General features: G+C 44.3%; 3 protein-coding genes across 6 annotated transcripts in view; 2 read left to right on the forward strand and 1 right to left on the reverse strand.

The window, feature by feature from the left end:
- Positions 1–7002, forward strand: part of SLC38A5 (solute carrier family 38 member 5) — an 8517-nt gene extending 1515 nt beyond the window's left edge. For both annotated transcript variants that reach the window (XM_058658730.1, XM_058658728.1), the window contains exons 6-16: positions 539–622; positions 761–839; positions 3255–3337; positions 3573–3631; positions 3730–3867; positions 4092–4171; positions 4705–4805; positions 4924–5039; positions 5504–5648; positions 5756–5859; positions 6605–7002. In XM_058658730.1, the coding sequence (XP_058514713.1) occupies positions 539–622; positions 761–839; positions 3255–3337; positions 3573–3631; positions 3730–3867; positions 4092–4171; positions 4705–4805; positions 4924–5039; positions 5504–5648; positions 5756–5859; positions 6605–6706 (1091 nt within the window). In that variant the 3' untranslated portion in view covers positions 6707–7002. The remainder of the gene's footprint in view (positions 1–538; positions 623–760; positions 840–3254; positions 3338–3572; positions 3632–3729; positions 3868–4091; positions 4172–4704; positions 4806–4923; positions 5040–5503; positions 5649–5755; positions 5860–6604) is intronic.
- Positions 7003–24370: 17368 nt separating this feature from the next.
- On the reverse strand, positions 24371–38074 carry LOC101522639 (protein SSX4). 2 transcript variants are annotated; one of them, XM_058658475.1, is made up of 9 exons: positions 38007–38074; positions 32378–32444; positions 30934–31046; positions 30401–30515; positions 29914–30018; positions 27934–27974; positions 26236–26368; positions 25454–25555; positions 24371–24845 (listed from the first exon to the last, which is right to left on the reverse strand). In XM_058658475.1, the coding sequence occupies exons 2-8, from the start codon at positions 32412–32414 to the stop codon at positions 25458–25460; spliced, it is 642 nt and encodes a 213-aa protein (XP_058514458.1). In that variant the 5' UTR covers positions 32415–32444; positions 38007–38074; the 3' UTR covers positions 24371–24845; positions 25454–25457. The 2 variants fall into 2 exon arrangements, with proteins under 2 accessions (XP_058514458.1, XP_004588050.2); XM_004587993.2 differs by having other exon boundaries at positions 25454–25558; positions 38007–38072.
- On the forward strand, positions 33357–33975 carry LOC101522396 (ADP-ribosylation factor 1-like). Of its 2 annotated transcripts, XM_058658476.1 has the most exons (3): positions 33357–33501; positions 33613–33736; positions 33891–33975. In XM_058658476.1, exons 1-3 carry the CDS (start codon positions 33357–33359, stop codon positions 33973–33975), a joined length of 354 nt encoding a protein of 117 aa, XP_058514459.1. The 2 variants fall into 2 exon arrangements, with proteins under 2 accessions (XP_058514459.1, XP_012783237.2); XM_012927783.2 differs by having other exon boundaries at positions 33357–33736.
- Positions 38075–71164: the final 33090 nt, after the last annotated feature.

A 71164-nucleotide genomic window follows, 5' to 3' on the forward strand; every position in this document is an offset into this window, starting at 1 on the left:
CATGGACCACCCAAATCCCACATCCCATGGTACCCTAGACCTCACAATGCACTTTTTGAACACTAACCCCTTCTGCTGACCTCTGAGCCTGACCCCTAGACTTCCTCTGGAGTTCCGGATTCATGACCTTCATCCCTTGACCTGGCTATGAGACTCCACATTAGTCAAATCCTCTCTGGTCTTGGACCACTCCACTGCACCTTTACTCCCCACAACCCTGAGATACCCATTTCTCAGCCCCAAGACTCAATGCCCACCATGGCTTTAGTCCTGGCTCCAAGATCCCTACTTCCTGCCTCAAGCCTTCATCCTTCTCTCCAGCTACCGTTACCTGGTCTCAGAGCCCACCTCCCAGGCTCTACTACAAGATAAACCTTACTTAAGCCTCACTTTCAGCCATCTTCAAGCAGCCCCAGCCCTCCCAAGCCATGAGTTCCTGGCTCCCAGATCCTCTGCCCACCATCCCCATTCCCCATCCTCCTTGGCCTTCTATACCCACAACCCTTTTTTTCTTTGTTCCCACCCTCTGGCCTACGAGCCTATGAACTTCTGGGACAGAGGGCATTTGGGCCTGTGGGGAAGATACTGGTGGCCATTGTCATCTGTCTGCACAACATTGGGGGTAAGGACTCTTGGGAGGTAGAGGCCAGCTGGGGGAAGAGGGTGGGTTGAGGCGGGTTGTCCCTAGTCTGGCTGGCAAGAAAGGGTAAGGGAGTGAGGGGAATCCTCCTTCTTCTTATACCTACCCCATTTGTACCAGCCATGTCCAGTTACCTGTTCATCATCAAATCTGAGCTCCCCCTGGTTATCGGCACCTTCCTGCGTATGAACCCTGAGGGGTGAGTGAGCAACACCTCTTGGCTGGTGCACAGACCCCCGTGTCTGCTTGTGGCCTACAGCTGGTTACTTTTACTCTGTGTCTAGCTTGAGGCTGTTGGGCTGGCCAGTTGGCTCAGACTGATTGCTGTGCATGGTGATGCCAGCAACGTGTGTGATAGTGGCTTTGACCCTAGCAGCCCAGGAGACCATGTGCTGAGTCTTTGATTGCTCTTGTACTGTGCTCTGATGCTGACTGTGTGTGCCCATGCATATCCAGTAGATGTGGATTCTGACTATGGATTTACTTCAAGTGACTGTTTTGCTGGCGGATTCTCTGGCTGGCTGTGTGATTGACTGCAACTGGGTTATGTTCGGCGCGATTCCAAGTTAATTCTGACACTTAGTCGCTCTGACTTTGCCTATCCTGCTGATTATATGATACTGCTTCAGAGTCCATTCACCTTGCTAATTCAGTCCAGCTGTGAGAGGATAGTAATCTCCAGTGACATAGATGTGTGTGTGTGTGTGTGTGTGTGTGTGTGTGTGTGCGTGCAGACACTATCCTGTGATGTTATTTATGCCCATGGCTTGCTCTGTGTGTGTGTGCCTAGTTGACTCTATCTCTGGTCTGGGGACACTTATTCTGGCAAATTCTCTCTGGTTATCTACGTGTCATCCCCAACACCTGTCCATACGTACTCTCTGTGTTATGGCTACAGCCATAGATGTGTGACTGCTCTGGTCTGTGCATTTGTCTTTGTTCTTGACTGTGGATTCATTGTGCTGTCTGGATCTGTGTGTTTGCTTGTGTCTGAAGGGACTCCAGCTATATATGTGTGTGTGTGTGTATGTATGTGTGTACAGTGCAATGTGGTGTTTTTGCTCCAACTGCAAACATCTAGGTGCATCTGTGGGTTAATACTGGCACTAGGTGTCTAGTGGTTGAGCCTCACTGTGATCTTGTGGACGTTGCCTGACGTGGATAAGCTTCTGTTTCACATCATCTTAAAACTTTTTTATTCGGGGCTGGGGAGAGCGCTAGAGAGAAAGCTGTCATTCATGGGTTCACTGCCCAAATGTCTGCAATGGACCTGAGCTAGGGAACAAACTTGGGAACCTGGGACCCAACCCAGGTCTCCCAAATGGGTGGCAGGGGCCCAGTTATTTAAGCCATCATCTTATCTGTTAGGGCAAATACCCACTCCTCTATGACTGGTCTGAATTTTCTTTTTGTTATTTGTGTTTGTCCTTTTAGATTTTTGACTTGATTCTGAGAACATCCAGGGGGCTGACATGTGACTTAGCATGTCTATTATAATCTGCCCCTACTGTAAAAATAGGTCCAATGGTGCTTTGTTGGTTTGCCTGTGAATAACTATGTATAACAGATAGAAAGAATGTGTGACAGCCCAGAAAATAGTAAGCATGCAGTAAAATTCTTTTGAATGAATGAACTGTTTTTTAGCAGATTCTTTAGTCATTGACTGTCTTGCCTGCATATCTTCCTTTGAAATCTATAGAGAATCCTACTGTTTCTATTTAAAAATATTTATTATTTTTATTTTAATCTGTGTGTGTGTGTGTGTGTGTGTGTGTGAGAGAGAGAGAGAGAGAGAGAGAGAGAGAGAGAGAGAGAGAGAGAAATCTCCATTCACTGCTTCATTTCCCATATGTCTGCAACATTAACAAGGATTCAGCCACTTGAACAGCTAGGACTCGAATCAGCAATCCATTGTGGGATGTCAGTGTTGCAATCAATGGCTTAACCTACTACACTGCAATGTGTATTTCCAACTCCCCACCCCCCCCATTTCTTTGGATTTGATCTCAACAATGTGGTCAGCTATCTCACTCCGTTTCTATTTCAGTCTGTCTTGGTGTGTGTGGCCAAATCAGCCTAGCTACTTTCGGGTGCTCCATGAACCTTGAGCTATTCAAATGTGTGTTTTGGACTTGACTGACTTTGTGTCCTTGCCTGCCTTTCTATCAACTTATTCAACCATAAATCAGTTCGCTCTCATTCTACTTGTACCTGCCAGGATCATGGCTCACTCCAACCATATGTCAGACATGTTGTTGCACTGGGCTCATTTGAACACCGAAGCTGATGGCTTAGGGGTGTTTGGTCACCTGAGTACATGTGCTGGGGGCACATCTGCCAGTGGCTTTTATCTACTTGTGTGCATGTTTCCATCTGCAAACCACTGGTGTTGCCTCGCAATCAGTCCAACCGTTTCTGTCAGTGCTCCTTGTGCCATTTGTCACTGCGGACACCTGAATGACCCTCTTCGAGTTGAAATGTCAGCTCATCTCTCCGGCTGGCTGGCTGGCTAGCTGACTGATATTTTGTGTGTGGCTGTACCCTTGTACCCCTCCCTCCCACCAATAGTATTCTTTGGCTGCGATCAGTCACTTCTGTTTTTCTGTCTCCCTAGGAACTGGTACTTGAAGGGCAACTTTCTCGTCATCATTGTCAGTGTGGTGATCATCCTTCCCCTGACCCTCATGAGACAGTTGGGTAAGAAGTTTCCTGGGGTGCTCATGGGAGAACAATGGTAGGTAGAAGGAGCTCCATGGAGAAAACCTCCATTGTCAAGGTGTGGAACACCAAGGGAGCTAGCCTATTTGGAGGCTTTGTGGTTGTTGGGGTGGGGGAGAGGCCCTGAAGGCCAGACTAGGGATTTGAGGGGTTTGCTGTCGATAGTGGGGGGCATCTTTTGATTTATGAGGCTCTATGTGTTTGCCCTTTGTAGGTTACCTGGGGTATACCAGCGGTCTCTCTCTGTCCTGCATGCTGTTTTTCCTCATTTCGGTGAGTCAGAGAGGACGTGACAAAGTGCAAAGACAGAGTTCAGGACTTTGGGACAGAGTTCTGTGACCTTGTTTTGTCACTCTCCTCTTCTCACTCAGGTCATCTATAAGAAATTCCAGATTGGCTGTGCTATAGTCTTCAGTGGGGCAGTGGTGCAGAATGAAGATTCCCTAGAAATCCCCATCCAAATTTTCAACTACACCTGTGAGGCCCAGATGTTTACGGTTGGCTCTCAGGTGAGTGTACAGGCCAGTGGGAGCTCATGCCACTCTCAAACCTACTGGCTCTGTGCTATAGGGCATCCTGGACAGAGTAGACTGGTCAGGTATTGGACATCAGGGGTTGCCATGTATGTGTGTGCATGTGTGTGTGGGGGTGTGTGTGTATGATGTAGAGGGCAAAGCAGGGCTGGGGGAATGTGGAGGGGCTTCTCTAACTTTCTGTGGACTCTGGTGTGCAGATGTCCTACACAATCCCCATCATGGCTTTTGCCTTCGTCTGCCACCCGGAGGTGCTGCCCATCTACACAGAGCTCTGTCGGTGAGTGGAAAGGCAAGTGGTCATGCATGATGGGCCAGCCAGGTACAGGGTGGACAGTCACAGTGTCCCCCAAGTGCTTGCTTAGAGTCATCAGGGGACTGGAGCTTTGTGCATGACTGGGGGGGTCTTGAGGGACTCAGAGCACATAATTCCTGACTGGAGTTTATGTGGTCTATTATTTTAGCATTCAGTATGAGTATGCAAGGACAGAGTTGGGAGGTAGAGTGCAGGAAATGAGTTGGGAGGGGGTGGTGTGCATGGCGAGGATGAGAATAGTGTGTGTGTGAGGGGGGTGATGTGGATGACCAGAGAGGGCTGAGGCGGTGGCTAAATGAGATGAGGTATGGATGGGCAGGGGGAGGTGGTGCTTGGCTAGTCACCCAGGTGAAGAAGAGACAGGCAACCTGATATGTACCAATTGAATGTTGCTCTGGGATAAGGAAACTGTAGAGGGTGGGATGTGGTTTGGTTTTGTGGAACTAGGCCAAGTTCAGAGGTCTGGACATGAGAGATCTATCACTGCTATACATTAGGCCCACACAGCGCAGGATGCAAGCCGTGGCCAATGTGTCCATCGGGGCCATGTTTTTCATGTACGCTCTCACGGCCACCTTTGGATACCTAACCTTCTACAGTGAGTAGAGCTGATGGGGTCAGGGCTGGCGGGCCATGGGAGGGGTGCTGGGAGTCGGGGATTGTGGAATTAGTCCTGGAAGCTCTATCTAAATCCTGTGTTCCATGTCATACTTTAGATAGTGTGGGAGCAGAGATGCTACACATGTACAGCCAGAATGACCTGCTCATCCTCTGCGTGCGCCTGGCCGTGCTGCTGGCTGTGACTCTCACCGTGCCTGTCGTTCTGTTTCCTGTGTGTTGGGGCAAGGGCGGGCCCATGGAGAGGATGGGAGAATGGGTGATGGATGGGCCAAGCATGTAGGCATGCACGTTTGGATGGGAAGTGGAGCTACAAGTGGATGGATGGGATGGAACCAGAGATGGACAGACAGGAAAGGCAGCACTGCCTGATGGACAGAGAAGGAGAAAGTAGATGGTCAGACTGAAGTGGAATAAATGTGGTAAGATCAGGGAAGGAGGCAGCACAGATGATGGCTCGTCAGAAGAATGAGGTAGGAATGATCAGTTCAAGGGTACAGCATAGCTAGATGATCAGCTGGGACAAAGAAATAGGAATGGGCAGAACAAAGGGTAGAGGCAGAAATGGGAACAGCCTATAGGGATCCCATATAGAGGGTGGAGCTAAAGATGAAGAATCACGTTGAAGAGGGGCAACACTTGAGCTATGAACCCTGTGCTGCCCTGCTTTGGCCACAGATCCGCTGGGCTCTGCAGCAGCTGCTCTTCCCAAGGAAAAGCTTCAGCTGGTTACGACATGTGCTCATAGCCCTGATCCTGCTGGTTTTGGTCAATGTCCTTGTCATCTGTGTGCCGACCATCCGGGATATTTTTGCTATTATTGGTTGGTGTTCTCCCTTCCCCGTCCCTGCCTCCAGTCCCAGATCCCACCTAACATGGCTTCTGTAGCCAAACTCAGACTGCCTCCTCCACATTGTTCTTATCCTCCAGGGTCAACCTCTGCTCCCAGCCTCATCTTCATCCTTCCCAGCATCTTCTACCTCCGCATTGTACGCTCCGACACGGAGCCCCCCTACTCCTGGCCCAAGATCCAGGTGAACATTCAAAAGGGTGTTAGGAAAAGACATGGCATTTGGAGGATAAGAAAATTTGCTGCTGCCGGATACCTTGGATATGGGAGGGACATTCTCAGAGCCAGAGTGGGGTGGAGGGAAGGGAAAGCATGGTCTGGAAGAATGGAAATGGTTATCCTAAGAAGAAACAGAATAGGCAGAGCATGTCTCTGGAGAGACAGAACATTCCAGAAGGAGGAATTCTCCAGACTGTTGTAAAGGAGATTGAGCCCTTTTTTTTCTTTTTAATTTGTGCATTTTTATTTTAAAGTGAGGTTAACAGGGAGAAGGAGAGACAGGGAGGTGGGGGGATCTTTCATCTAGCTGCTGGTTCACTCTCTAAGTGGCTGCAATGCCTGGAGATGAGCTGATCTGAAGCCAGGAGCTTCTGGGTCTCCCACATGGATGCAGGGTCCCAAGGCTTTGGGCCGTCCCCCACTGCTTTCCCAGGCCACAAGCAGGGAGCTGGATGGGAAGTGGAGCCGCTGATGCACAAAATGGCACATAAGGGATTTCAACACTTGCAGGGGGAGGATTAGCTACTTGAGTCATTGCACTGGGCTCTGAGACTGAGGCTGTCTAAGAAGAAGGATGGAAGGGAGACTTCCCGAGGGGTTTGGGTCATAAAAAGGGTGGCTTTAAGGAAAGAGGAGAACACAAAGGGTCAGGAAGAGCTGGAGTGGGAGGTCCCAGCCAGCTCCATCTTCTCTCTCCCTTCACCCTGCAGGCCCTGTGCTTTGGTATCCTGGGGGTCCTCTTCATGGCCATCAGCCTGGGCTTTATGTTTACCAACTGGGCTGTGGGCCACAGCCACAAGTCTGGACCCTGACCACGTCTGGCTTGGGTCCCTCTGCACTCTCCAGGGACCCTCTTCAGCCTGGCGTGTGACAGTGGCTGCTTCCCATGACTGTGGCTGCCTAAGGTGGGGGACAGAGGCATGCCTCCTCTGCAAAGATGCTGAGTGTGGAGCATGGCTCTAATCTGAGCTCCACCCCTAATGCCACAGTGGGAAAAAGACAGCCAGGTCCTTAGGAAATCCTTGCTTAGTCCAGTCCTCTCTGCTTCCTCCTAGATAAAGCTTTCTATTAGTAGAATTACTGTTGAAATAAAAATACTGAAAGACAATTCTGGCCTCAGCTTTTTGATTTTCTACAGCTTCTTGGGGTGGGGTGAGGACATCTAAGTCCTGACAGGGGTAAACTGGCCCTGGGATTAGAACTGTTCACTCTCCTGTGGTCATTAACTTCACTTCTTCACTGACTGGCTTCACAAACCATCTATGGGGGACTTCTGGGATGCCATCAGCTGGGGAGATAATCATGCATGTTGTAGGTACTAGGAATGTGGCAGTGAGTGAAGCACACAGTGGTATCCTGGATTTGACCCTGTAGCACAAGTGTGGGCCAACTACGATCTGCTGCCGAGTTTTCTATGGCACTTGAGCCAAAGAATGATGATTTTGAAATGGAAAATAATGAAGACTTCTTTGTGATAATTGGAAATTGTATAAAATCCCAATTGTATTATCTGTAAAACCAATGTAGTGGCGTACAATCATGCTTGTTCATTTACGGATTATTTGTGGACCTTCAACCCCACCCCAACACACACACACGAACAGAATTAAGAAAGCTAGCAGACTCCTAGTCTAGCAGAAAAGAGGAAAAAGAAATAATTTCTCCTTTAACATTTTTTGTTTACCTATTTTATTTATTTGAAAAAGAAATACAAAGGAGAGAGAATTCACTCTCTCTTTTTAAAAAAGAGATTTATTAATCTTTATTGGAAAGTCAGATATACAGAGAGGAGAAGAGACAGAGAGGAAGGTCTTCCGTCTGTTGATTCACTTCCCATATGGCCACAACGTCCAGAGCTGAGCCAATCTGAAGCCAGGAGCTTCCTCTGCGTCTCCCACGCAGGTGCAGAGTCCCAAGGCTTTGAGCCATCCTCGACTGCTTTTCTCAGGGAACAAGCAGGGAGCTGGATGAAACACAGGGCTGCCGGCATATAAACTGGTACCCATATGGGATCCTGGCTTGTGCAAGGTGAGGACTCTAGCCACTAGGCTACTGCGCCAGGCCTTCACTCTCTTAAAAAAAAAAAAAAGATTTTTAAAAAATTTTTATTGAAATGACAAATTTACAGAGAAGGTGAGAGAGAGGAGAGAGAGAAATCTTCCACCACTGCTTTACTCCTCAAATGGCCACAATGGCCGGAACTAAGCCCGTCTAAAGGGAAATAAGACATTCTGAAGCCAGGAGCCTGAAGCTTCCTCCAGATCTCCCACGCAGGTGCAGCGTCCCAAGGCCATCTCCCACTGCTTTCCCAAGCCATAAGCAGGGTGCTGAATGGGAAGTGGAGCAGCCGGGACTTGAAAATGTTCCCATATGAGATGCTGGACCTTAGAGGTGGAGGATTAGCCAGTTGAGCCAATGAATCAGCCTGAGAAAGAACTCTTGTATCCACTAATTCACTCTCCGTTTGGGTAGAGTGAATCTCCACAACAGGTGGGGCTGGACTAAGCCAAAGCCAGGAGTCAGAAATTCCATCCAGGTGTCCCACATGGCAGCAGGAATCTAGCTATTTGAGTCTTGTAGGGAGTGCATTAGCAGAAAGTATGATCAGAATAGGAGCTGCGATGCAAACCCAGGCACTCCGGTATGGAACGTGGGCATCCCAAACAGCGTCTTTTTTATTTTTTACATTTTTTCTTTATTTTTGACAATATTTACATAGTTAATTAGGGCAAAAAGGTTCAAGGGTTACAGTAAAGTGGGTAAGACTATCCAAACAGCGTCTTTACTGCTGCACCTATAAGCCTAGCCCAGAAACCATTTCTTTAGGGATGAGTATTATGAAGTAAATTAGTGGTATCTGTGTTTTGCAGGGAAATGGTGAGTCAGGATGCCATGGTGGAACCCCCTTTTGAGGCAGGGAAAAGGAATTGGATCCTAGGTTGGCTAGAAAGAGGAAGTCCCAGAGTTTTCTTGGCAAAGAATGTCCAAGTTAGAAACGCAGTAGCAAGTGCAAAGGTCATTGGAGTGGGCTGGAGACTCATCCACGTGCTTGAGTTTCAGGCGGGTAGGGGGTGGGTAAGGTGGCATGCTGGCGTGGTGTGCTGGTGGACTGTGCCTGGGTCCCAGGTAGATTGGCAGCACCAGGTCTGGGGACCCGTGTGTGTGCTGGGGTCCTGGGTGGGTAGGCAGGGCTCCAAGCGAGTATGCCACCCTGCCAGAGACTGGGGGCAAACCAGGCTGGGCAGGGCTACAATACCTGTTGGCCTTCATGTGAACTGGGTTATGGGGAGAGGCAGGCTGGGCGGAGTGACCGTATCCACTGATGCACGCATAAGCCAGAGTAAGTTTTGCTACTCTGAGTTTTGCTTACTCAGAGTAGGTTTAGCTGCAGCATCAGTTGGCAAGTGCTGGGAATAGGGGCAAGTCCTGTCAGACTAGACCTCAATACCACCTGGAAAGTGCAAGGGTCTGGGGCAAAGAGTGAGCCTAGTAGGGGAACCTGTGCGCACCCCCTCTGATGGACTGGAGCTCCCACCGGTGAGCATGAAAACCTGGGTTACAGGCAGGCCCGGCTGGACAGGTGGTAGCACTTGCTGGCGTAAGTGTAGGCTGGATGGGGGGGGCTGGTTGGGCTGAGCTAGGATGCAGTACCCATTGGTGTGTACAAGAACCAAATGGGATATGAGACCAACTCGACCAGCTTGCTGCACATACCAGCATGCACATGATTCAAGGCTGGAGTGGGCCTGGTGGGGTCTTTTGGGGGTTGCTCTGACTAGGCTGTAGTTCCCTCTTGTGTATGTGAGGGCTGAATGTGTGGTGGGCAGGATTGGGCTGAGCTGTTAACATCCATTGGTTTGTGTAAGAAATGGGGTTGGAGACAGAACTGACCAAATGCCTGCAACCACCAGTGTGTGTATAGGCTGAAGTGGGTGATGGACTGAGCTGGACCCCGCAATGGTTGTCACATACAACTGTCAGATCTGGGGCCACCTCTGGTGAGGTTTCTTTGGGGTTCCCCCCTCAACTAGACTGCTGCAATCAAAACTCCAACCATGGGGAAAATCGCAGGATCTGTGCTCTGACTGTGCAGTGCATGGGTCAGAACTGGATGTCTTTGGTTGTATCTTCCAGATACAGGAAGAAAAAATGTTTGGAAACAATTGTCTCATCCACTTTCCCACATTCCTCAACCCTTGCCACCTTAATCAGTGGTCTGTCTCAACTAGGTAAACATCATCAAAAATAAAATCTAAAACAAAACAAAACAAAAAACAAAACCTTCAAAAGAACAAACAAAAAAGTGAAGCACCAGGATACGAACTGGCACTCATATGGGATGCTGGTGCTGTAAAACAGAGGAATAGCCTGTTGAGCCACCATGTCAGCCCCATTTGTGCAAGAAATTTTCAGACTTTTGTTTACCTTCCCAGATAAATTTTATGAATATAAAAGCCACTATAAAAGTAAACTATCCTCCCTCCCCACAAGTACAGATACAATGGGACTTAAAAAAATGTTTCTGGGAAAACAGAAGTTTTTTTTTTTTTTGGAATAAAAATTTGAAATCCATGTGTAACCTTTTCATAACACAGATTTCCCATGAACTTTTTAAAGACTCTTTGTGAGGTAGGTAGGTGGCTGTCACTGGTGAATGCTATATGATCTCTGTCCCATTGTTTCACATTCCTCACTACCACTTTGCTGAAACAGGCCTATTTCTTATAAAAATGACAACCTGAAATTCCAGGGCCTGGACTTAAAACCTAAGTCTTCATGTTTATTTTTAAAAAATCGCAAGCAGATGAAGATGATGCTCCTATTCCTGGCAGAGAATCTTGTTAGGTGAACTTGCTGGAACAACCTGTTTCAGTTGAATGCTAAAATGAGCAACTTTACAACATTTTAAAGCCTATTTTCCCAAGTAGTGTGGAGATACGCAGCAACCATTATGACTTTCTCTATTCTCTGTTAAGAATGACTCTGTGGGACTGCCAGATAAAGCCATTGCCTCTAGTGCCAGCATCCTATACGGGCTCTGTTGCTCTGCTTCTGATCCAGCTGCTTGCTAGTGCACCTGGGACAGCAGCAGAGGGTGGCCAAATACCATGTGGGAGACCTGGATAGAACTCCTGGCTCCTGGGTTCAGCCAGGCCCAGCCCAGCCATTGTAACCATGTCCAAAGTGAATCAACAGATGGAAACTATCTTTTTGTCTGCCTGTGTTTCTGTAACTATAGATTTCAAGTAAATAAATTAATTTCTAAAAAACCGAAATGAATCTATCTTAAGAAGTTCTGAAGGTTTTAGGAATTGATGATGCTGTGCAGAAAAATAATGTTGAATTCCACATAGAATATTATCTTGGGGTCTTAGTGCTAGTGTGGCTATATTAAATAAAAAAACTCCCTCATTTAAAAAAATCTTTTAGAACTAAAAATGATTCTCATTATTTATTTTTATTTTGCTCCCATCTGCTGTTTTATACTCCAAATGCCTGTAGCGGCTGTGGTAGGGCCAGGCTCAAGCCAAGAACTATGAACTCAGTCCAGGTTTCCTACATGGGTGGCATGGACCTAGCTATTTGAACCATCCCCTGCTGCTTGCCAAGGTGTGTATTAGCAGAAAGCTGGAGTAAAGAGGCCAGGGCTGAAAATCAAGCCTAGGTATATTAATATGGAATGTGGATGTCTTAATCAGTTTCTTAAACACTGAGCTAAAGAGCTAAATAATCATTCTTATTTTTTTCTTGTTTCTTTTTATAAAAGATGTACCTATTTAGGGGGCAGAGTTAAAGAGAGAGGGAGGGACAGAAAGAGAGAGAGAAATCTTTCACCCACTGGTTTGCTTTTCAAATGGCTCCAACAACTAGGGCTGGGCCAGGCGAAAGCGCAAGAGTTTCTTCTGGATCTCCCACATGGGTAACAGGGACTTAGATATTTGAACCATCTTCTGCTAGTTTCCCAGGCCATTTTCAGGGAGCTGCATTTGGTAGTGGAGCAGTTGGGACACAAACTAGTGCCCATATGGGAAGCCACTGTTGCAGCTGGTGGCTGAAATACACCACAATGCTAGCTCCCCTTCATCTTTTTTGAAATTTATTTTTGAGATATAATTTTTTTAAAAGATTTTATTATTATTGGAAAGCCAGATATACAGAGAGGAGGAGAGACAGAGAGGAAGATCTTCCGTCCGATGATTCACTCCCCAAGTGAGCACAGCGGCCGGTGCTGTGCCAATCCGAAGCCGGGAACCAGGAGCTTCTTCTGGGTCTCCCACATGGGTTCAGGGTCCCAAAGCATTGGGCCGTCCTCGACTGCTTTCCCAGGCCACAAGCAGGGAGCTGGATGGGAAGTGGAGCTGCCGGGACTAGAACCGGCCCCATATGGGATCCCGGCGCATTCAAGGCAAAGACTTTAGCCGCTAGGCCACGCTGCCGGGCCTGAGATATAATTCTTATACCATAACATTCCCCATTGAAAAGGCTACAGTGGGCCCGGCACGACAGCATAGCAGTCAGTCTTTGCCTTCTACGCCGGGATCCCATATGGACGGTGGTTCTAATCCCAGCGGCCCTGCTTCCCATCCAGCTCTCCGCCTGCGGACAGCCCAAAGCCTTGGGACCCTGCACCCACGTGGGAGACCCAGAAGAGGCTCCAGGCTTTTGGCTTCACATTGGCTCAGCTCCAGCTGTTGCACCGCTTGGGGAGTGAACCACTGGACAGATCTTCCCCTTTGTCTCTCCTCCTCTCTGTATATCTGCTTTTCCAATACAAACAAGTAAATTTTCAAAAAGAGAGAAAAGGATGCAGCGCAGTAACATTTGGTATATTCATCGTATTGTGCAAACATCGCCACTATCTAAGTCCAAAATATTTTCATAAAGAAACTCCATACTCATTACCAGTAATTCCTGCCCCCTTCCAATCTCTAGCAACCACTAATCTATTTTCTGTTTCTATGGCTTTGCCTATTCTGGACGTTTATGCAAGTGAAATCGTACATCTTTAACTTAGCATAATTTTCAAGGTTCATCCACGTCATAGCATGTATCAGTACATCATGCAATTTCCCAAGCCATGAAAATGGGATCTCTTTCTTTTGGGTAGGTCTTTAGTTTCTCTCAGCAATGCTGTAATTTTCAGTGTACAAATTGTATACCTTTGGAGTGCAAGTCTTAAACAGGGGGGAATAGCTTAGTCTGCACTGTGCTGCTACGACTACTTCAGACTGGCTGATATATAAAGAACCAGAAATTTATTTTTCATCGCCTGGAGGCTGGGAAGTCCAATATAGTTACTTTGAACCAAGGTAACAGCATGCTGTGTGTTCTTCTTGGCTGTGTCCTCCTGTGGTAAAAGGAAGAAGGGCAAGAGGCAGCAGGCTCCTTCCGTCAAGCTCCTTTATAAAGGTGGCTAATCCCATTCACGAGCCTAATTACCTGTTACCTGTTACAGTCCCCTCTTCTACTATCACATTGGCAATGTGGATTTTGAACTGTACACATTCAAACCATAAGAAGGAATAGAAAATCTTTAAAAATATTTATATACCATTTACGTATTATATGTTACATGTGTTTTATTTACATATAAATACAAAGTTATATAAATTATAGAGAAAGAGAGAAAGACCGGAATGGGTGATGGAAAACTGAGAGACCTTACATCTGCTGGTTCATTCAATGGTCAGGGCTGGGCTGGGCTGAAATCAGGAGCCAGGAGCTTCTTCTGAATCTCTCATGTGAATGCAGAGTCCCACGGACTTGGGTCTTCACCCGCTGCTCTCCCAGGTGCATTATCAGGTAGCTGGATCAGAAGTGAGCAGACTGGACTGGTACCTATGGAACGACAGCATTGCAGGCAGTAACTTTCCTCACTATACCACAATGCTCAGCTCCAAATTAGCATCTTGATACTACAAATAAGTTTTGCTTCTTTATGTTGTTACTGTCAAACATCGTATCTTTGCATATTGTGTGCCCATAAACATAGATAATAGGCTGATAATCTTTATGTGTGCATCTTTCAAATCAGCAAAACAGAGAAACTATAACCAAAAAAAACCTACATGAATACCAACTTTCGGGTTTGCTGATATAGTTACCTTTCACAATATTCTTTTCATCTTCATGTGAATTTGTATTGCTACTCAGCGTCTTCAAGTTAGCCTGAAATACTCTCTTCTGCCTTTCTTGTAGGGCAGGTTTGCTTGCAATGAACTCTCAGTTATTTGATCTGGGAGTGCTTTAACTATTCCATTTTTTTTTTTTACAAAAGAGACATTCATTATTTAGTTTATTAGAAAGAGGAGAGAGTACCTGATTGATCTTGAAAACAGAACAAACAAAGAGAGAGAGACAGAGAGAAAGGTCCCAGTATGATGGCTCAGTAGCTAAACCCTTGCCTTGCGTGTGCCAGGATCCAATATGGGCACTGGTTTGTGTCCTTGTTGCTCCACCTCACATGTAGCTCCCTGCATGCGGCCTGGGAAATCAGTGGAGGACGGTCCAGAACCTTTGGACCCTACATTCACATGGGAGACCTGGAGGATCAACTCCGGCCATTGTGGCCACTTGGGAAGTGAAGCAGTGGACAGAACAACTCTCTCTCTCCTCTTTTTAAAAAAATTAAAAAATATATTTATTTATTTTTATTGGAAAGGCAGATTTCCAGAGAGAAGAGGCAGAGAAAAAGATTCTCCATCCACTGGAGCTCCTTCCAGGTTTCCCACATGGTTGCAGGGTCCTAAGGTTTTGGGTTATTCTCTACTGCTTTCCCTGGCCACAAACAGGGAGCTGGATGGGAAGTGGAGCATCTGGGACATGAACTGGCACCCATATGAGATCCTGGTGCTTGCAACGGGAGAATTAGTCCATTGAACCATCTCACTGGATCCAAGAATATTATTTACTTTAAATAATTTATTTGTTCGAGAGGCAGAATTAGAGAGAGAGAGAGAGAGAGAGAGAGAGAGAGAGAGAGAGAGAGAGAGAGTATTCCACCGCCTGACAATTAACTTTCTTCCAATTGGATACAATGGCTAGGACTGGGCTAGGCTAAATCCAGGAGCTAGGAGCTCCATGCAGGTCTCCCACATTGCTGGTAGAATCTCAAGTATTTGAGGCATCCTCTGATGCCTCCCAGGGTGTGCATCTGCAGGAAACTAGAATTAGCAGCAGACCCAGGACTTGATCCAGATACCCCAAATATCCCAGATATGAAACGTAGTGAATGAACTGCTGTGCCAAACGCCTGCTCCAAATCTGATGTATTTGGAAGCAATGTATCTGTTTATTTATTTGAAAGGCTGACTGACATGACAAAGAATGACAGAGATCATACACCCACTGGGTTACTCCCCAACAGTCAGGGCTAGGCTAGAATGAAGCCAGGAAGCAGGAACTTCATCCCATTTGTGTCAGGAACCCAAGCACTTGGATCATCATCGACTTCACAAGTGCCTTACCAGGAAAATGGATAGGAAGCAGAGAAGTCCTGCACTGGTACTCTGCGGAGTGTGGGCATCCCAAATGGCAGCTTAATGTGCTGGGTCACAACATCTCTCCCCTCAAAATCTAACTTTTATTTTTTAAGGTTTATTTAATTATGTGAACAGCAAAATTACAGAAAGAAGGAGAGAGAGAGAGAGAGAGAGAGAGAGAGAGAGAGAGAGAGAGTTAGTTTACTCTCCAAATAGCCACAATGGCCAGGCAAGCATAGGGCAAGTGGAAGCCAAGACCTAAGAATTCCTTCCAGGTCTCCCACATGAGCAGCAGGGGCCTGAGCACTTGGGTCATAACCTGCTGCTTTTCTAGGTGCATTAGCAGGAAGATGGATTGGAAGTAGAACAGCCGGGACACAAACTGATGATTCAATGTGGGATAGCAGAATCCTGGCTTCTAATCTAACATATTAAAGCCATAAAGTCAAAGTATCTTCTAATTCAAAGATGTCATAATCAATCATTTTAAAAGGCATATTTGGGATCTGGCACAGACAACAGGCTTATCCTCTACCTGCAGTGTCCTGGCTGCTCCACCTTCCATCTAGTTCTCATCTAATGGTCTGGGGAAGCAGAGGAGGATGGCCTAAGTCCTTTGGCCCCTGTCATCCTATGGGAAATCCACAAGAGGTTCCTGGCTTCAGATCAGCTCAACTCTGGCCATTGTGGCCATCTGAGGGAGTGAAACAGATTAAATGGGTTAATGCACATAAAGCATTTGGAACAAAACTTGTCATGTGGTAAGCTGGTATATATTTTAATAATTACTGCTAGTGATGACTTAAGGTGTTTATTTTTTAAAGATTTATTTTATTTTTATTGGACAGGCAGATTTACAGAGAGAAGAAGAGACAGAGAGAAAGATCTTCCATCAGCTGGTTCACTCCCCAAGTGGCTGCAACAGCTAGAGCTGAACTTATCTGAAGCTTCTTCTGGGTCTCCCAAATGCATGCAGGGTCCCAGGGCTTTGGGCCATCCTCCACTGCTTTCCCAGGCCACAAGCAGGGAGCTGGATGAGAAGTGGAGCAGCCGAGACATGAACTGGCACTCATAAGGGATTCTGGCAGTTGCAAGGTGAAGATTTAATCACTAGGCTATCTGGTTGAGCCCTTAAGGTGTTTATTAAAGTGTAAAGGCATAAGTGGTTCTAGATGAGCATGGTGGACCAGCAATAGCTATTGGCATCCTTCCCAAAGCCAACCGTCAGATGCCACACAGAAGAAGCAAGGAGGGCGTTGGATTTCAGAATAGCTCCTAACAGGACAACTTCTGGTAGTTTGGGCCTCAGTGAGGTAATAAGATGGCATGGGGTGGAGAAAAGTCAGAGATCACAAACAAGGGGTCAGCTGAGGCAGGAATTTTGAAATTGCACCTTTTCCCTGGATCCTATGATACTAGCCCCTGTTGAAATCATGTCATCCTCTTTCATCCATCCTGATATTCAAGTCATCCCTTTGTCAGCATATCCATGCTGTATGTGCTGCAAGCTCGCTATATACAGTACAATGATGATGGACAAAGCATTTACATTGTTATGTATTGTAAGCAATCTTGAGATCATTTAAAATATGAGAAGATGTGCATAGGTTCTACATTGGTTTATCTAAGGATGTGAGCATCTGCAGATTTTGCAACTGGAGTAGAACCTAGAATTCATTCTATTGTCATAATTGATTCACTTTGCATATTATTATGGATTTGTGGTATATTTAGACTACTACAAACTGTCTTTACCCAGAGAAAGACAGAAACAGAGACTGTTACAAGTAGAAAACCTATGATATTGGGGTTGATATTGTTGCACATCAAGCTGCTGCCTGTGATACTGACATCCCGTATTTGTGCTAGTTTGAACTCCAGCTGTTCTACTCCCAACCCAATTCCCAGCTAATGCTCCTGGGAGGCAGGGAAAGATGATTCAGTCCTTTGGCTTCTGCCACCCACAAGGGAGACCAGGATGGATTTTCAGGTTCCTGGCTTGGGCCTTGCCCAGTGCTAGCCATTGCAGCCTTTTGGGGAGTGAATCAGCAGATGGAAGTTCTTTCTCTGTCTCTTTCTGTAACACTGCCTTTCAAACAAACAAATATATTTTTAAAGGAAAACTGTAATGTTACTATAAAAGCATAACAAAGGAGGGAAGTCACACTGGTAAGTAAACAAAATTAAATTTTCCCCATTGCCAGAAGGGTGAGCCTCTTGCCTGCCTATAGCCCAGGAATGTCTTTTTTTAAGGGCTTTGGAGCCATCTCTTCGAAATGTGAACATCAAAGAAGACTTCATTCTCTCCTTTCCTTCCTCCCCGCCTCCCTTTCTCCAGGGGAGTTCACCCTAGGTGCCCACTTCAGGCTGAACCACCTAATTGTCAGGGATGAGTTTTATTTTTCCTTTGGATAGGGGCGATCAACTAGCACAGATGTCTCCTCCCATCATGAGGTGAACTTGACTTTTGCCTGGGAATAGGTCATTTTCACCTTTGGATGTTACCATACAGCCAGGACAATGGGCCACATACAGGACTTTCTGGTTCTTCCCATCACTTTCAGATGAGATGGAAGACTACTTCCCACCCAATGAAGTGTGGGATTTGTCTTCCCAGACAGCTGCCAGAGGGGCAGACATTGCAAGCTACAAGTGTGGGGGTGTTAATGATGCCTGTGGGGTAAACTTTGACCACAAAGCAAAGGAACTGGGAGTGACATCCAAGCACATACATTCCCTCTCTGTTCTCCCTCCCACATGCTGTTCCGAGTATGACTTTGTAGAGTCTGTCTGCAGTAGAACTCTAATGACCCAAGCCTGTGTTTTGGACACCTGGGCTGAAACAATGGGCATTCAATCATTTGAAGTGGTTAAGTGTTGTGCACAACACAAGCCTAGACTGGACTGGCAATAGAGGGATGAAATGTAAGAAGAATAAACAGCAGAGTAGCTTGGAGATCATTTTGGTTTGTTGAGGGCAAGGCAGTTCCGGTGATTTTTTTTGTAGTGAACTGAATTCAGTTCTGTAACATACATACTTCTCTCTTTCATCAGTTTTCCCTAGGAAATCTCTCATAAATGATTTTTTTTACAGCTTGCCTGTGGAAATGAATTTTCTTTTGGCCAATAAACCAGATCGAATCTCATGCCAAAACGCAGGGGAAGCTGTACCTACTTAGGTTATAGCATATTATACAAAATTATTTGATAGGCTTTTCTATATATCAACAATGCCCATTAAGAAAGCAAAATACATTTACATGGGGATAAGAATATTAATAATATTTCTTTAAAAAGAGATGATTGGAACAAATCAGTAGATACAGCCCGTTTCCAACTCAGTATCCCATTGGACTGGAAAGAAGAATGTTTTCAAGAATAAACTGGGCATGGTGCAACAGCTTAGTGTCTAAATTCTTGCCTTGCAACCACTGGCATCTCATATGAGTGCCGGTTCATGTCCTAGCTGCCCCACTTCCCATCCAGCTCCCTGCCTGTGGCCTGGGAAAGCAGTCAAGGACAGCCCAAAGCCTTGAGACCCTGCACCCATGTGGGAGACCCAGAAAAAAGTTCCTGACTCGTGCCTTTGGGTTGGCTCAGCTCCAGCCATTGTGGCCACTTGGGGAGAAAATCAGTGAACAGAAGATCTTCCTCTCTGTACTTCCTGCTGTCTCTTAATCTGCCTTTCCAATAAAAATTAAATGAATATTTTTTTAAAAGAATAAATTCTTTTTTTAAGATGCATTTGTTTATTTATCATTGGAAATTCAGATATACAGAGAGGAGGAGAGACAGAGAGGAAGATCTTCCGTCCGATGATTCACTCCCCAAGTGACTGCAGCGGCTGGTTCTGTGCCGATCCGATGCCGGGAACCAGGAACTTCCTCCAGGTCTCCCACATGGGTGCAGGGTCCCAAAGCATTGGGCCGTCCTCCACTGCTTTCCCAGGCCACAAGCAGGGAGCTGAACGGGAAATGGAGCTGCCGGGATTAGAACCAGCGCCCATATGGGATCCCGGCGTTCAAGGTGAGAACTTTAGCTGCTAGGCCACGCCGCCAGGCCCCCCAGAAAAGAATAAATTCTTAACATTACACAGCCACTTTGACTTCTAAGATGAAATTCTGAGAGTTACTTGTTACAGAGGGTGATTAATCTAGCCGGACCTCCTAAGTAATATACATGAACAAAATGCCCCATGTTTTACGCAACAAATACAACCTTGATAATGTTGTTCCCAATATAGAAAAAGGAATAATACTCTCTGAATAATACAATGAGCCAAACTCACCTTTCTGTACTAGGAACTGAAACATGTTTAGGGCAGAGCATTGTGGCCCAGTGGGTACAGTCTCCACATGTGATACTGGCATTCCATATGGGCACCAGTTTGATAGAAAGACTCAGCAAAGGGCCCGGCACAATAGCCTAGTGGCTAAATCTTCACCTTTAATGCACTGGGATCCCATATTGGTGTCGGTTTGTGTCCCGGCTGCTCTAGTTCCCATCTAGCTCCCTACCTGTGACCTGAGAAAGTGGTGGAGGATTGGGGGGGGGGTCCCTGCACCTGTGTAGGAGACCTGGAAAAAGCTCCTGGTTCCTGGTTCTGGATTAGTTCAGCTCTGGCCGTTGCGGCCACTTGGGGAGTAAGCCAGCGGATAAAGACATTTCTGCCTCCTTCTCTGCACATCTGACTTTCTGATAAAAATAAATAAATAAATCATAATGAATAAAGAAATCTTTAAAAAGAGGACTCAGCAATATAAAGATGCCTCCAATTCCTTCCTCCAAATTCATCTGTGAACTCAATGGCATTCTAATCAGAATCCTAATAAGGATTTATTATTTTATAAAATCATTGTATTTGACCTTGGTTCTAAAATGCATCTTGATATGCAAAAGTCCTACAAGTAGGAAGATTTATTTACCAGCGGCTGAGCCACAGATAGTTTATGCTTACCTACCCTGCTTTGTCTCTGCCAGGCTACTGATATGTCTGCTCTGTGTGTGTCTTGGAGTGAGAGTGTTAGTCATGTGGAGAAGAAGGCCAGTCCACAAGGGATGGACAAGCAGCAGGAGTGAGAAACAAGTCATGCTTCCTGTCATCACAACAGAATCCTGTACACTGCTCTGATCAGAAAGCCTGCTCTCCCAGGAGGGTGAAGTCTGTACTGGGTCAACCCTCGCTCATTGCATATAGAGACCCATGCCCAGGTCAAATCCTGGAGCAAAAACGAGCAGCAAGCCTCCCAAGTCACCATCTCCCAGGGGACATGGGCTGCAAGGGGCTTCAGGAGCCAATGCATTGAATCCTCTCTGCTGGTTTCGGAGTGGAATCGCCTGGTAGACACACACTGGGGTCATGGAGAAGGATTTTCTGCAAAGTGCAGGCTGCAGGCTCCAGACAGAGCAAAAGGATCGTAAGTCATAAAGCAATTTCCTGTTGTTCATGAATTAGAAGGAAATCACGTGACATGTCACAAAACAGAATGGAAAGGACAACCTGTACGTGTAGGAGTCTGTGCTGTTGTGTGAGGATTTATTTTGAGTCTGCTCACCAGACTTTCTTTTCTTTTTCTTTTTTTTAAAGATTTTATTTTTATTGTAAAGTCAGATATACAGAGAGGAGGAAAGACAGAGAGGAAGATCTTCCGTCTGATGATTCACTCCCCAAGTGACCGCAACGGCCGGTGCTACGCCAATCTGAAGCCGGGAGCCAGGAACCTCTTCCGGGTCTCCCACGAGGGTATAGGGTCCCAAGGCTTTGGGCTGTCCTCAACTGCTTTCCCAGGCCACAAGCAGGGAGCTGGATGGGAAGTGGAGCAGCTGGGATGAGAACTGGCGCCCATATGGGATCCTGGCGCATTCAAGGCAAGGACTTTAGCCGCTAGGCCACTGTGCCGGGCCCTCACCAGATTTTCTTATGGGTCGTGGTGGGCAAAGCTCATAGCTCTGCTCAGTGATGCTGTCTCTGCTGTTCTTGCTCACCCATCTCCACATTGCTACAGTTCTCTGCTGGGAACTAGGAGTAATCTTAGAGACAGATAAAAACAAATTGAAAGAAAAACAGCACTTAGACTACAAGAACAGAAAAAAAAGTCTTGGGGTCGGGGACAGGCATTGAGTCTCAGGGGACTAAGTTATGTCCTGCCAGCATCCCATATGAGCATGGGCTGGAGTCCCAGAGGCAGCACTTTCTATTCAGCTCCCTGGTAATGTGCCTGGAAAAGCAACAGAGCATGGCCCTAGAGTTTGGGGCCTGGCCACCTACACAAGAAACCCAAAAGAAGCTCCTGGCTCCTGGCTTCAGCCTGGTTCAGATCTAGCAAGTTGTGGATATTTGGGAGTGAACCAGCAGATGGAAGATCTCTTTGTGTGTGTGTGTGTGTGTGTGTGTGTGTGTGTGTGTATACCTCTTGCTGTATCTCTACATTTAAACAAACAAACAAATAAATACAAATTTTGAAAAACTAGTTGGGATCCACATTAGAAGAGCACATTCATCCACACTGGATCCCAGGCTTGGTGGAGGAAGACTGGCTCTGAGACAGGCAAAGCCAGACTTGATGCATCTTAGAACTTGAGTTTGTCGCATGAGATGAGCAGCAGCAGGAGGAAGATGAGAGAACAGAAGGAATAGGGGCAGAAAACCCTGTCTACTCAAGGTGCTTCACGAGCTGTGACAGCTCACACTTGGCCCTGGTTCTGCCTTGCTCTGTCTGCCCCTCTTCTGCCCACTCTGTTGATCTTTGCCCTCTCTTGGTACCAGGGCTCCTGCCTCTACCTCCCTGTACCCCTTCCCTTGATGGGCACGCCTTGTCTCAAGACAATGACCTCATGCATTCTACCCTTAGATTTGAAACAATGCCTGCCTCATTCAATCCTCTCTCCACCTCCCCATTACATGCACCTATCTTGCAGAATGTTTTTGAAATCACAGTTAGTTCCAAACCTGTCCCTCCTACACATACCAGCTAAGAACTCTGGCGGGATGCCCATCGTCTATCTGGGGCTCCATCTCTCTATTTTTTCAAACTTTGTGATTTTATTAGAACAATAACAAAGACTGAAAGAGAGAGAGAGAGAGATAATCTTTCATCTTTTTGTTCACTCCCCAAATGACAGCAACAGCCAATGCTAGGTCATGCAGAAGCCAGAAGCGCAAAATGCCATCCTGATGTTCTACGTGGGTAGTAGGAACCGACTTCCTCAGGCCATCTTTCCTGCCTTTCCAAGTTCATTAGCAGGGAGCCACATGGGAAGCAGATTAGCTAGGAGTGGAACTGGTGCTCAGATATGGGAACCATTTAGGGAGCAAACCACTCAATTGTGAACATTCAATTTGCTGCACCACATCTTTGGTCCACTTCTCTTTAAAAAAAATGATCTAGGGGGTGGGTGTTTGTCCAAGCTGTTGAAACACCGAGACACCCAAGTTCTAGTTCAACTCCAACATTTGTGTTCACATAGACTCTGGGAAGCACAGGGAATGGCTCAGTTGAGCTCCTGGCACCTATGTGGGAGACCTAGATCCTGCCTTTGGTCTGGTCCAGCCACAGCTATTGTAGGCATTTGGGGAGTGAAACAGGGGTATGGAGAGGAAAAGAGAGAGTAGAAGGGAAAGAGAAAACAAGTTGTCATCTGTCTGCATCTCCAATTGCACACACTGTGTGGGGAGGGTGAACCCCACAGCTGAGAACTCTGTCCAGGTCTTTGTTGTGGATAATGCGAACCCAGTCATTTGAGCCATTTACTGCTATGTGCTACAGTTCACATTCTCAGAAAGCTGCAATCAGAAGCTACAGAATCCAGGTACTCTGATGAAGGATGTGGGTATCTTAACTGGCATCTTCCCTTTGCTATTTGAAGGGCAGAATTACAGAGAGAAAGAAAGACAGAAAGATCTTCCATCTATGGGTTCCCTTCTCAAATGGCCAAAACAGCTGCAGCTGAGTTTAAATGAAGCCAGCAGCCAGAGGCTACCTCCAGGTATTCCACATGGATACAGGGGCCCATGGACATCAGCCATTCTCCATTGCTTTCCCAGGCCATAAGCCGGGAGTTGGATTGGAAGTGGAGCAGCTGGGACATGAAGAGGCACCCATATGGGATGCCAGTGCTTACAGGAGGATTAGCCTACTACAGAATGAACTTAATAGAATCTGTAGGCTTATTCCTGAAATAGCCGTAACTTCCAGGGTGGGGCCAGGCTGAAGCCAAGATCCAGGAACTCCATTTGTGTCACCCACATGGGTGTCAGGGACCCAAACACTTGAGCTATCTTACTCTGCTTTTCCAAGCACACTAGCATGGAGTTGGATCGCAAGGGAGCAGCTAGAACTCAAACTGGTGGCCATATGAGATGCCAGCATTTCAGGTGGCAGCTTTACCTGCTATAACACAGTGATGACTTATGCTCTTTCCTGATTTTTCCACGTTACCCTAGTTTATAGATCGGAAACCTTTTACTTTGCCAAGGGCCGTTTGGACATGCATAACACAACTTGTGGGCCACACAAAATTATGAACTTGCAAATTTACCTGTGGTAGATGTACAGAATTTCAAGTGTTGCCTGTAGTTTTCTTGGACTTTTCCCTTCCCCACCACAGTTGGTAGTTTCATCTCTGTCTCCTCCCCCACGCTCCCAAATAGAAATGGACCATCTCTGCTCCTGAACCTAAAGAGCTTTCAGTGAGCAAGGCCAAGGCCTCCAATCATGTGCTGCAGAATCTTGCCCTAGGACCTGAGTGTGTGGTGTCTTTGAAAGTTAATTGAAGATGTTCTCACACTAGGCTATTGGCTCCATGAGGGTAGGGCTGTCTGCCTTGGTTTCTGACCTTTCTCCAACAGTATCTGCAACAGCACTTGGCACAGGCTATGTTATGGTTTGGTGTGTGTTAAACGAATGACTCCCCTGTTGTGTCAATTCCACTTCTAAAAAGCTATCCTAAAGAAACCCAAGTGTACACGAGAATGAGAGGTGGAAACAATAGGGAGATGTTTGCAAATCTTTATTGTTACTAGTAAGTACAAAATAAATGGTGATGGGAGTCTGGGCTTTACATAATGTAAAGACAGCAAACAATTCAAGAGCTTGTCCAGGATACAAGTAACAAGCAGTGAAGATCAGGTAAAAGTTGGTACCCCACATCTACATGCATCAATACAGAGAAAAAAATGTCTGGAATTAAATGCTCTGAATTGTTGTTGGCACATCTGAGTTGTCATATCTGACGAATAAGGATAGTGCTACTCTAACAAACATAGTGCTATAGCTAACAGAGTGCTTGCCAGAGTGGGAAAAATCACTAGGAGAGTGCTTCTGGTTCACGGGAGCACATTGATGCTCACAATTTCACTATGAGGAGTACTAAGTTCACTTGTTGCTGACCGAAGGTGTACAGCCCTGCCTGTGTTCTTCAAAGGTCACCACGTTCTGTTTCTCGTTACAGGCAGGTCACATCACAGAGGCTGAGACAAGGACAGAAAGGAAAACAGGTGACAGTGATATCCCATTGCCTGTTGACCTGAGCCACAGCCTTACAGCATCCCCATGCTCTGACCCTGCCTGGCCTCAAGACTCAGACATGTCCCCCGCTGCTCCTCCTCCTCCTCCCATTGCATCTCCTGAATGCAAGCCTTCTGCTGCAGCCATGGTGACTCCATCACCTGGCCTCTGTGTTCCTAGGTTAGTGGAAGGTATAGTCTGTCCATCAGGAGCTGATCTGGGCTCTGGGAACCCATGGCATCCTGGGTAGGAGACATCTTTGGATATTATGAAGAGACTTCAAAAACTTTCATAGAAAATGGAATTTAAAAGGTCAGCTTATTTTTGTGCATTAAAAAAAACATGCTGTTTTTTCCCTCTCATAATGTAAAATTTCCAGGAATTTTTTTTATGATTCTCCATCCAGAGCAAAAAGCATGGAGCAGTTCATCATTGAGCCTCAACAGTGAACCCCTAAAGGAAGAGGCGAAGAGAATAATTTGGGGAATAAACGACAAGATGGGATCCCAGTACAACAAGAACAGCAAGCATCTGGGAGTGTGGGGGTAGGGTGGGCTGGAGGGTCACTTACAGACTTAGTCCTCTTCCTCAGGGTCGCTGATCTCTTCATAAGCGACCACATACTTCCGCTCCCGCAGCCGGTGGCTCCAGACACCACTCTCCTCCTTCTTGACTGCTATGATGGAGAAGAGTTGGTGAAGGAGGTGTGGGTTGGTCAGTGAACGTTAGGTCCTACTTTGTCAGAAAAGCACACTCCTCTCCCCTCCCAGTGTTCCCAAAACAAGTGTCCCACATGTTCCTATGCAGCTCAAATAGGCTGATATGTTAAGACCCATATCAATACAGACTAGATGCCAGTTTAAGTTGCAGAACTTTTGCCTTCTCTATCACCAGGTTTAGATTCCCAAACTCTTCACTTACAACACTTCTTTCTTTCTTTCAGCATATGTTAAAGGCATATTGTGTCCAGCATTGAGTTAAAGGCTGGAAATACAACCTAGAATTAGCTATGCTCCTAGATCAACACAGATGGAATACTTTGAGTCCCTGTCCTGCCCTCAAGCCTTCTATATTTAATTGACCACCACCTCACAATGGCTGAATCTCAATTCTCCATTTCTCTTTTATGGACAAGGACTCTGAAACTTAGAGAGTTGAGAAGACTTGCCAAAAGTCACATGGCTTTTGTATGGTTGGCAAATTGTCTCTGTAGTTTTAGAAGTCAAACACTCAGCAGACCACGGGCAAGCTCCTCAGCTTAAGAGGAAGCTAGGCTCATCCAGAGTCCATGAGACCACACATGAATGTAGGCAGGGAAACCAGAGAGCTTGTTCCCAAGTAATTTCCTTTTACCTGACATCACGACTTGCTTCCCATGGGTACTTGGGGTTCCCTGGCGAGGTGGCTTTTTCTTGGTTCCTCCTGACTTAGTTGCTCCCCGTATTACCTTTGAAATATTTTCTTGCTTCACTGGTTGCTGGATCACCTTTTGAATAGGAAGGGCATACACAAGCAGTGTCCGTGGCATTTCTCTAGAGCTTTAGAGCTTCGAAAGTGTCCTTATCTGCATTATTTTTAATTAGTGCACTCAATAATAGGGACATTATTTATTCCTAAATTACGAGGACTCTATGAGGTTTGAAGGAAAAAGGAATGACCTGAATGAATGGTGTTACCAAGACTGGAATGCTTTGCTTCACACTCTAGCCACACATTCTCACAAACAGCATGAGGCTCTGTGTGATTGGGACTATGTTACACAGAAAATTTGGTGAGGAAAAGCATTCTAAGAATCCATCAGGCTGGTACGGTGGCACAGTGGGCTAATCTTCCACCTGTAGTGCTGGCAGCCCATATGGATACAGGTTCATGTCCATGGAGCTGTTCTACTTTCAATCCAGCTCTCTGCTTATGCCTTGAGAAAGCAGCAGAAGATGGCCCAAAGCCTTGGGCCCCTGCACCCATGTGGGAGACCCGGAAGAAGCTTCTGACTTCTGGCTTCATATCAGCTCAGCTCCGGCCATTGTGGTCACTTGGGAGTGAACCAGAAGGTGGAAGACCTCTCTCTATATCTCTATCTTCTCTCTATATAAAACTTTGCCTTTCATAAATAAATAAATGCTTAAAATTTATCAAGTCTATAAAAGGAAAGGCTTTTATAAAATGTGGATGATCTCATATAAAGCCTGTAGATTGGCTTCTGGAAGAATAAATATAAAAATGTACAGAGATGGAGCATTGCTGAAAAAAGACAGTGTCGGGGGAGCTAGACATAAAGAAGGCAGAGGAAAAAGTGGTTGGCAGAAATGAATCTGGGCAACAAAGAAAGCAGTACCACGTGCAGCCTACTGCCATTCCCCGGGCCGGAAGACTGAATGTGGAATCAGGCAAGGTGGTCCATCTATTGACTTCCGCTTGTGTCAGGGAGCAACATTGGCCAGCAATCTTAAGGTACCTTACACACAGCTTGCTGACTCAAGAATGTGAACGGTGTACGTAAAACAACCTAAAGAGCTTCCCGAGCTCCTAACCACCTTTCGAGGTGGTAGCAATCAACACGAACGCTTCCCTTCATGATCCTGCTCTGAATTTGCTCCCCATTTCTCTCCACACTGGCAATTGTACTGGGCTAGGTTGCAGGCTTCAGACGTTAGGGCCCTCAAGGAACTCTGAGTAGGGAGGGGTCAACTGATTTCCCAGCCGTGCAAGTGGTCCTGTGACAGGTGAGAATGAAACTTACGCTTATTTAACTTATAATATTGCCATTGTTTGGAGATAATAACAGAAACAAGATCAGAGAGAGTTCCGCAAGGATTAAGTACATTTATGTATGTGAACGGCTTAACACCTGGCACTAGCATGAATATAAAAGAATTATTAGCTAGCACAATTGTTAGGTACTGTGAAGCCGTCAGTGCTACAGCAGGATAAAGACATGAGGAAAGCGGAACAAGGCAGGCAGTTGGGTTTGATGTTTCCCAACACTTAGTAATATTCACATCCACTGGGGGACAAGAGGTCTCTGGTCCTTTTGAGTGGGAGGATACTCACCTTCAAGGTTTTTGCCTGCCTCATGCCAGAAGGCCCATCACCTGGAAAAGGGTGAGCAATCAGAACTTTTCTTTGTTGATAACTATTTCCAAATTCAACAGGCAACTGCAGTATCAAGGGATTCAAAGGCAGACGCTTATGCGTCTCAACTAGATGGCTGCCTCCTTCTATTATGTGACATATTTCTTACTTTTGTCCCTTGAATAAAACTGATTGGCTGAGAATTTGAACTGGATCTACTTAAAGATACAAGGGAACTACAAACTGTACAATTAAAATGAGTCTTACAAGGTCTGTTATGCCTGAATCAAGCTGTTAATGTGTGACGAAGCATGGACGATTTAGTTCAGTGGTTCTGAAACGTTTCCAGTTGAAAGACATTCCTTTAATGTCAAAAATTTGGCAGATACTCAAGCGATGGCCTCTCTGAGCTCTCCCAGTGATTGTGGGGGCATGGACGGTCTGGTTTGTTTACTTGGAGAGTCACAAGTCTACTGGAGAGATTTGGACATTCCGACCCTACCTTCCCACAGGTGTGCTATCAGAGCAGAGGAGCTAACATACACATCTTGTCCCTTTTATGATGATGACACACATTGCTCAAATGCACAAAGATCCCCATCCCAGAGTCCGCCCAGAGTTTAACCAAACTCTATTGTTACTATTTATTGACATGTGGGAAGGCTCAGTGTGTGTGTGTGTGTGTGACTTCTAAGTTTAACAAACAGACTCAAGTTCAACTAGGAATAAGAAATAGGATTGGGCCCAGCGCAATAGCACAGCGGCTAAAGTCCTCTCCTTGAATATGCCGGGATCCCATTTGTGCGCTGGTTCTAATCCTGGAGCCCTGCTTCCCATCTAGCTCCCTGCCTGTGGCCTGGGAAAGCAGTCAAGGATGGCCCAAAGCTTTGGGACCCTGCACCCGCGCGGGAGACCTGGAAGAAGCTCATGGCTCCTGGCTTCGGATGTCCTAAGCTCCAGCTATTGCGGCCACTTGGGGAGTGAACCATCAGATGGAAGATCTTCCTCCCTGTCTCTCCTCCTCTCTGTATATCTGCCTTTGCAATAAAAATAAATAAAAATCTTTAAAAATGATATTTTTCACTGCATAATGTTTCTCCATTGTCTCTCAGTGTATTTATCCTATACCCACGTTCTGTTATGAAACCTGGACGTCTCAGGTGACTTTACCTTCTGATTCATTAACTGTTCAGTAAAAGTAATAATCCTAAAACAACTATTTCAAACACACACAAAATGATGGTGAGAGTAATGCTGAATCCAGTTGGATCACAACACTTTCCCATAACTACTTCAGAGTTCTCTGATTTCTTCATTCAAGATCTCAAAAACTTGGTAAAAGCTGTGGCACAGCAGGCTGAATTACCACTTGAGATACCCTCATCCCATTATCAGTGTGCCTGGGATCTAGTCCCATTGTTGCTCCCTGCTAATGCACACCTTGCGAGGCTGCAGGTGAAAGCGCAAGTATTGGGCCCCTGCCACCCCCGTGGGAGACCTGGATGTAGTTCTGGGCTCCTGGCCTGGGACTGGCTCAGTTCCAGCTGTTGCAGGTGTTGGGGGAATGAATGCAGCAGATAGAAGGTCTCTTTTTGTCTCTCTGATGTAAACATTGAAGAAATAAGCATAAAAATGTATTACAACACTGCTAACAAGTATGGCTAATGGTTCAAACTGCCTTGAAACTGGCACCAATTCTCAGCCTCTGCTTATGGCTACACCCCTGACTTTGAAGGGCTTTATTCCAATTCAGGTTTGGATTCACTTACCGTTTACTGATTATCCACAGGAATGGATATTCTTGTTTGGCATGTCCTAGAATTTTATGTGAATGGCTACTCTATCCAACCTTCTACACAAGCTTGTTTTCACTCAGCTGCAACATAATCAAAGAAGCAACTTCCAGGGCACTGGGGAGGAACAATCAGCACCTGTGTAGCCGCATTCCCGTCCACTCACCCCGATGCTCAGCATTAGTGTTCTGCTCTTCATCAGAATCACTCTCACAGGATCTTTTAGCATGTATGCCAGAACGCATGAAATCTGGCATGGCACGTTTGAAACCTAGAAAGAAGCAAAATGCCAGTTTAATGAGAGGAGGAATGAAGGTGACGGCAGGAGCAGAGTGTGTGTGTGTGTGTGGGGGGGGTGTCAGTGGGGCCTGGGGGGGCTGCAGTGGTGCACAGACAGTAGAGCTCAGAAGAGGAGAGGCTGATGACAGAGAATGGAACCAACTGTGAGCGCCCCTGCCATGGCACTCCCTGCCCTCAGGTCTTCCCAGGACAAAAAAGAAAGATATCCACGGAGTGCTTTGGGAGTTATCCCTGCACCAAAGGGAAGTGTTAGGCACCTGTTGCAGCCTCAGAAGGACGTGCACAGCACACAGAGAGGAGAAATGCCCATGTGTTTCCAGGCATGTGTGTGTGCACCCAGACCATCCTGGTACCTAGTCTAGTCATGGTGGTATAGTTTCTCTTCGTGTACACATAAGTGATCTTCTCAGAGTAACCCATCTTTTCCCATTCCTTCTTAGAAAAGTACTGGGAAATATCCTGGAAAGCCTGGAAAAAAAAAGGAAAAATTAATTCTGTCAGCACCTTAGATGGATCTACTATCCAGCCAGAGCCACTTCCTCTGCTGTAGGACTGTCCTCTGAGTAATCCCTTCTGATTGATGTCATGGCAATTGGAGACAATGCCGGTGACATTTCCTGGCTTCCTTTCTGGCATGCAATAGATGCTTAATGTTGCTGGTTTGCTTCCCTCCCACCTCCCATAATAGGCTGGGAGTGTAGTATAAGAACATGAATCTGTTGTTTCCAAGCATGTTAGGTGAGGGCAGACTGAGAGTGGGATATTCCCAAAGCCCTGCACCTCCTGAGACACCACTCTTGTCCCTGGTGCCTCTGTCTTCAGAAATCTTGTCACCTATGTATGCTGTTTCCTGGCCCACTCCTCTGCCCCCTCTAGGTTATCTCACCTTGCAAGACTTATCTGATTTCTGAGGATCAGCCCTCAGGCTCTTGGAAGAGGAGCCCTCTTTGTTCATAGCACTGGAAACAGTCTGAGCTTGAAGGGACACAGGCTGATCATCTACAGGCACAAGACCAAACGTACTGAGACAGAAGGCACTGGGGGATGGCCACACTCGATCGGTCACTGGGTTTTAGGTTTACTTTTCTTCATATTGGATTAACCTGTTCTTGAGAAAGGCTCTAGGGCTGGGAGTGCCAAATGACAATGAGGGACTGGGGAATCTCTGAGACAAGCATTTATTAGAGGTGACAGGTGTGGGCATGAGCAAAGCAACCTGGAGTCTTTCAGAGGGGTTAGTTACTATGAGTGGGGAACATACTTCAGAAAGTTTGTGGAGTTAGTGTGGTTCCTAACTTTGGTTTGGTAAAGCCTTAGCTGTTGCAAGCAATTGGGGGAATGAATCAGAAGATGGAAGATGAAGATCTCTGTCTCTGTCCTTGAAAGAAAATGAAAGCAAATAAATGTTAGTTTAGGGACTGGCATTGTGGTTCAGTGGGTTGAGCCTCTACTTGCAATGCTGGCATCTCGTTTCACAGTGTCAATTGGACTCCTGGTTCCTTTGCTTGTGATCCAGCTCCCTGCTAATGCACCGTGGCCATATGGGGGGTGGTGAGCCAGCAGCTAGAAGATACCTTTCTCTCTCTGTATTGCTCTTCCTTTCAAATAAATAAATTTTAAAAACCCATGCAGTTTTTTTCCCCAAATATGCATTTCCAGGAACTTTTAGAAGATCCTTCACATGCGTAGGCTTCAAAAATTTTAAAAGTATTTTATTTATTTGAAAGGCAGTTATAAAGTGGGGTTAGAGAGACAGAGAGAGAGAGAGAGAGAGAGAGAGAAAGCGAAAGATATCTTCTCCTCACTCCAAGTAGCTATGAGACTGAGGCGGAGCCAGACTGAAGCCAGGAGCCTAGAACTTCATCTGAGTCTTCCACCTTGGTAGCAGGGGCCCAAGCAATTGGACCATCCTCTGCTGCTTTTTCAGGCACATTTAACAGGGAGCTGGATCAGAAGTGGAGCAGCCAGAGCTGGAACCTGTACTCTGATATGGGATGTCAATGTCACAGGCAGTAGTTAGTTTGATCTACTGCACCATATACCAACCCCAGATTTCAATTTTTAAAAGCATTTTGTTGAGATATACGTATACATACAAAGAAATACACTTAAGTGCACATGTAAATGTGGTTTTTTATGAGCACACTCTTAACACTCAAATTAAGAATAAAAGATTACAAGTACCCCCAGACTCCTCACTATTCGCCATTTTGTTTTATTAACGCTTGAAAGAAGAAAATATTATCATTTACACGGTATGATTTAGTGAAACGATATTTGTAACTAAGTACCAAATAGAGTTAATTTTTTTTGTACCAAAATAAACTTACCTCTTATTTGCAGTTTTTCAAGAAGTTCTTGAAGCATCGTTATACTTCCACCGAGGTTCTTTTTGACCTGAAAGAAAAATATAAAGACTCTTTGTCGGGTAAATGAAGCATAAAAAGACAAATTCTGCATGACCTCATACATAGGTAGAAGCTGATTTTCTAGAAGAAACTGATTTTCTAGAAGAAATTGATTTTCTAGAGCCTGGAGCAATAGCCTAGTGGCTAAATCTCGCCTTGCATGTGCCAGGATCCCATATGGGCACCGGTTCTAATCCCGGCAGCTCCACTTCCCATCCAGCTCCCTGCTGTGGCCTGGGAAAGCAGTCGAGAATGGCCCAAAGCCTTGGGAACCTGCATCTACTTGGGAGACCTAGAAGAAGCTCATGGCTTTGGACTGGCTCAGCTCTGGCTGTTGCAGCCACTTGGGGAGTGAACCAACAGATGGAAGATCTTTCTGTCTGTCTTTCCTTCTATCTGCCTTTCCAATAAAAAGAATTACGAAAAACTGATTTCCTAGAGGTAGAGGGTAGAACAGTGTAGTTTTAGAAGCTTCGAGAGAAGACAGATTAGAAGGGTAGGGAGGCAGAAGGGCTAGAGAGAGGCTGGGTAACAGGTCCAAAAATACAGTTAGGAAGGAGGAATGAGTTCTGTTTAATAGTACAGGATAATATAGTTTACAATGATTTAGTATATACTTTATAAAAAAGTAGAAGAGAGTTCAAAGATACCCAACACAAAGATACCCAAAACACATTTACCTAATCATAGGTAAATGTTAATTATTGTAATTTGATCATTGTATACATTATATACATGTATTAAATGATCACACTTAACACCATAAATGTATATGTTATGTGTTGATTAAAAATAAAAAAAAATAAGGGCTCCACCATCTTGTGGGAATTCAACCAACGCCTGGCTCAGAGCAGCCACCACCAAGACTTCTGGCTATTGCAGCTTCCACTTGTTCACATCAATGGGGAACATCTTTGCAGACCTCTTAAAGGGCTTTTTTGGCAAAAGGGAAATGCGCATCCTCATAGTGGGCCTGGATGCTGCAGGGAAGACGATTTTGTGCAAGCTGAAGCTCAGTGAGATCATGACCACCAATCCCACCATAGGTTTCAATGTGGAGACTGCAGAATTCAAGAACATCGGCTTCACAGTGTGGAATGTAGGCTGCCAGGACAAGACTCAGTCACTGTGGTGCCACTACTTCCAAAATACCCAAGGCTTGATCTTTGTGGTGGACAGCAATGACAGACAGCATGTGAATGAGGCAGGGAAGGAGCTCATGAGGATACTAGCTGAGGATGAGCTGAGGGATGCAGTCCTCCTAGTGTCTGCCAATAAGCGGGTAGGCGGGCACTTGGGACTAGCTTTCCTAAATGTGACCTTTGGAAGCGGGTAGGGGTGAGGTAGGGGTGGCCTCAAGATGACCTGGGCCTTCTGCCCTGGAGATGGGCAGCTTGTGGCCCCTTGTGATGGCAGCACCTCTCTCTCATCCCCCGGACCTCCCAAATGCCATGAATGCAGCTGATATAACAGACAAGCTGGAGCTGAAGTCCCTATGCCACAGGAGCTGGTACATTTAGGCCACCTGTGCCACCAGCAGGGATGGGCTCTAAGAAGGACTGGACTGGCTGGTTTCAGTCAGCTCTGGAACCACAAGTGAATAAGTACCCCCTCTTCCTCTTCACCTTCTGTTTTCCTCTCATGTGGCAAATGTGCGACTCTGTGGTCCCAGGTGCCAGAAGCTGCCTCCACGGCAGGTTCCAGTGTGCCTCGCACCACCTGTCCCTGTGCAGGTGCAGCCTGCAACCAGCTTCTTATTTAATGTAAATAGTTTGTTTCCACTGAGGCAGTTTCTGGCAGTTTCTATGTAATATTGTTCAGCTTTTTCTTTTTCTTTTTTTTAATTGTAAAAAAATTTTAACTTATTGTTAAGTACTGAGAAGGGACTTAGAGGCAAATTGGCACCTCTGGGCACTAGATCTGTTAAGATTCACATGGTGGTTGGTTTGAATCCAAACTCTGCATTTTAAAAAAATAGTGTAAAATAAAGATGCGCACACTTGAATACACATCAGGGAGGCTGCTTAACCTGGGGCTTGCAAGGAAAGGCCTGAGTGCCAGTTCACGGGATCGTCTGAAAGATCCATTGTGCATGGTCACAATAGATCCCTGTGGTCATCCTGCATGCTATAGCATCGTGCTTGTACTCATGCTCACATGGTCACCTAAGCAGGGGTGCACCAGGAGGCCACGTGCCCAGAAATTCTCTCAGGCCCCCTTGGTAAGCACACAGCCGGAGCAAAAACCTGTCGTTCTCAACACCCACTCATGCATGTGCTGACACACTGGTGGAATGTTTGTGGTCTCACCATCAGAAGCACATGGCAGGCAAGAGGGTTGGTCCACCTACAGCCACAGCCCGTGGAAGCACCCCAATCTCCATGTGTGAAGTAGCTTTCTCTCCCTCAGCCTGCAATGGTCCGAATTGCCACAGAAAAAGACAACCTCTACTTTTTCTTTTCTTTTCTTTTCTTTTTTTTTTTTTGTATTTTGATAAATACTGAAGAAGCTGGAGATATTAAATCTATCTTGGGAAAACCTCAGACCTGTTGTATTTGGTGTTGTGGAACCTCTTATTGCTATCAATACACAATTAGTAATCAACTGTTTTGTATACTTGTTTTCAGTTTTCATTTCAACAAGCACTATAATTATAGCTATTAGAATAAAATCTCTTAACTATTTAAATGGCTAAAAAAATCCTAGAAAAGAAACAAAAATTATCTTTGGGAAGCAGTGAGGTGAATGTGTAAGTAGTTTTGGGGAGGTTCAGATTATTTTTCTAAAACCACAAGAAATAAAAGGAAGAATCACAATGAATTTTCACAGTCAAAAAACAAAAAATATTTTTCATTTCATAAGATGATTTTTGTCCTTTTCACAACTTTTTTTTAAAACAGAAATTTGTTTACCTATTTATTTGAAAGACAGAATTACAGAGAGGAAATATATAGAGAGCTTCCACGTTAGTTCACACCTCAAATGGGCACAGAAGCCAAGACAGGACTGGGAGCTACATTAGGGTCTCTCACATGGGTGCAGGGTCCCAGATACTTGAGCCATCCTTCACTGTTTTCCCAAGTGCATTTGCAGGCAGCAGGAAGGAAAGAGGAGCAGCTGGGACTCAAATTGCCAGAGTAACAACACCAGGCTTATGTTTTATTTTATAAAAAATATATTCATTCTTTGAATAGCGGTTACAGAGATAGAGGGGGCAAGACAGGAAGAGGGTAAAGAAAAAGGAGGAGAGCAGAAGGCAAGAGAGAAAGCAAGGTGAAGGGAGGAGGAGCAGAGGACAGAGATCTTTCATGTGCCCATGCATTTTCTTTTTCTTTCTTTCTTTTTTTCTTTTTTTTTTTTCTTTTGCCCATGCATTTTCTAAATGGCTGAAATCCACTGTGGCAGCCACTTCTGATGCGGCTTTCTACTAATATGCCTGGGAAGGCAGCCGACTATGGCTTAAATGTTTGTGCCTTTGCCATCCACATGGAAGTGGAGCAGCTAGGATTCCAATGTGGGCAAGTAAGTGGTAATTTAATCCCCAACCTCATAGTGCTCACCTTTTTAAAAATTATTATTATTTCATTTTATGACACAGTTTCATAGGCTCTGGGATTCCCCCAACCCCTCCCCATGCCCTCCCCCCATATTGAATTCCTCCATATTGTTACAGTAGTACAGTTCATAACCAGTCATGATTCCTTCATTGCCGGCATGAACCATGCAGAGAGTCCAGCATCTTACTGTCCAGATAAATTCAACAGTTTCATTGGGAGACCATCCTTGGGCTGAAAGTAGAGCTGGCAGAATATCATCCCCTCCAATGAAAAGCCACTACACAACTTCAACAACAGGAAGAAACATGGAAATTTACAACATCATGAAGTTAATTGACATGGTACTGAGTGACCAATGTGTTAGAAAATGCAAGTTCTTAACCACATCCTGTAACTACTTCATTGACATCTCAATTTTAGTATATACACATCTGGCTGCTATAAACCTTGAAATGGTTATAGGGTACTATTCAGCTGTCTCACGTCTATTTTCATTTTTATATTTAGCAGCTTATATTATTCAAGCATGATTTTTACTGAACTTTGCGAATTTTAGGATAGACCAAACAGGCTTATATCTCTAACAAGCCATATGTTAATGATTGAGGAGCAGAACAGTTTTAGGAGGGGTGTGCAGAGAAATCTTCAATACCTTAGTGAGGAGTAGCTGATCTTTGAGTCCTATCTAGTATGGTATATGGGAGTCCAAGCTGAGTTCTTCCTGTCTGTTCTAAGCTTTCCTGTCTATCTGATCTAAATTTTGGGGTGGGGGGATCTGGAGGCTCATCTTTTAAAAAAAAAACTTTAATAAACTGTATTAAAATATTAATTAACTGTACATATTTATGGAGTACAATGTGACATCTTAATACTCATACGGTACAGGTATTGGTCAGCTCAGCGTCAGTGGCACATTTTTCAGTGTGTGGGGTTTCTTAGGGGAGGGATATTCTGACCTAATGAGGTCAGGCGTTGGGGGTGTGGGGATCGTAAGCATCTTATTTGAATTTTCTGGCAAAGGGATACGTAGTTCTGCTCTCTTGAAGAGACACGGGGACCACTAATACAAACGGCTTTAGAGACATTACTGGGTTATATGGGAAACAAGCCCAGAATGCAAGTCCCTAAAACCGTGCGTGTGGCAGTAGCTGAGGTGGAAGGAACAGGAGCCATTTAAACGTGCGGCAATCTGGTGCCGTCCCCATCCCAGCCACCTCCTCTCCCCGAGCTAAACTGCACAGGGAAAAGACACCTAGGTATTTCTGGGGCCAAGAAGACTGCCATTTTGTCGTAGACAACCTGTTAAAGTAGTTTTGTAGGCACAGGCTATTTGATATTATTTTTGCGTGTGGAAATTTAGGGGCATCTGGTGTATTTGGGGGGGGATGGTTTTCAACCTTGGGAAGTTTCAATATAAGCAAATATTCATTTGTTAAGTGAAAATGACTAGATGGGCCAAGTGCGGTGAGCTAACAGGTAAAGACCTCGCCTTGAAAGCTCTGGAATCCCATATGGGTGCCGGTTCTAATCCCGGCAGCTCCACTTCCCATCCAGCTCCCTGCTTGTGGCCTGGGAAAGCAGTCGAGGACGGCCCAAAGTCTTAGGACTCCGCACCCGCGTGGGAGACCCAGAAGAAATTCCTGGTTCCTGGCTTCAGAGAGGCGCAGCACTGGCCATTGCCATCACTTGGGGAGTGAATCATCTGACGGAAGATCTTCCTCTCTCTCCTCCTCTTTGTATATTTGACTTTGTAATAAAAATAAATAAATCTTAAAAAAAAAGAAAATAGCTAGAAAGGAGTTTCACAGACCAAAGCTAGTTAATCTCTGCTCATTAGGGATTGCCGTTAAAAACTTTACTCATATTTCACTGAGAAAAACAATTGTTAAGATCTCTGAGTGTAGAATGAAGACCCAATCACTTATGTACCCAACAGTCTCCGACTTTCTATCTGCCCTCACCCACCCTGGTTAAACTGTACGAAAACAACCTACCTCCGTCTTGGCGGTTGGGCGGTCACTGACTGCGGATGGACAAGCGGTGAAGCGAGCTTATGACACTTACAATCAACCAATCAGTGGGCCAGTGAGGAACTCGAGCTAGCCAATCAGCTATCAGGAAGGTTCGCGCATCCGAGACAGAATAAAAAAAGGTCCAAAGTTAGTGTCTAGACGCTGGGAATTCTGTTGGGGGTGGTGATTCTGATTTTCCCGCCCGAAGGGACATTTGACACCCTCTGCTAGCAGAAACTACTCCGCGGGTGTAGGTCCGGTTCAATGCTTGTTAATACGAATGCTCTGGTTTTTCCTTTCCACTCAAAATGGCGTTCATAACTGTTGTCCATACAGGTGAATGCTGCCATTTTGTCTTTTGCCTTAGTACTTCATTGCCTTACATATGGGATGTTTTCTAGGATCACCGTAGGAACTAACCAAACACACACACACACACAGACACACACACACACACACACAAACATACACACATTCCGAACTGCTTTTTATTGAAGGTCCCAGCATCAGATATATATTCTATCGGTTGGTATTAAAACTATTCATATGGCCACGCACGATAGCCTAGTGACTAAATCCTCGCCATGAACGCGCCGGGATCCCATACGGACACCGGTTCTAATCCCGGCAGCTCCACTTCCCATCCAGCTCCCTGCTTGTAGCCTGGGAAAGCAGTCAAGGACGGCCCAAAGCCTTGGGACCCTGCTTGCTTTCTTTCTTTCTTTTTCTTTCTTTCTCTTTTTTAAATATTTATTTATTTTTATTGGAAAGTCAGATATACAGAGAGGAGGAGAGACAGAGAGGAAGACCTTCCGTCCGATGATTCACTCCCCAAGTGAGCACAGCGGCCGGTGCTGTGCCGATCCGATGCCGGGAACCTGGAACCTCTTCCGGGTCTCCCACACGGGTGCAGGGTCCCAGTGCACTGGGCCGTCCTCGACTGCTTTCCCAGGCCACAAGCAGGGAGCTGGATGGGAAGTGGAGCTGCCGGGACTAGAACCAGCGCCCATATGGGATCCAGGCGCATTCAAGTCAAGGACTTTAGCCACTAGGCCATGACTTTCCAATAAAAATAAATTAGTCTTAAAAATATATTTTTAGCAACAATGCTGTTAAATTATCTTGAGTAGAGCCTCTGTGTGCGGCAGTATGGGAGGGGTGGGAGCGAAGGGTCCTCGAGTTACTGCACTACTCCCAGTGCCTCCAATGGGCCCCCAGTACCCTAGACCTTTCCAATGACAAGTCTGATCTCTCTAAATTGGCCCTCCTGGGAGAATTCTTACAGAAAGGTAATGACTGTGACCCTGAGAGCCAGCCAGCACAAGCCCTTTATGTGCACCTTACCGTTTGTTTTTCACAGTCCTCTCTTGAGTTAGGTACTGGTGTAGTTTATATTGTGAAGACATTAGGCAGAACTTCAGACAATTAAGCACCTACTCAAGGTCACACGTAATCGTCTCTGATTTTCTTGTATCTTTCTTTGTTATGTTTGTTATATAAACCTCATAAAAATGGGAAAGTATTCTATGGGAGGATTTGCATAAGATTGTTATTCCCTTACTAGTCTTAATAGTCTTAATATTTTGCTTTTTATTCAATCATTAAAAGTATGAAAACCATTTTCTAGCTTTTCCTGAAGCGAAACGAAACGAAAGGAACTGATTCTCGGGAGACCGCTGTGGAGCGCTTTTCCTGGTGAGGGGATCCCTGGCGCTGACCGGGGCGGGGATAGGGGTTTGGAGACATTTTTCTGAGAGGATTCGGGCCTCCAGTGAGGACAAATGGCTAAAGTGGATTTCTGGAAACATCCACAGAATGTCTCAAGAAAAAAGCTGTGGGCATCAATTAAATTAAGTCCGGGGCGTGAAAGGTGACAAGGAGATATGAGAAGACCGCATTTTAGACAGGGCTTTTCTCACCCACCTTTGTCAGCCTTTGGGAAAAACATGTTGGTGTTAAACCAGGGTTTCTCCCGGTTCTCTGATATATATGGCAATAACCCATAATTTTTTAAAAGGAAAAAACCCACTTTTTAGCTTATGAGAATTTGAAAATCAAATGAAAGGCTAATTTTGGCTTTCAGACCATACCTTACTTTCCCCTAGCATCCATTATCAACTTTCCCGGCACAGATTTATTTATAGTAAGTATCCTGTTATCCTTTTTCAGTATGTTTAAGAATACCAACCTGTTGTTTATGAGTCTTTTTATTATTTCTAGTTTTTTCCTTATACTCTATAATAATAGTGATAACATTATTAAGAATCATACTTTTTTTACAGAGTGTTTGTTTGTATTCCAGGAATGATTATAATATATTATAGGGTAATCAGCTCATCTAATTTACCCAGGAACCCCCTTCTGCTGAGTACTCTTGTTGCTCCCATTTCTTAGATGAAAAACCTAAGGCACAAAGTTTACACAGCTAGTAAAGTCTAGCAAGAACTCTACAAGTAAAATCACAAATGAGGAAACAACCTTATATTTTGTCTAATATTAGGATGGTTATTTCTGCTTATTTTTCCTTTCGATTAGCATAGAATTATTTTCCCAACCTTTCACTTTGTCTGTGTGTATCTTTTTTGGTGAGATGTGTTTCTTATAGGTGTCATATAGATGAGTTTGGTGTTTTGATTAATCAGTCAGTTTGCATCTTTAAGTTGGAGAATTTAGTTGGAGAATTTGAAAAGCAGAGTTAGAAGAGAGAAAGAGACAGAGAGAAAGAGAGACAGAGAGGTCTTCATCTGCTGGTTCACTCTCCAAATGGCTGCAATGGTGAGGGCTAGGGTAGACTGAAGCCAGGAGTCAGGAGCTTCCTCTGGGTCTCCCAAATGGTACAAATACCCAATAACTTAAGCCATCCTTTGTTACTTTGCCAGATTCATTAGCATGGAGCTAGATTGAAAGTGGAGTAGCCTTGACACATACAAGCAACCACATGGGATGCTGGAATTGCAGGCGTTGGCTTAACCTGGTATACCACAATCAGCCTCTACATTTTTTCATGATGTTGATTGTCTGTTTCTGCATGTAGTATGTTCTTACGTATCATTTGTAAGGCTGGGTGGGTAGTAACAAATTCGATTTTTGCTTGTCTTGGAAGTCTTTATTTCTCCTCCATTTATGAATGATAGCCTCATTGGTTAAAGTATTCTGTGTTGACAGTCTTTTTTTTCTTTTAGGTCTTGGACTACATCTCTTTTTTTTAAATCTGACCTGTGAGGTTTGTGTTAAGAAATGTACTGTTATACATATACTCCCACTGGTTTGTGTGAGGGCCGAGTATGAAGTGGACAGGATCAGGCTGGACTGCAACACCCATTGGTTCACGTGGAAGACAGGGCTGGAAACAGAACTGACCCAGCAATTGCAACGACCAGCATGTGCATAAGCTGATTGGGGCGATGGACTGTGCCAGACCCTGTACTGACAAGCACACACAAGAATCAGGTCTGGGATCACCTGAGACGAAGTTTCTTTGGGGATCCCTCCAACTGAACTGCTGATCTCAGAACCCCAACCATAAAGGGACTTTGTCAGCCAGTAGATTCTGAATAGATTTCATTGTGATTGGAAGGGTGAGATCGGCAGCAATTCAGAACTGTTGAACTATCAAAACTGCTTGAGCAGGACCCTCGGAGTGTGTCTCACATCGGGGACCTGGGATGGGTGGGAGGCTGGGTGGGGCTTCTCCCTTTATTTCTCCCTGACCCCAGATACAGGGGGAAAATGATATTAGTGTGAAAACAATGGTCTTACCCACTTTCCTGTAGTCCTTGACCCTTTGTACCCTAAGTAACTAGGTAAGATTATTAAAATAAATAAATAAGGTAAAATGACAAAAAAAAATATGTGCTGTTATTTCTTTGCTGTCAATAATGTGCTGTCTAACTGGAAATCCTTTAGAATAAAGTTAATATGGCATTTCTCTTTTGCAAGGTTTAAGATATTTTCCTTATCTTTTCACTTTTGAATGATTATAATGTTCTGTGGAGAAGATATTTTCTGATCATTACTATTTGGGGTTCTGTGTACTTCCTATATATGGATGTCAATGTTTTTTTCCAGATTGGGAAATTTTCTGCTGTAATTTCATAAAATAAATTTTTCTAGCGCACTGTTTTTGCATACCTTCAGGAACTGTTACGGAATGTGCATTTGGTTGTTTGATGGCATCCCATAGATTAGGAACAGTGTTTTTCATTTTCTATTTTTTTTCTTGTTTGATATATTTCAGGCTTGTCTTCTAATTCAGATATTCTTTCTTTTGTACCATCAAATCCGTTCGGGTATTTTTATCTGACATGTTTAATTTATAACTTCTTTTTAAAAAAGATTTATTTATTTTATTACAAAGTCAGATATACAGAGAGAGGAGGAGAGACAGAGAGGAAGATCTTCTGTCCGATGATTCACTCCCCAAATGAGTGCAACAGCCAGTGCTGTGCCAATCTGAAGCCAGGAGCCAGGAACCTCTTCCAGGTCTCCCACGTGGGTGCAGGATCCCAAAGCTTCGGGCCATTCTCGACTGCCTTCCCAGGCCACAAGCAGGGAGCTGGATGGGAAGTGGAGCTGCCAGGACTAGAACCGGCGCCCATATGGGATCCTGGCGTTCAAGGTGAGGACTTTATCTGCTAGGCCACGCCGCCAGGACCTAATTTATAACTTCTAATATTTCAGTTTAGTTTTTCCTCAACATCTTTTCCTCTTTGTAGAATTTCTCATCCATATCATGTATGGATTTCCTTGTTTCAGGTATTTGTTTCTCGGTGTTTTTGAGTAATCTTACAATCATTGTACTTCTGGATTCCCTTTCAGGCATTGGTCTCCTCAGTCCAATATTAATGTATTGTTGTATTCCTTTTGGGGAATTACGTTGCCTTCCTTGTTCATATTTCTCATTTTTAAAATACTCATCTGGGGATTCACTTGTTACAATCTTTCTTCTGAAGTCTTTGTTCTTGGTAATATGCTTCTCTGGCTTGAAAAATTCCTCTAGCTTACACTGGAGAGCCAGAGGTATGTTTGTGGGTGGAGCAAAGAGACCAAAGTGACATCTAAGTTGAGCATGGTGGGTCTCTTTTGACTACAATTAATAAAGGAAGCAGAAACAGATGGAGATCATTAGCCAGGGAGAAGCAGAGAGGCTGTGATCCCAGGAAGTAGGAGAGGACAGGCCAGCAATGGATGGGACACCTGGAGACCAATGGACATGGGAAGCAGCAGAGACAGAAGAGCAGTGTTGTAATGACCAAATAACCCAGCAGCAATTAGCAAATGGCAATCGGAGCTCCACCAGTGGCCAGGTGGGAAGGGGAGTTCACCAGGAGTTCAGGAGGTGAACCCAGGCATAGAACTGCCCGTCCTACTAATTTGCTTGATTGAACCATGAGCAGAAGCAGAGTGGCAGAGTCCAAGCATGAGGGTGCAGGAACAGGGTGAATTTTATGGCTCAGACCCCTATAAGTGCCATATCAGGCACCATACTGAGGCTAAGGCTGTGGGGCTGGAGGAACACCAGCAAGCTGTGCATGCACTAAGCCAGGAGTAAGTTCATTTCCAGCTTGATGCATTGCACTGGTCCCACAGTGAAAACAGTACCGACTTGGCATCCTATAGGTTCCAACCAAGATAGGTCCGGGTGGCCTACAGACCTAATGATGAGCAGGCCCAGACCCCCACCAGTGCCACATCAGCATGTCATTTGTATACTGAGGAAAAGGCTGTGGGGCTGGAGGCACAACTGTGAGCTGTGCATGCCCTAAGCTTGGCGAGAACCCACATACAGCTCAACGCATTATACTGGTCCTACAGGGAAAAGGGTACCGATTTGGCATCCTACAGATTACACTGAAAATAGATCTGAGTGGACTTCAAACTTAACGTCCAGCAGGCCTAGATTTCTACCAGTGCTACATCAGGTACCATTTTGCATACTGAGGAAAAGGCTGTGGGGCTGGAGGAACACCACCAAGCTGTGCATGTGTTAGGCCAGGAGAGAGTTCATTTCTGGCTTGATGCATTGCACTCATCTCACAGGGACTACAGTACCGATTTGGCATCCTACAGGTTCCACCCAAAATAGGTCTAGGTGGCTTTCAGACCTAATGGTCAGCAGGTTCCAGTAAGAGCAGCGCCACTAACAACCCAGTGATTTAAGGCAGCTACCATCTCCCTAATGCACTGCTAGAACCAGGAAAGGTTGTACAGACAACAGTGTGGCTACAGCACAGGATCACAGAGGGTGGAGAGTGGTGAGCCAGGAGCTGGAGTTATGGATACTATGGTGGAAGTCTAACACAAGAGCCCAGGATTGAAGCTTGCTGGAGGGAATGTCACAAGTGACTGTAGAGAACCGGGTACTGAACACAACCAGGAAAATGAACCTGTAGACCAGTGGGCAACACAGCTTAGAAACCTGCCCTAAGGAAAAGAATCTGTTAACCATAACAGCGATGACCAAGAACAAAAGAAGAGACAGAGTCACAATGAATGTTACTGATGACTTCCCTGTAAAGGAGCAAAAGTTAACTGAGTTAACTGAGGAAGACATTGAGGCACATCCCACACTCTTCTCAGTTCTTCAGTTGATGCCCAGAACTCCCACTGTCATAGGGTGCAGGGTCTGTCCTGAGAGCTGCCCTGTCCCCAGAGCAAGCCACCTGCCATTCTCTGAGCCAGGACAGAGGTTGGCTGGAGATCCACCTCAATACAATCTGAGGCTGACTCTGTTGAGAAGGGGAAAAGCAAGCAGTGTGGCCTTCCCACAGGATACTAAGTGGATGCCCTGATCCGTGATAGCTCCCCAGAGTGGACTGCGGAGTTCTTCATTCAGATTTTTCCAGTGGTTTAGGCTACAGCAACCTCTTCTCACCTTTCCCTGGGAAGATAGCATTTCTTTGCCAGGCGTTGGCCGCAGGAATCAGTGGTGGCATGCATCTACCCTGCTGCATGTTTGTCCACTCTCCTTGCTGCGCTGCAGAATTTCTGTTCTGCTCTGTCTGTTTTCCACTGAAATTTTGTCTGTCAGTCCCTCTTAGAATGTGATTCTTACTTTGTTTTTGTGGTTTCTTATTGTGATTAAAAATCAGTGCAACTTCCTACTCTTCAGCTGTCTTGGATTATGTTTTCACAAGTTTGAAAGCCATTTGTGGGGCTAGCATTGTGATGCATCAGGTTAAGCCACTGCTCGCAATCCCAGCATCCTATATGCCTGTTCAAGTCCTGACACTCCTCTTCCTCTTCTTCTTCTTTTAAAAATATTTATTTATTTTATTTTATTTAAAACTCAGAGTTACCCAGAGACATGGAGGGAGAGAGAGAAAAAGAGAGAGCGAGCGCTTCCATCCACTGTTTCACTCCCCAAATGGCTGTAATAGCCTGAGCGGAGCTGATTTGAAGCCAAGATCCAGGCATTTCTTCCAGGTCTCTCATGTGGGTGCAGAGGCCCAAGGATTTGGGTCACTCTCCACTTCTTTCCTATGTAACCAGCAGAGAACTTGATTAGAAGTGGAGCAGCCAGGATTACAACTGGGGTCCCAGTCCCTACTCTACTTCTGATCTAGCTTCTTACTAATGTATCTGGGAAAGGAGTAGAAGATGGTCCTGATACTTGGACTCTTGTCGTCCATGTGGGAGACTCATGTGGAGTTCTTGGCTCCTGGATTCACTCTTTTCTAGCCTCTGTGTTTGTGGCCATTTTGGGTATGAACCAGCATATGGAAGATCTCTCTCTCTCCCTTTCTCCCTCTCTGTCACTCTTACAAATAAATAAAATAAATTGTTTAAAAGGCATTTTTATTTCCTTTACTGCAAATTGATATGGCTATGCCATTTTACCATTTTTAGGGCCCAGTTCATTGGCCTAGAGACTAAAGCCCTCATCTTGAACGCACTGGGATCCCATAAGGGCACCGATTCTAATCCTGGCAGCCCCACTTCCCATCCAGCTCCCTGATTGTGCCCTGGGAAAGCAGTCGAGGATAGTCCAAAGCCTTGGGACCCTGCACCCATGTGGGAGACCTGGAAGAGGCTCCTGGCTCCTGGCTTCGGATTGACTCAGCTCCAGCTGTTGTGGTCACTTGGGGAGTGAATCATCGGATGGAATATCTTCCTGTTTGTCTCTCCTCCTGTCTATATATCTGACTTTGTAATAAAAATAAATAAATCTTTAAGTCAGGAGCTTCTTCCAGGTCTCCCACACAAGTGTAGGGTCCCAAGGCTTTGGGCCATCTTTGACTGCTTTCCCAGGCCACAACTAGGGAGCTGAATGGGAAGTGGAGCAGCTGAGACACTAACCAGTGCCCACATGGGGTCCTGGTGCACATCAGGTGAGGACTTTAGCTACTAGGCTACTGTACTAGGCCACGAAGATTTTTTTAAAAAATTTTATTTTATTTTTTATTTTATTTTTAATTACAAAGCCACTTTTACAGTAAGGAGAGATAGGGTAAGATCGTTCATCTACTGGTTCACTCTGCAAATAGCTGTAACAGCTGGAGCTGAGCTGATCTGGAGCCAGGAGCTTCCTTCAGGTCTTCCATCTGCTGATGAGAATTTGATGACTCGAGCCATCACTGCTACTCCCAGAGGCTGCCTTAGCAGGCAGTTGGAATGAGGAGCTGGAGCCTTTTGGATCCCAGGTACTCTGATGCAGGATGTAGGCATCTTAATCCATATCTTAACTTCTAGGTCAAACACCTGCCCCCCCCCCTTTTTCTGTATTTTGAATTTATTTAGAGTATGAGATAGCAAATCCAGCATCACTTTTTTTTCTAATTGTTGCCCATGTTTGAATAATCTTCTTGCATGCTTACTTAAAATGCCACTTTTATTATGTATTAAATTTCCCACTTTATTTACATTCTTTTCTAGCCTCTCTATTCTTGTCCACTAACTATTCTTGTTGATGGTACAATTTTACACCATTTCTTTCTTTTTTTTTAAGATTTATTCATTTTATTACAGCCAGATATACAGAGAGGAGGAGAGACAGAGAGGAAGATCTTCCGTCCGATGATTCACTCCCCAAGTGAGCCGCAACGGGCTGGTGTGCGCCGATCCGAAGCCGGGAACCCGGAACCTCTTCCAGGTCTCCCACATGGGTGCAGTGTCCCAATGCATTGGGCCGTCCTCGACTGCTTTCCCAGGCCAGAAGCAGGGAGCTGGATGGGAAGTGGAGCTGCCGGGATTAGAACCGGCACCCATATGGGATCCCGGGGCTTTCAAGGCGAGGACTTTAGCCACTAGGCCACACCGCCGGGCCCTACACCATTTATTTCTTATGAAGTAGGCCACATGAAGTGCAAGGTAGGCATCCTACAGGCATTGCTGTGGTTGAAAAAAAGAATGTGAGCAGTATGTACGTGAATGTGTTATTACAGAAAGCAGTGGTGGCATTTGAAGATGTGGCCTGTTGATTTTTAGCCAGTGAAGCAGACTACCTGATACTGGAAGAATTATGAAAGAAAAATATTTATTGCTTACAGTTCTGGAAGCTCAAGAGTTCAAGATCAAAATGCTGACTTTTGGTCTTGTGGATTCTCCTTCTGTGTCCTTATGTAGCAAAAGACAGAAGGGTAGGCTAAGGAGCTAGCAAGTTGACTGGTGTATGAAGTCTTTTTCATTTTATTTTTTGAAACATTTATTGTGGGAACTGGCACAGTGGTGCAGTAAGCTGATCCTCAACCTGCAGTACTGGCATTCCATATGGGTGCTGGTTCCCACTTCTGATTCTGCTCCCTGAAATTGCCTGGAAAAACAGAAGAGGATGGCGCATATGCTTGGGCCCCTGCACCCATGTCGGCGATCAGGAAGAACTTGGTTCCTGGCTTCAGACCAGCCCACATCTGACTGCTGTAGCCATTTGGAGAATGAACCAGTAGATGCAAGGTCTCTCTCTTTCTCTGTCTCTCCTTCTTTCTTTGTAAATCTGCTTTTCAAATAAAAGTAAATAAGTCTTTAAAAATAATTTATTCTGAGATCTTCTTGTTTCACTCTTTGCAAAATATTATTTATTTATTCATATTTATTTATTTGGCAGGCAGGTTAACAGAGAGGGAGAGGGAGAGAAAGAGGGAAAAGAGAGATGAACAAAAAGATCCTCCATCTACTCCTCAAATGACCACAGCATTTGGATCTCGACCATGCCCAAGCCAGGAGCCTAGAACTCCATCCAGGTCTCCCATGTGGGCATAAGGGCTCTTAGTATTCTCAGTATTTGCTGCTTTCCCAGGCACTGTGGCAGGGAGCTGGATTGGAAGTGGAGCAGCCAGAACTTGAACAGGTGCTCTGATAAGGGACACCTGCATGTGCTCACCGCTCCTATCTAGCCTGCCCTTTCACTGAAAATGAGCCCTTTTTGTTTCTGATTTATTTCAGCAGTGTTGGAGCAGGCTGTGTTCTTAACAACTGCAGCTTGAGTAATCTTGGTTTGGCAGATGCCCTCATAAAAGTGAAGAAGAAGCAATAGTGCACATTATGGTCAGCAGTGGTGGCGCTGGTGGCGTGAGGGAGCCCAAGATCCCCGTGAACACAGAGGCTGGGCAGAGAGTGCCTTGAAACTCCTCGGCGGTAGTGGCACTGGTGATGTGGGGGTGCCCAGGGTCCCCGTGAGCACAGGGACTGGGTGGAGAGCACCATGAAACTGCTTGGCGGTGGTGGCATCAGGGGAAGGAAACCCCAGTGGAGGAGCTGGGGTACTGATGCCTATAGCTAGAGCCCTTGGTGGCCTGATGCTGATACCTAAAGACAGAACCCTTGGTAGCGACAAGAACTGACCAAAATCGCTAGGGTGCCAAAAGGCCAAGTTGCAGTGGCGAACATGAGCACAGGGGTCACAAGGAGAGTGCCCCAAATCTACTCCCTCCCATGGCCTGAGACGTGCTCCCTCACAGGTCTGAATTGTGCTGAGGGTCTTCCAAATCTGCACAGAGCAGAGACGCAGAGCCCCAAAGCTACAAAGTTTTGCTCCTGCTACCCACCCCTGAGGGTGCACAAGAGACAACACCATAGCCAACACACCACAGGGAACCCGACTACAAAGGATTTTATACATCCAGGGGTAAACAAAGCTACCCAACCCCAACCCTTGCCAGTCGTCCCCAATAGAGTACTGTGAAATACTCGTGTGTCTGCACACCAAGCAGCAGTAGCTGGACCACACCTGCTCCATGCTACTACACTGAGATCAGAGACTGTGGCCAAGCAAGTCAGAGAATGAATCTCCAAAATGACAAGAAACCACAACACAATGGGGAGAAGTATCAGAAAAAGTAATGATTCAGAAGAAAGAACCAGCACTTCCCCCCGAAATGACCAAAAACCAATCTCAATCTCGGAGCTAAAAGGTGAAGATATTGAAGAATTACCAGATAAGGAATTAAAAAATAATAATTATTAAATTCATCAGAGACAATGAGAAGCACTGGGAGGAACTCAAGGAATAAAAAAACACATAGTCACAGAAATGAAACAAGTCAAAAGTGAATTCCTTGACTTAAAACACAAATTTGAGAGCTTAACCAACAGAATACTCACACCAGAAAACAGAATCTCTGAAACCAAAGACAATCAGAATGAAAGCACCAAACTTATTAAACAGCTGGAGAAAAACCCTAACAAAGACAACAAGACCATACAGGAAATGAAAGACAACCTCAAAAAGTCGAATATCAGAATTATAGGCTTTCCAGAAGGAGTGGAAAGAGAGACAGGTCTGCAACAACTGCTCAATGAAATTATACAGGAGAACTTCCAAAACACTTGGAACATGAATCCAGCCCAAATCCAGGAAGGACAGAGAAACCTTAACAGATTCGACCCAAAGAGATCCTCACCCAGACATGTTGTGCTCAAGCTCCCCTCCTATGAATACAAGGAAAGAATTCTGAGACAAGTACGAAGACAAGATTACGTTTAGAGGAAAACCAATCAGAATCACTGCTGACTTCTCAGAAGAAACCCTCCAAGCAAGGAGAGAATGGAGTAAGATCTTTCAAATCCTGAAACAAAACAACTGTCAACCAAGAATAATGTACCCAGCAAAGATCTCATTTGTATTCGAGAATGAAATTAGATACTTCTATAGCAAGGAGAAACTAGAAGAATATGCCACCATGAAACCAGCTCTACAAAATCTCCTTAGAAATGTGCTAAATCCAGAAAAAAAGGATGCAAGCCATAATAAAAAATGGCAAATGGGAAGACCTCCCCACTAAAGTCCACACAAGGATAGACAATTAAGCAGATACCAACACTCACAATAACATACATGCATGGCAGGTCTAAAACGCAGCTTCTCAATATTAACTCTTACCACATCAATCAAAGACATAGATTAAGCTCATCAATCAAAAGACATAGATTAACAGAATGGATCAACAAACAGGACCCAATTATCTGTTGCCTACAAGAAACACATCTAACCAGAAATGATGCTAAGAAACTGAAAGTGAAGGGATGGAAAAAAGATATTTCACACCAATGGATGAGAAAAAAAAAAGGCTGGTGTAGCTATCCTAATCTCAGATGATATAGACTTCAACATGACAAATATTAAAAGGGATAGGAAAGGGCATTTTATATTATTGAAGGGAATGATCCATCAGGAAGCGATTACCATCATAAACATCTATGCACGAAACACAAATGCACCCAGATATGTTAAGCAATTACTAACAGACTTAAGGGGAGACATAGATGCAAATATAATAATCTAGGAGACCTCAACACCCCATTAACACCAATAGACAGATCAACAAGACAGAAACTCAACAGAGAAAACATTAGAAATACACAAACAATAGAACAACTGGAATTAGTAGATATTTACAGAACCTTTCACCCTATGGATGCAGAATACACATTTTTTTGGCTGTGCATGGCACCTTCTCCAGGATCAACCACATGATAGGGCACAAAGCAAGCCTCACTAACTTCAAAAAAATTAGAATCATACCATGCACCTTCTCAGACCACCAAGGAGTGAAAGTGGAAATAAATAAATCAAAATGCCCCAGGAAATATGCAAACTCTTGGAGGTTGAAAAATATGCTATTAAATGATCATACATCAGAGAAGAAATTAAAGATGAGATTAAAAAATTTATGGAAATCAATGAAAACTCAAATAAAACATTCTAAAACTTTTGGGACACCGCCAAAGCAGTGATATGTGGTAAGCTCATTGCAATTGGTGCTTATGTCAAGGCATAAGAAAGACATCAAATACAGGAATTAAACACACACCTCCAAGAATTGGAAAAACAGCAGCAAAATGACCCCACAAACAATAGGAAACAAGAAATAATCAGAACAAGGGAGGAGATAAACCAAATAGAAATTTTAAAAGTATACACAAACCAACGAATCAAAAAGCTGGCTCTTTGAGAAGATAAACAAAATAGACAGCACCACACTGGCCCGACTGACAAAGAAAAAACAAGAGAAAGCGAGAATTAATAGCATCAAGGATGAAAAAGGCAACATAAAGACAGACACTGCAACCATTAAGAAAATAATTAGAAATTACTACAAACAACTGTACTCCAACAAATCAGAAGACCACCAGGACATGGAAAAGTTCTTAGACTCCCACCACTTACCAAAACTTAGCCCAGAGGCAACAAAAGACCTGAACATACCCATAACTGAGGCAGAGATTTATTCAGTGATTAAAGATCCCCCAACAAAGAAAAGCCCAGGCCCACACGGTTTCACTGCAGAATTCTACAAAACATTCCAAGTAGAGCTAAAGCCAATCCTCTACAAACTCTTCAAAACAATAGGAAAGGAACTGACCCTTCCAAACACATTCTATGAAGCCAGCATCACCTTAATCCCAAAACCGGATAGAAAAGTAACAGAGAAGGAAAACTACAGACCAATCTCCCTGATGAACAGTGATGCTTAAGATCCTCAACAAAAGAGCAGAGAAATCTTCCACCTTCTTAGAATCCGTGAGGAAGACGTTAAGTATAACCTATCAAGAATGTAACAGGTAACTTATAGACAACAGACTTGAATCAGCATTAGACATTGGCAAAACTTTAAAGACATACGGGGGAATCAAGAGTGATCCTGACAATCTCTTAACAGGAGGTTACATGCACAGAGCAGGGGGGACCCCACAGTGGATCAGGAGGACAGGAGGAGGCTTGTATCCCAACCCTGGAGACTCCCGGATCCCCATCTAAGACTATCAGTATGGGCACCAAGGGCTATATCCCAACTGCCAAGGAGACCACTGGGAATTGGATTGCCCTCGTAGGCCAAGAACTTTGAGGTCATCCACTCCATTTCAGATCTCTCACAAGGGATGGAAGATGCCCAGATCCTTCCTCATAGGATCTAATGTCACTGAAACAATAGCCAGGAGCCCTGAGTGGGCCACACGAACAGAAGACCAATAAACTTCCTTTGGGACTCGGGGGGGGGGAGCTTTCTCCAGTCCTTAGTTTCAACTTTGGCTCCCCAGCCTCTCTTGCAATGACCATCAGGGTTGCTTTGGTGCCCACTCACCACCCTCAAAATTAAAATTAGATTAGATAGAGACCAATAAGGTAAGCTTAGAACAGACTGGAAACGGTCATCTTGGACTCACATATACCTTACTAGGCAGGACACAAAGACAGGGCACAAAGATTAGTTACTCCTCACTAAGGTATTGAAGATTTTTCTGCACACCCCTCCTAAAATTGCTTTCTGCCTCAATTGTTAACATATGCCTAGTTAGAGTTATAAGCTGATTGGGACTATCCTAAAATCCACCAAGTTCAGCATACGGTGTATAGCAGCCGGATGTATATAAATTAAACTTGAAATGTCAATGAAGCAGTCACAGGATGTGGTTAAGAACTTGCATTTTCTAACATATTGGTCACTGAATACCATTGTCAACTAACCCCATAATTTTGTAAATTGTTGTTGATGCTATGTTGTGGCTTTTTATTGGCTAGGATGGTATTACGCCAGCTCTACTTTCAAACCAGAGATGGTCTCCCCAAGAAACTGTTGAATTTATCTGGACAACAAGATGCTGGACTCTATGCATGGTACATACTCGCAATGTAGGAACCATGACTGAATTTGAACTGTACTACTACAACAATGTGGAGGAATCCATCATGGGGGGAAGGCATGCGGAGGGGTCGGGGGAATCCCAGAGCCTACAAAACAGTGTCATAAAATGAAATTTTTAAAAAAAGAAGTATGTCAACTAAGAGAAACTTTCTTGAGTCTTGGTGTTTGAAGCGTTTACTGGGAATCAAGTACGTAGGCAAGTTTTATCTCTAGGACTGACCTTAGCTAGTTGTTCTCCAGCCCCCTAGAGGTCAAACTGATATAACATGGTCCAACATCTCAAATGCACAAAAATAGTCATTCCCATAAATCACATTGGACCACTTTCTGCTTCCTTTTCAGGTGCTTTCAGTTGGACTGAAAGTGGAGAAGACAGGACTTGATCTAGCACTCTTAAATGCTATTGCTGGTGTTTCAAGAGACAGCTCAACCCATTGTGCCATGACGCCAGCCCCATACAAGTAGTGTAATAGTTAATAAAGCATATATAAGATAAACCAATAATATCAATATGCATATTCCTAATAGCTAGAGACTCCAATATGGGTTAGGGGTAAACTTTAAGAAACAACTAGCTCATTCTATTAAACTTGTACATTTTGGTATGAATTTGATTACTCCTTTGTTCTTTTTATCTATGCTGTTTTTATCTTTAAATTTATATAGAACTATTTGGCATAGAAATTATCTAATGGTCATATCTGGATATAATGAAGTCTGACTATGACATAAGCATTCCCATAGCTTTCCTGGTCTCAGGCTTTCTGGGAATTTGCACCCACCATATGATGTCTGCTGATCTGATTCGATCTGCATCCCATTCTGTTAAAAAGCTGTTGATGAACAAAATTAAGGATCTATATCTATAACTATGTCTATATCTATCTGTGCGTGTGTGTGTGTATGTGTGTATATATATATATAATTTCACTGTGGCATCCCAGACATGCTATTGCTCTATTTCAGCCGTTATATATACTATTATATAATACCATCATATTTCAGCCATTACATATCCAGGAACATTTCTAAGCATTCTATCATCAAGTCCCATGGTAGCACAGTAATCATGCTGCTAAAAATTCCATCACATAATCTGTTGGACCTGCAGGATCATTCTTTCCCAAGTAACGTAGCTTGTAGTAGATATATCCTGCAAGGCAAGAGTCAAAAGACCCTGGCCCTTTGAGTTCCACTCAGTCATCTACTTGTGGTCAAGTTTATCACCACAAGATATGGCCATAATGTATCCCAGAGTGATGCTGCACAGGCTATAGGCTTCTGTTCGGCTTTTTGAGGTTTCTAAAACAGAGTCTCAGAAGAGTTACGGTTTCACCCTGCAGGCATCTAGTATGATCGGGCTGAGACAATATGAATTTCTTCCTTTGAGGTTCTCTCCAAGCACTGACGTAATATTAAATCCCCCTTCCCCACCACAGAAACCACTTATTCATTCATTTTTCCATCAGTTACCATTTATGCTTCTCTCCAGTTGCCATGATTCTACTCAAACTTTTTCATCTTTAGAGGGGACGTTTGGTTCAATCACGCTGCTGATTCAGATTTGTGGCAGCGGTCTAGCTTAACAAAAGTGCCTTCCACTCAATCCATGCCCACTATTACTGTGCATGGGATGAAGTTATGTAAGAAGTGGTGCCCTTTATCTGTGGTTTTTCTTTTGCATGATTTCAGTAAGCCATGATCAACCACAGTCTGGCAATATCGAATGGGAAATTCCAGAAATAAATAAGTCATGGATGTAAAATTTCTGCTTTTAGTAATGAGATGAAATCTAATGCCATTCCACTCTGTCTTGCCAGGGGCATGAATCTCCCCGTTTTCCCAAGTACCCACACTATATATCTTACCTGCCTGTTGGTTGCTTAGTGGTCTTCTGCATTATAGCTCAACCATTGAAGTACCATGATATTTATACTAAATTCTTCTTTTACCTAATAATGTTCGCAAAGCACAAGAGGGATGATTCAGGTAATTTAATTCAGGCAATATTGTTTTAATCATTCTATCATTAAGTTGTTGTTGCCTAGTTCTTACTGTGCTTAGCTTTTTAATGAAACATTCTCATAGGTGTGTATGTATAGGAACAAAACTAGATATGTAGCGTTCAGTATTAACTGCCATTTCATTCATCTCCTGGGATCTATAGGTCAGACCTTGTAGGCTGATTTACTACCAGGTAATAGAGCTGAATTCATGCTAGCTACAATTTTGCCAGATTTGAGGGATTTGGGGCTTGACCAAAGAAAAACATAAGACTACAAGGTAGATAAGCATTATTGATGATGTTGCAAAAATTTGCATGTGGCAGAAGTCCTTCCTAGCAACTTGAGATCCTATTCAGAAGGGAAGATGGGCAACAGGATTTTTGGGGTGAGAAAGAGAAGGGGTCAGAAAAAGGACTTCCTTATCTAGGTGGTGTTGCTCAGTAGCACAGAGTGGAATCTCTGGATTATAGAGCTCGTAGGGACAGCAGGGGCTTGGGATCGTTCCAAGTACATCTTTTTTTTTTTTTTTGTAAAGATTTATTTATTCTTATTACAAAGTCGGATATACAGAGAGGAGGAGAGACAGAGAGGAAGATCTTCCGTCCGATGATTCACTCCCCAAGTGAGCCGCAACAGACGGTGCTGCGCCGATCCGAAGCCGGGAATCAGGAACCTCTTCCAGGTCTCCCACGCGGGTGCAGTGTCCCAAGGCTTTGGGCCGTCCTCGACTGCTTTCCCAGGGCACAATCAGGGAGCTGGATGGGAAGTGGAGCTGCCGGGATTAGAACTGGTGCCCATATGGGATCCCGGGGCTTTCAAGGCGAGGACTTTAGCCGCTAGGCCATGCCGCTGGGCCCCCAAGTATATCTTATCTGTTGTTAACAGATGTGGGGCAAGGTTTCCTGGGAGTATGCAAAGCAGCAGACTCCAATTGGCTAAAGATCTGCTTGTCATCCTACAGTTAAGTAAAAACCTTTAACAAAGTCAATTTTATAATAAAGTGTTGGATATCTCATAAAATTTCATAATATACTGAAAATGAAAAACAAAATGGTTGTATGGGAGCATTTTCACACCATTTTGAAGGCAAAATATTATTAAGTTGAACCTGTTAATCCAGAACCACATGTATTTAAGTTTGGCACCAGTCAGCATTAGAGCTAAAGGATCTTAGGCTGCAGCAAAGAAATAGTCTTGTGGCTAATACATAGAAGCCATCTTTGGTTTATTTGTATAAACAAAAAATCTCTTGCTCCCAGTTGGTTTTATACTTAAAAATAAAAGATTATTTATTTATCTGAAAGGCAGAGTGATGGGGAGAGAAAGGGAGAAAGATCTTCTACTTGCTGATATACTTTCCAAATGGCCACAATGGTCAGGGCTGGGCCTGACCAAGCCAGTAACTTGGATCTTCTTCTAGAGTTACTGTGTGGGTAGCAGGAGACCAGGAACTTGGGCGGTCTTCCTTTCCCAAGTGCGTTAACAGGGACCTGGACTAGAAGTGGAGCAGCTGGGACTCGAACCAGTACCCATTTGGAATGTGACATAATGCTGCTTTACCCACTATGCTACAACACAGGCTTTTACATGGTTTTATATGCTCAGTAGTGTGGTATTTCATATTAATGGTGTTCGGAATCCAGGATTCTGGAAGCACACAGACTAAGGTTTCAAAGCTCATTTGTAGGCAGTCTGTCTGTTTAGTGGGGGAAAAGGTAGGAGAACAGATCAGAAAGAGAGAAGTCTTTGATATGTTTGGTCAGTTGCATGACATTTTGATTTTTTTGGTGCATGATACTGCCTGCTTGTAAAATGTGGAGAGTGTTATGTATCCTGGCCATTGTAAACTCTGGTCTTGACCGAACATGAATCAGGCTTCTCTCTCCTATAGGACCTTGTTTTGCCTGAGCAAAACACCAAAAAGAAGCACAACATGACCCTGCTCCAGCTTCTCTTAGGAATCAGTTGACCACAGCAGAACACTTTCCTATCACATCATTTTCTTAACAGACTACTAGTCATTTCCTTTCTGCCTGTCCAGTTTCCTTTCCATTAAGATTAGGTATATGTCTGCTTTGATGCCCTCATCCTGTACAAGTAAAGTCTTTTTTTCTGTTTGATTTTAAGACTCTTGCAAGATACAGGGTCACTGAAGTCCCAATAGCAACTGTTCCCCTGGTTATAACGGTCACTTCCTTTTGTTATTTTTTTGTTATTTTTCTTGTTTGTTTTTTAAAGAGATTAGTTTATTCTTACTTGAAACACAGTTACAGAGAGAGAGAGAGAGAGAGAGAGAGAGAGAGAGAGAGAGAGAGAAAGCATTTCCATCTGCTGATCTGCTCCCCAAATGGCCGCAGTGGTCGGAGCTGAGCTGATCTGGAGCCAGGGGCCAGGAGTCTCTTCTGGGTCCCCATGTGGGTGCAGAGTCCCAAGGCTTTGGGCCATCCTCTGATGCTTTTCTAGGCCACAAGCAGGGAGCTGGATGGGAAGTGAGGTTACCGAGGCTGAAAACAGCATACATACAGTATGCTGGTGCCACAGACAGAGAGGCTTAGCCTGCTATCCCATGGCACCAGGCCTTATAGTAATTTTTTAAATACATGGAGTCTTCAAAAATTTCATGGAAAGATATTCTGAAAAACTATGTGTAGGTTTCAATTTTGGCACCAAAATAAATATATCTTATATATTAATTCAATTTTCCATCAATTTTTTCGAAATGTTTTCTTTAAAAAAATGTTTAGTAAGTCTTGATTTGGGGCCAGCGTTGTAGCATATTGTAAAGCCTCTGCCTGCATTGCTGGAATCCTGTTTGGGTACCGTTTGTGTCCTAGCTGCTCCACTTCTAAATGGCCTGGGAAAAGCAGCAGAAGGTAGTCCAAGTACTTGGGCCTCTGTTGCCCATGTGATATATCCGCAAGAAGCTTCTGGCTCCTGGCTTTGATCTGATCTAGCCCCAGCCATTGTGGGTATTTGGGGTGTGAAACAACAGATGGAAGATCTCTCACTCTGTCCATATATACACATATATTTATATATGCATATACATATGTGCATGTGTGTATGTCTGTGTGTGTTTCAAATAAGTAAAATAAATCTTAAAAACCTAAGTACTGATTTGTCTTTTTTTGAATATCAATAGCATCATGATTCTCATAGAGTGCTGTCTTGGGACCTGGCTGTCCTCACTCAGGTATTCATGTTGGTTTCCTGGATCCTTTAAGTCTTTTTTTTTTTCTGTCTGGAAATGGGCTGCGTGGTGGTGAATCACGCCTTCTAATGTAATCCAGTGCTTTGGAAATTTGTCTGTTGTAATATGATAGTAAAGAATTGCTTTCATTCATTCTTTCTGGGAAAAGACTTTTCTTTGCTCATTCTGTAAGAGTTTGCCTTGTGGTTTTTTTCTTGATTCCCCTAAACTAGTGATGGTGTGGGAATTTACTTAGCTCTCTTGATCCCTGGAGATTGCATGTGGGGGTTCACTTGGCTTCCTACCCTGGAACGTGAGCATGGGAGCTCCCAGGCTCTCCATCCTAGTGATTGCATGAACCTTTCTCTTGACTGGCCAGTCCTGACTTAATATCTGCTAATCCCATGGGGGACCTCATTCTGTCATGCACCTGCCTTATTCCCTGTTTATGGCTGCTTTGCCATTACAACACTGATTCAGTTTAATACATTCATAAAACAGTAAAAAACAAAATACCAAGGGCAATTTGAAACTTCAGTGGTCTCTGTGAAAACTGGAAGTTTTCCAAATTGGCACAGCTAAAGCCTCTCAAAAATTATTTTGATTTTATAGTTCCTGAGTTTGAAAATGATTGAGGGTGCTCTCCCCCCACAAAAAACCACAATTATATACATTTTATTTGAAAGAGAGAAAGATCTTCCATCTGTGGACAGACAGACAAATGGAGAATGGTCTTCCATCTCCTGATACACTCCTCAAATGCCACAACAGTCAGGGCTGGGGCAGGTGGAAGCCTGGGTCCCTGAACTCAGTGTGAATTTTTCATGTGGAGGGAAGCAATCCATGTACTGGAACCAACATCTGCTGTTTCCCAGGATGCTCATTAACAAGAAACTGGATCAGAGTGAAGTACCTGGGACTCAAACCTAGGCATTCCGGTACGGCATGTGGACATAGCAAGCAGCAACTCAGCTGCCACACTGCAAGCTTGCCCAAGCTTCCCATTGTTTTTGAGCTCCTGTGAGTGCTTTGTTGTGTCCCTCTTTAAAAAACTTAATTTTGCATCTTTTTTTACATTTTATAATGAAAAATTTTGTTTGACATGTTAACTATATATATATCTATCTCAAGAAGAAAGAAAAGGGAGAAAGATGAAGGGAGAAACAGAGAGAGAGAGAGAAAGAGAAATCTTCCATCTGCTGATTCACTCCCCCAAATGGCCACAATGGCCAGAGCTGGGCTGGTTCAAAGTTTAAAGCCAGGAGCTTCCTCTGAGTTTCCCACATGGGTGCGGGGGCTCAAGGACTTGGGCAATCTTTAGTTATTTTCCCAAATGGGGGAAATCCTGCAGGAGGCTGTGTTAGAAGTGGAGCAGCTGGGATTTGAATCTGAGTCCAAGTGGGTTGATGTCATGGGCAGAGGCGTAGCCTACTATGCCATAGTCCTGGTCCCTACACTAGTACATCTTCCTGTGGTACAGTACACTATTTCAGTACATGTGAACTGCTAAACTTATCAAGTCAGGCAATTTGTTTTTCCATTTCCTTATTTTTCCTTTGTGTTTGGAGCTTACCAGCTTCTCTTTTCCAGTTCTTTACACAACAGGTAAAATGTTATGAACTACAGTTGCCCTGATGTGCTGTGGAACATCAGGGCTTGCTACTTTTATCTGACTGTGTGTTGGTACCTGCTATCCAACTTCCCTCTCCCATTCCCATCCTCACTACTTTGAGTTTAGCTTAACTTTTTATTTAAAAAAAATCTACCTTACTTGAGAGAATTACAGAAGGGGATAGGTAGACATAGAGAGAAAGAACTTTCCATTTGGTGGTTCACTCCCTAAATGGTCTGAAGCTTGGAACTTGCAGCTTCTTTCAAGCCTCCCATGTGGGTACACAGGCCCAAGGCTTTGGACCATCCTCTGCTACTTTCCCAGGCCATAAGCAGGGAGCAAGATGGAGGTGGAGGAGCGAGAACTCAATCCAGTCCCCATAGGAGATGCCGGTGCCACAGGTGGAGGATGAGCTTGCCACTTCACAGCATCAGTCCCTAGATCAACTTTTTAAAAGTTCTACATCTGGGCCCGGCGGCGTGGCCTAGCGGCTAAAGTCCTCGCCTTGGAGGCCCCGGGATCCCATGTGGGCGCCGGTTCTAATCCCGGCAGCTCCACTTCCCATCCAGCTCCCTGCTTGTGGCCTGGGAAAGCAGTTGAGGATGGTCCAATGCCTTGGGACACTGCACCCATGTGGGAAACCCGGAAGAGGTTCCAGGTTCCCGGCTTCGGATCGGCGCGTATCGGCCCGTCTGTTGCGGCTCACTTGGGGAGTGAATCATCGGACGGAAGATCTTCCTCTCTGTCTCTCCTCCTCTGTGTATATCTGGCTGTGATAGAATGAATAAATCTTTAAAAAAAAATAAAAGTTCTACATCTAAGAGAGAAAAATGTATGTTTTTCTTTCTGTGTCTGGCTGGCTTGTATCACTTAATGTAATGATCTGCAGCTTGATCCATTTTGATGTAAATGTCAAGATTGCATTTTTTAATGACCAAATATGTTACATTGCATGTGTACTACATTTTCTTCATTCATTCATCCATTAATGGACACCCAAGTTGATTCTCTATCATGGCCATTGTGAATAGAGTGCAAAACAAAACAAGACAAAATATGGGAGTTCCAGGGTCATTTTCAGATGCAGATTTCATTTCCTTTGGATATATACCCAGCCATGGGTCTTCCTTCTCCATCTCTCTATCCATCTCTGCTAGTCCTTTGTCTTCTCACTCCAACACCCCAATACCCCCATGACTATTAGAGCTTTTGTCCACTTGCCACCATTGGAGGAACCTTTGAGGGACCCCAAAAACAGTTACCAGAGGCTAGAATTACTAACTGGAAACAGACTGGATAATTATCCATACTAAGGGGATCTTCGAAGAGACCTAGGTGATTGTTTAGTGTCATTTGGTTCCTTATCAAAAATGTAGTGCATACATCAAAGCAAAGAAAATCTTGAAAGTCTCTGGAAAGCTTTTAGCTAACTTCAATCTATCCTATCTGCCAGAAAAATAATCCTGAAATAAATACAAAATAGGGCGAAGACAAGAGCCAACTCTGTTCTATATAAATTAGTGAGTTAGATATTTTTGCATTTGTGCCTGACTTGTGGTACAAGTCAGAGTGAAAGGCATAAGGTTCGCATTTGTATCTGTGTGCGTATGTAGGTTTTTCATGTATATGTGGCTTTTTATACCTCTGGATATTACTAATCAATTTCTAAAATTCCTTAGAGGAACTTCATTTCAGTTGTCTTTGAAACTGATTATATCAATTAAATATTCCTAAGCTTGCAGCTGAAAATCAACACCTGAACATCTGAATTCTCATGTTTAGTGTAAAAAGCAGTTCTAAAACCCAACACTGCAGTGCAGCGGATTTGAGCTACCGCCTGCGACACTAACATCTCATATGAGTGTTGGTTCAAGTTATGGCTGCACCACTTCTGATTCACCTCTCTGCTAAATGGCCTGGGAACGCTGTGTAAGATGATCTAGATATTTGAGCCCCTGACCCCCTGTGGGAGACCCAGATGGAGTTCCAGTCTCCTAGATTTGGCCTGGCTGAACCTTGGCTGTTGTGGCTGTATGAGGAATGAACTAGTGGATGGAAGATCAGTTTCCCTTTGTCTCTCTCTGTTACACTGACTTTCAAATAACTAATTAACTAATTAAATAAATAGACATTTAAAAACTAAAACCTAAGTCATTTAACTTAGATAAGTCTTAATATGCTTGGTTGAAGGAATCAAAAGGCTGTGTGTTCAGATACATGCTTAAGATGATGAAAAATAGGGCCTGGTGCAATAGCATAGTGGTTAAAGTCCTTGCAAGCCCAGGATCCCATATGGGCGCCAGTTCTAATCCCAGCGGCCCCACTTCCCATCCAGCTCCCTGCCTGTGGCCTGGGAAAGCAGTCGAGGACGGCCCAAAGCCTTGGGACCCTGTGCCCACGTGGGAGACCTGGAAGAGCTCCTGGCTCGTGGCTTCGGGATTGGCTCAGCTCCAGCTGTTGCGGCTGCTTGGGGAGTGAAGCATCAGATGGAAGATCTTCCTTTCTGTCTTTCCTCCTCTCTGTATATCCTCTGCCTTTCCAATAAAAATAAATAAATCTTTATAAAAATATTATGAAAAATATAAATTTGAGTTTAGTCAAATTAAGATGTTATTGTAAAGACTATTTTGGTAACTTCTAAGTTAGATAAAATACTAGGACATAAATTACTAAGTAATAAGTAAATTTCTTATTTTTTATCTGGCCCAGAAAAACTAAATAGATTTGTGTCTGTTAGCAAACTTGTTTTTGTTAGTTGTTTATTCACTAAAAATATGGTTTACTAACAGCTTAAAATAGCGCTTGCATCATATTAGATCACTAAGCTAGGGGTAATTTATAGGACATCAGAGGATATACTTATGTACTATGGAAAAACTAGGCAATTTTATATGAAAAACTTGAGCATTCATGGATTTTGGTATCTGCACTGGAGTGGGGTAGTATCCTGGAATGAAGAGCCTGTGGATACCGAGGGACAACTGTACCTATAAAAATGGCGTTATGTGTGTTCAGGAGCTTTGCTAACCTGCTACAACATATTAGTATATGGTGGCTCGTGGTTCCCACTTTTTGTTTTTTTTCTGCAAAGGAAGGATTAGGGCTTAAAAAATTACGATCATTATATATAAAAGAAGCAATTATGGCAAGAGGAAAACAACTGAATATAAGATATGCCGGATATCAAATCTTCATGCATACAGAAGAAGGAAAATAATTGTTCAGTGAGTATTCATGTATCACCCACTCAGTTATATGATACTAACCTTGCTTTATCTCTGTTCATTTATCTGTTTTTCTAGCTTTCCATGAATCCATCTTATTGTTGTATGCAATTTAAAGTAGTTTGAAAACTTCGGTGGATTTTACCCCTAAGTAATTCAGTATATGTGTCATTAGCTAGAGCTCAATGTTTGTCGAAGGTAAAATTTATGGAGTGAGATACACAAATATCAAGAGTATAACAAAAGAAAACTTTCAAGAAATTTACTTGAGAGAAAGGGAGGGAGGCAGGGACTCACACCTGATGATTTACTCCCTAGATGTCTGGGGAGTAACCGCTGGGCTAGGTCAATGCCTAGAACTCAATCCAGGTCTCTCACTTGGGTAGCAGGGACCCAACTAGTTGACCCATCATTGCTGCCTGCACCATCAGTTCTGATCACTGTGGCTCCACTTCCCATCCAGTTCCCTGCTTGTGGCCTGGGAAAGCAGTCTAGGATGGCCCAAAGCCTTGGGACCCTGCACCCGTGTGGGAGACCTGGAGGAAGTTCCTGGCTCTGGATCGGCACAGCACCAGCCGTTGTGCTCACTTGGGGAGTAAAATATCAGAAGAAAGATCTTCCTCTCTGTCTCTCCTCCCCTCTGTATATGTGCCTTTCCAATAAAAATAAATAAATCTTAAAAAAAGATGTCAAGTATGGCCATCACTCCAGACAGTCCCCTCATGCCCCCTGCTTGTCAATCCCCACTGCTATACTCTGCGAAAGAAGCATCAGCTTGGATTGTCTTTTTTTTTTTTATTATATTTTTGACAATCTTGAATTTTCTTGCCATAGATTAATTCAGCTTGGTCTAGAAACTTCAAATATATGGAATTATGCTGAACTGGCTTGTAAGAGTTTTCAGGGGCTAGCTGTGGCATGTATACCATTGCAACACTGATTGAAAATGAGTATTTTTGTCTCAAGACTGATTCTTTTCTGCTGTGAAACAGGAAGTCATTGTGCTAAAGACTTCCAGTGCTGTCATACTTGATCCTTAAGGGAAAACTAGGAAGAGGAAGCATCAGCCTCATTTTACAGACAGAGAAAGTAAGGGCTGGAGAGGTCAGGTCACTTGCCAACAGATCAGGATCTGTGTATGCAGCTTCAGGGCTGATCTGTGATCAGTGCACCAAACCTCCCACTGGAGCATCAGATTCTTTGGCAGGTGTAAGGCCTTGGGTAGTGTGGGTGGAGCTGGCCATTGACCTTTCTGGCTTCCTGTAGCCCCATATTACTCCTCAGGACCTCTCTGCACTGACTTCTGTTTTACTGTTTCATGTTATCCCTCAAATGCTTGGCTGTCAGCATCCTTCTGTCCCTCCACTGCTGTTTGCCTTAGCCTTGTCCTCTCTGCAGGCTGTATTACCTCTGACCACATAACCTCAAGGCTACCCTGGCCTGGTGGGCTCCACCTCTTCTTGCAGCCAACTGTGTATTTGTTAAGAGGGATTTTTTTAAATCCTGAAGGCTGTTGGAGAATGAGAAAGAAGTGTAGGCAAAATCTGAATGTATATGGAAAGTCGTAGAAGGTTTAAAGGAAAATTTTATTACTTGTGGTCAAAGCTGGGCAAGATTTGATGGGTTTGGGTATAAGATCACAAAGAGCCAAGTAGTTGGATTTCTGTGCCATCCAAGTGGGAAACTTAAATTCATTTCTTTTTCTTAAAGATGTATTTATCTTTATTTGAAAGACATATTTTACAGGGAGAGAAGGGCAGTGATATTCTGTGGCATCCTGTGGCAGCAGTCCTAGTATCTTATTGCCGTGCCCCACTCCTCCACTTCCTCAGTCCAGAGGAGTGGAAACAGGTGAATGGGAGGTCCCAGGCAAAGACTCTACAGTTCCTGGAGGACATGGTGCAAAAAAAGTCAGGCAAATGCTGGATGGGTAAGATGAATGTTTCTTATGGCATCAAAACAGTAGCATAAAGCCACACTTGCCAGTGCTACCTGAGTACCAAGATTGTTTTGTGTGGCAAAACAGCCAAAGGCTAGAGTGTGGGCATACACTTTGGTGCTATTAACAGGGTTTCTTTTCAGTCCTGTAGAAAAATTCAGGGGTGTATAGCCACAAGTATGTGGTGCTGGGCCTTACGGGTTGGGGAACCACCCACTGCCAGGAGTGGGCTGAAGTAGAAAACTCTCCCACTGCTGTGGAAAAAGACATTGCGTGGGTTTAGAGCAATGTCTGAGCAGCAAGATGCCCGAATAGCAGCAGGGGCTGCAGTAGTGGGAGTGGAGTATATCTTCCTTTACTGCCTTATGGACAGAAAATCACAATGAGTTGAGGGTAGAAATCCGAGGAAAATGTAGCATGCAACACATCTCTGAAAAAGGTGGTGGGGAAGACAGCTGCTACGAGAGTAACTATCATGAACTCCACCTAAGACCACATACCCCACCTCTTCTTCTGGAAAGAGGTGGAAAAAATAAAAGGGACAGCTACAACAGTTGGGGAAACAACAATGAAAGACCTCAACTCAGAGTACCCCTGAGAAAATAGCAAGCTCCAACTCCTGGGAAAAGAGGGTCAAGATCAAGATAAAAACGACTCTGCTTCAGAAAGCAACTAGGTGCTTTTTCAGGCGGTTGAGGCCCTGAGCCAGGGCGCCTGCGGGAGCCTGAGGTTACAACAAGGTACATTTCAGCTGCAAGTGTGAGCCCTAAAGTCTGTGGTCAGGAGGCATCCACAGCTATGCAGCTGGGACTGTGCCAACATCCAGCAAATAGTGTGGGTGTGACAATACTGATTACCTGAGGAACATAAAAAAATTGGACAGACTGTTATCCAGTGGGAAAAGGCTGAAATTATGTGCCCAATGCACAGCCCATTATAACTCACTGGTACAACTGGTACAGAGGGCCAGAGGGTACCTGGTGAATGACTGTGGATTATTGAGAATTAAACAGACTGACACTGCCTCAACATGCTGCTGTTCTGTTAGTTACGGATCTCTTGAACCATTTGATTTTGGGACAAAACCACTATGTGGTGGAGTTGGCTAGTGCATTTCTCTCTATTGATCTAGTTCCTGGGAACCAAGAATAATTTGTGTTTACATGGGGAGGGAAGTTACTGGCACAGCCCTATCATTTGTGACAGGCTGGGAGCTAAGGATCTGGCTACCTGAAAGAAGTCACCTACTGTTGTCTTGTTCCATTATGTTGATGATATACTGATTCTCTTGTAGATCTAGAAACTACAGCTGACAGTTTCCAACATGCTCTGAATTCGTGGAGCTGAACTCTCAACATTACAAGAGGCAAGGACCCAGCTTGTCTGTCAAGTTCTTAAGGGTTGTTTTGTTGGGAAAGACTGAAGACATACCTAAAACTGTAATTTGTATCATACAGGCTTTCCCATCCCCCACTATGGTAAAATAGTTACAGGCTTCTGTAGGATTACTGGAGCACTGGCTGGTGTTCCTTTTCCCATCTAACACAGGTGCTCCATCTGCTGTACCAGCTGTGCCAAAAAGAAAAGTCCTAAGAGTAGATGCTCGAGACTGAGTAGGCCTTTACAGTGGCAAGTTTACAGTGACACAGGCTCAGGTACCACAGGTGACATATACCACAAAACTTTTCTAGTTTACTGTTACTGTTGCCATCACTGGTTTGAGGTGAGACTATGATGACAGGCAGGGGAGAGACAAATTCCTGTCATTTTCTGGCTCCAGTTATAAAAGGTAAAACAACATTACTTCCCCATTTAAAAGAAAAACAGCACCCATATATATGGCTTTTTAGGTTTGTGAACCCATACCTGCCCCCAAAAGATCCAAGTATGGACTATGCACACCATGGCTGGCTGGTGGCAATCCTAAGCCAGAAATAGCTCAGATTCCCATTTTGGCCAAGTAAGAGGCATACTTAATATAGAGGGGTGGCTATTAATATTAACTAGTCTTTTTCCCCCCAAAATTACATTCTTTATTGGGCCCAGGCACATAAGCCACCTTGCTTGGTTAAAACAAAACAAAACAAGACAAAACAAAACAAACAAACAAAAACAACCTTTTTGGCTGTCTTGGAGGACCGGAGTCCTTAGTGTGAGGACATGGTCACTCTTGCTGTCCACCAATTGGTATACTGATGGATCCAGCTGAGACAATCCTACTGTGTACCCTGGGATGGTGGTAAACATAGATGCTAATACCATTGGGTCTAAGATGGGTACCTAGACAAAGTAGTCAGTGGACTCAACTGCAGTCCACATGGATGATTGTTATAAATAAAACTGGACCTTTATATATGAAGATAGATAGCTGGATGGTATCCCAAGAATTAAGTTTGTGACTATCTCAGTGAGAATAGCAAAACTGAGATATAAATCATTGGCCAGTATGGGACATGTAAAATAGAGTAAAATAGATCTATAGGACATAGTTTTCCTAAAAGAGTCACAATGTATCATTTGAGTGTCCACTGTGCACTATTGGTCCCTGAAAGTGATAAAACTCATGTACTAGCCCAGGTTCGTAGCCTCTGGATACCTGGTACAAATAAGACCATATGAGTTGAATCAAAATCTAGGATATGTTGGGCCCTGAGATCATGCTGCAGATAGCCTGACACTGGGATGTCACTCCCAGTGAAGCAATCCAAATAACCCAAAGATGCCTGGGCCACACCAGTGTACTCAAGATGGCTTGGGCTGCATCCCACACCTGGCCATGTGCTACATAGGAAAGATCCCCTGAAATACTGAGAAGCAGATTTTCTAAGACCTCTATCCTCAAAACAAGGACTTACATATGTATTAATCACTGTACAAATAGCAACAGGGCTTCTTTTTGGTTTATATGCCCACTCAAGATACGGTTATATGGACACCAAAACATTTAAGTACAATATATGGCTGCCCAGTTAGTATAGCCAGTCCCCAGAGTTCACATTTCATTTGCCATACTCTTCAGGCCTGGGTTAAAGAGATAGATACATTTGGACAATTGCAGTTCCTCTACAGGCCACAGTTACTGTCATGATAAAATGTCGTAATGGCTTTCTTAAAAAAAAAGAAAAAAGGCAGTTAAAAGCTGACCCAGCTGGTTTCAATGGGGTGGACTCATCGGTTAAGCCAAGTGGTCCATTTGTTAAGTAAACAACCAGGAAAGACAGGGATATCTCCACTAAATACATGATAAATAACCACGAAGTGTACATGTTCAGATTAATACAGAGGGCCATAGAGTAGTCCTAATGGTGTTATATTATTGCCAATTCCTTCCCTTAAGAAAAATTTTTAAAAAGGTAAAAGAGCATGGCCCTGGCTTATCATGACTAATGTCAATCCCTGGATGGCCTTGCTTCCTCCATGACAAAGAGACATAATATTACTTTCAGGTAACAACTTGTAACCACATGGTTAACTGTGGTAATGCCACAAGTCTCCAAAGATAGTAAAGGTATCCCATTAATGAACATAAATGTTGGCTATATACAACCTGCTCCCTGACTGCCTGCAATAATTGGCTAAACATTAAACAACTATATGGCGGGATGTGGTCTGGTACCACCAACCAGAATGTTCTCCCCTCCCTGCTACTGTCATAGCAAGAGATAAAACTGTTGCCTGTCTATTGCCTAAAGGGTGTGATTTGCCTATGTGATGGTTTCTGTGTCACTTTTTTCTACTAAGCTGGTTCAAGCCAAGCCAACCAGTATGCACTCATGGGCCCATACATGCTCTATGATATATGATGTATTACACTGTTGGTTGTATGCTGGAGTTCCCGCAAAAACAACAGGAAATTCCCATGGCGCATCCACTGAACAAATGAAAACTAAACAAAACCTGGCTATTTTCCCAGAACCCTTCCCCTAACCCCCAGCCCAAGACGGGATACAACCCTGGGAGCAATCAGAACCCTGCTGTGAGGAGATGGAGACAGTCACCACTCTTCATTAAATGTGCCATATACAATGATTACAGATGGTGGCTCAGGAAACAGAGCTTAGACAAAGAGACTATGGGTGTCTAAAACAGCAGTGACCCACTAAAAATAATCCTGTGCGATGGAGCTCATAGAAAATGTGTACAAATAGTGCTAGAGTTACAAAACCCGACTACTGAGGACACGGACAAAAGCAAAGCAGCACAGTGCTCAACCTGTAGATCTGCTCCTGGCCAGACATTTGGGGATTTATGGACAGTCAGCTTGGCTGGACTCTCAGCTAACTGGACTAGCAGAAGCACTTGGAGGGGGGCAACCTTATACCTCTGGCAGGATTCTAAAAGATGCCACACAATTAGGACACAGTATATTGTAAAGGACACCATTGAAAAACAAACAAAAGGGATGCCTTATTATTTTATCCACTGGTGATGTGTTTCCCAGAGAAAATGCTATTGAGCTAAAGTTAGGAATAACTACCCTGGGGCTGGCATGTTAGTTTAGCAAGCTAATCTTCCACCTGATGCACCAGCATCCCACATGGGCACTGATTTATGTCCCAGCTGCTCCATTTCCCATCCAGCTCCCTACTTAGAGCCTAGAAGAGCAGCAGAGGATGTCCCAAGTCCCTGGGACCCTACACCCATGTGGGAGACACGGAGGAAGCTCCTGGTTCCTAGGTTTGGTTCAGCTCTGACTGTTGCGGCCATCTGGGAATTGAACTCATGGATGAAAAAATCTGTCTCTTCTCTCTGTAAATATGCCTCTCAGATAAAATAAAACATAATTGTTAAAAAGAAAGAAAGAAAGAAAGAAAGAAAGAAAGAAAGAAAGAAAGAAAGAATAACCTGCGTTCACAGAATAAACTGCCAAGACTCTAAACCCAACAGGACAAGCGCTAGCTTTGATGATAGACAAAACAACATTTTAGATTTGCTAAGCACAGCCCTGGGGGCATTGGTACTACCCTTCATAGAAAGTGCTATGCATTCACACCTCATAGTCAAGTTAATGTCGCATGGGCCATCATTGAGGTAGACACTGAAGTGCAAGCCGTGCAGGCTTTATCCCACAGCATTCTAGCAAAGTGGTCAAACAACTTGTCCTCTGCAGATTCTACCTCCACCTTCATAACACATACACTGATGATTTACTGTTGTTCCCAATACTGCTGTTATTAGGGTCCCCAAAATGGCCCTGTGCCCCCCCCCATCAACCTGTTAAGGGGTGGGATGTTGGGATGACAAGCAAATCCAGGTAAGCAGGTTGAATAGTAACTGTTAAGTCTCATGCGAATCTCACGCTGCACTTTTCTCTTATCTGTGCCTCTATGGTAACCGGGCCAACGTGGTGGCTGATACATTTTCTGCAGGTCAGTGGGCCCACTTAGGCTGATACTTTTCCCGTGGGTCAACAGGCCCAGTTTTCTGCTAGGCAACTCCTTAGCGGATGGACACTATTGTGTAAACTTAGTATATAAGGAGGCCAACTGTGGGGTTGTTGACTACTGCTGTTGTTGCTGACACTGCTATTATCGCTGCAGGTTGAGTAAAGAGCATCCCATCTGCCTATAGTTCCATGAGTCTTCTTACAGCACGTCAGCATCCCAGGTGGCCAAAAACAGGTTGAACAAAGCCACATGAAATGGATTTGGCAACTCTGAGCTAGCCTTTCCTGCATAATGTTCCCCACCACATAGTAGCTCCAGTGTCTAGATTTCTGACATCTGGTTCAGGGCCTTAGGACTTTAGTGAAATGTCTCTCTGTTGGATGCACTCCTCCATTAATAATCCATTTTATGACCCTGTGATGCCCAAATGCCTTGACTTCTCCTGTGGCCACTAATAAGGTGAATAAGGAGATTCACCTGTAAGGTCTGGGGACCTCTCTTCTTTGAAGCAGGTAGTCTGGTTAGCTCATCTTTGGCATTGCACTGAGCCTCTCCCATGTCCTGGGTTTTGTTGTTGCTGTTGTTTGTTTATAACACAGAATTTAACTGTACCTTATGAAATATCCAGGAATCAAAAAGGGTAATACACTCAAAACATGATGATTACAATGGATTATATTTTTGCTGATTCCTGGAAACTGC

This window comes from Ochotona princeps, chromosome X (genome assembly GCF_030435755.1).
Source record: "Ochotona princeps isolate mOchPri1 chromosome X, mOchPri1.hap1, whole genome shotgun sequence".
Lineage (NCBI taxonomy): Eukaryota > Metazoa > Chordata > Mammalia > Lagomorpha > Ochotonidae > Ochotona > Ochotona princeps.

Coding starts and splice junctions, on each gene's coding strand:
- LOC101522639 (XM_004587993.2), bottom strand. CDS start 32,414: ATGCTTCAAGAACTTCTTGAAAAACTGCAAATAAGAG. Junction 31,047..32,377: donor TGAAAAACTGCAAATAAGAG/GTAAGTTTATTT, acceptor TTGTGCCTGTAG/ATGATCAGCCTGTGTCCCTT. Junction 30,516..30,933: donor AATCAGATAAGTCTTGCAAG/GTGAGATAACCT, acceptor TTTTTTTTCCAG/GCTTTCCAGGATATTTCCCA.
- LOC101522396 (XM_012927783.2), top strand. CDS start 33,357: ATGGGGAACATCTTTGCAGACCTCTTAAAGGGCTTTTTTGGCAAAAGG. Junction 33,737..33,890: donor CTAGTGTCTGCCAATAAGCG/GGTAGGCGGGCA, acceptor CTCTCATCCCCC/GGACCTCCCAAATGCCATGA.